The sequence below is a fragment of the Cavia porcellus genome, unplaced genomic scaffold (assembly GCF_034190915.1).
Source record: "Cavia porcellus strain 051 isolate PalLab524CR breed Dunkin Hartley unplaced genomic scaffold, mCavPor4.1 scaffold_19, whole genome shotgun sequence".
In the NCBI taxonomy this organism is placed as follows: domain Eukaryota; kingdom Metazoa; phylum Chordata; class Mammalia; order Rodentia; family Caviidae; genus Cavia; species Cavia porcellus.
In genome coordinates, this window is record NW_026947502.1 from 67,550,992 (window position 1) to 67,620,190 (window position 69,199).

The window sequence follows — 69,199 nt, forward strand, 5'->3', positions numbered from 1 at the left end:
AGTAAGGTTAGTGTTAGTGTTAGGGTTAGGGTTATGGTTAGGGTTAGACAGTGTTCGGGTTAGGGTTAGCGTTAGGATATGATTAGGGTTTAGCTTTAGGGGTTAGGGTTGGGGATAGGATTAGAGGGTTAGGGTTAAGCTTAGAATTTAGGCTTTGGGTTAGGGTTATGGTTAGGGTTTTGGTTCGGGTTAGGGTTAGGGTTAGAGGTTAGGCTTATGGTTAGGGTTAGGGTTACGTTTAGGGTTAGGGTTAGGCTTAGGGTTAGTGGTTAGGAGTTAGGGATAGGGTTAGGTTTAGAGTTAGGGTTAGGTTAGGGTTAGGGTTAGTGTTAGGCTTAGGGTTAGGATTAGGGTTTGGCATTAGTGTTAGTGTTAGGGTTAGTTTGAGGTTTAGGGTTAGGGTTAGGGTTAGGTTTAGGGTTAGGTTGAGGTTTAGAGTTAGGCTTAGGTTTCGGGGTTGAAGTTAGGTTTGTGTTAGGGTTAGTGTTAGGATTAGGGTTAGAGGTTAGTGTTAGTGTTAGGGTTAGGTTTAGTGTTAGGGTTAGGGTTAGGCTTGGGGATAGTGTTAGGCTTAGTGTTAGGGTTTAGGGTTACGATTAGGGTTAGGTTTAGGGTTAGGTTTATGTTTATGTTTAGGGTTAGGGTTAGAGTTAGGGATAGAATAAGGCTTAGGATTTGGGTTAGGGTTAGGATTAGGGTTACGATTAGGCTTAGGGATATTGTTAGGGTTAGAGTTAGTGTTAGGATTAGTTTTGGGTTAGGTTTAGGGTTAGGGTTAGGGTTAAGGTTACAATTAGGTTTGGGTTAGGGTTAACATTACAGTTAGGGTTAGGGTTAGGCTTAGGTTTAGGTTAGGGTTAGGGTTAAGGTTAGGTTTAGGGTTTGAGGTTAGTGTGAGAGTTAGAGTTAGGGTTAGGGTTATGGTTCTACATTAGGGTTAGGGTTGGTGTTAGGGTTAGGGTTAGAGTTAGGTTTAGGGTTAAAGTTAGGTTTAGGGTTAGAGGTTAGTGTGAGGGTTAGAGTTAGGGTTAGGGTTACGGTTCTACTTTAGAGTTAGGGTTGGTGTTAGGGTTAGGGTAAGGGTTAGGGTTAGGGTTATGGTTATAGGTTAGCGTTTGATTTAGGGTTAGAGTTAGGGTTAGGGTTAGGGTTTAGTGTTACGGTTAGGTTTAGTGTTATGGTTAATGTTAGGGTTAGAGTTAGGGTTTTGGGTTACAGTTCGGTTTAGGCTTAGGGTTAGGTTTAGGTTTATGGTTAGGTTTAGGGTTAGGGTTAGGGTTAGTTTTAGGTATAGGTTAAGGGTTAGGAATAGGGTTAGAGGATAGGCTTATGGTTAGCTTTAGGGTTAGGGTTAGGGTTAGGGTTAGGGTTAGCTTTAGGGTTACAATTCGATTCTAGGGTTAGGTTTAGCATTAGGATTAGGGTTAGGGTAGGGTTAGAGTTCTGGTTAGAGGTTAGCATTATATTTAGGGTTAAGATTAGGGTTAGGGTTACAGTTAGGGTTAGGGTTAGGCTTAGAGGTTAGAGTTACGGTTAGGGTTAGGGTTGAGGCTTAGGCTTAGTGTTAGGCTTAGAGTTAGAAGTTAGCTTTAGGGTTATGTCTAGGGTTAGGGTTAGGTTTATTGTTAGGGTTAGGTTTAGGCTTAGAGTTTAGTGTTAGTGTTAGGGTCAGTGTTAGTGTTAGGGTTATGGTTAGGGTTAGAGTTAGGTTTAGGTTTAGGGTTAGGGTTACGGCTAGGGTTAGTGTTAGGGTTAGGGTTAGTGGTTAGGTGTTAGGGATAGAGTTAGGGTTAGCTTAATGTTTAGGGTTAGGTTTAGGGTTAGGGTTAGTGTTAGGGTTAGGGTTATGTTGAGGTTTAGAGTTTGGATTAGGGTTAGGGTTAGAAGTTAGGTTTGTGTTAGGCTTAGTGTTAGGGTTAGGCTTAGAGGTTATGGTTAGGGTTAGGGTTATGGTTAGGGTTAGGTTTAGGGTTAGCTTTAGTGATAGTTGCAGGATTGGGTTTGGGATAGTGTAAGGGTTAGTGTTAGGGTTTAAGGTTATGGTTAGCATTAGGGTTAGGTTTATGTTTATGTTTAGGGTTAGCGTTATGGTTATGTTTAGGGTTAGGGTTGGGGTTAGGGCTATGGGCATGGTTTAGGTTTGTGGTTAGGGTTAGCGTTAGGGTTCTGTTTAGGTTTAGGGTTAGGGTTAGGTTTAGGGTTAGTGATAGGGTAAGTGTTAGGATTAAGGTTATAGGATAGGTTTAGGGTTAGGGTTAGGATTATTGTTAGGGTTAGTTAGGGTTCGAGTTTAGTGTTAGCGTTGGGGTTAGGGTTAGGGTTATGTTTACGGGTTAGTTGTTAGCCGTAGGCTTAGGGTTAGGCTTCGGGTTATGGTTAGGGTTACGGTTACGATTAGGTTATGGTTAGGATAAGGGTTAGTGTTAGGGTTAGTTAGGGTTAGGGTTAGGGTTAGGGTTAGGGTTAGGGTTGGGGATAGTGTTAGGGTTAGTGTTAGTGTTTAGGCTTATGGTAGGGTTAGGGTTACGTTTATGTTTGTGTTTAGGGTTAGTGTTAGGGTTAGGGTTAGGGATAGAGTAAGGCTTAGGATTAGGGATAGGGTTAGGGTTACGATTAGGTTTAGGGATATTGTTAGGGTTAGCGTTAGTGTTAGGGTTAGTTTTGGGTTAGGGTTTAGCGTTAGGGTTAGGGTTAAGGTTAGGGTTAGGGTTAGGGTTGGGGATAGTGTTAGGATTAGTGTTAGTGTTTAGGCTTATGGTAGGGTTAGGGTTACGTTTATGTTTATGTTTAGGTTTAGGGTTAGCGTTAGGGTTAGGGATAGAGTAAGGCTTAGGATTAGGGATAGGGTTAGGGTTACGATTAGGTTTAGGGATATTGTTAGGGTTAGCGTTAGTGTTAGGGTTAGTTTTGGGTTACGGTTTAGCGTTAGGGTTAGGGTTAAGGTTCCAAGTTAGGTTTGGCCTAGGGTTAGGGTTACGGTTAGGGTTAGGGTTAGCCTTATGTTTAGGTTTAGGGTTAGGGTTAGTGTTAGGATTAGTTTTTAGGGTTAGGGTTAGAGTTAGGTTTAGGTTTAGAAGTTAGATTGAGGGTTAGATTTAGTGTTATTGTTACGGTTCGACTAGGTTTAGGGTTGGCATTAGGGTTAGGGTTAGGTTTAGGTTTATGGTTAGGGTTTTGGTAAGAGGTTAGCGTTAATTTTAGGGTTACCGTTAGGGGTAGGTGTTGGGAGCCGCGTCTGTGATAGCTCGCCTTGCGTGGCGGACGTGCGGCCTGTGGTAAAGAGCAAAGCCTGAGGTAGATTACCCCTCCCATCGAATATGTTAGTTTCCTGCTTACCGCGTAAACAACCCGCTCAACAATATAGTCTGCCTGGCAACTGATGATGTTAGCCAATCAGCTTGCCTTGCTTACTTTAACATGATTGGACACTGTACCCGTATATATACCGGTGCCACCCCTGGGCGGAAGAAGAAGCCAGGTAGAAGCCCAGAAGTAAAAGCCCAAAAGGAGCCGCGGAGAGCGGACCGGTAGAGGCTTTGGGGCAGACTGAAGCACAAAAGGAGCCGCGGGGAGCGGACCAGAGGAGGCTTCAGCTGGGAGAACCCAGGGCAGGCTGTACGGAGAAGGAAAATAAAAAGAAAAGGTTGTCCACTACCAGACTTTGTCGTGTGTCCTTCCTGCCGGCCGGGAGCGGACATCGACATTTGGTGGCCCGTACGGGGACTGATCACCCCCGAGACGTGGAAGTGGACAACGCTCCAGTACAGAGCTGCGAGACAGGTGAGTTCGGGATAAGCCTGGGCTCTGGGTGGCGCGCACCTACAGGGCTTTTAGACTCCCCTCAGGCTCACGCCTAAGTGGCGGATTCCTTGGGCCTCACGCGGTGAGTAACATATTAAAAGATGGGAAACATGTTAGGTAGCAACACTAAGAGCGAGGGTGGTTGTGGAGAAAGCTCTCAAGAGCTTACAAAAGTACGCAGGGTATCTGAGCAGGCCCAGTCAGGGAGCTCCCGAGAGGGGTCCGTCAAGGGGAACAAGGATGCTAAGGAGGAGGACGGGGCTCTAGCCTCGGAGTCGTCTGACTCCGAGGACGAGGGAAAGTTGAATGGCAAGGAGGCCAAAGAGACCAGCTGTCAGGAGCCTAAATCGCTCAATAAGGAGTCGCAGGGTTCTTTTCCAGCGTTGCCCCGCGAATTGCGCTCTGCTCAACCTGGTCTACGGAGGAGTAGAGAGCTCCTGAGCGCTCCCCGGCACGAGAGGGAGGCGAAGCCTTCCGCCCCACCTTGGGGGCCGTTTCCGGAGGCGATTCCTCGCCACGAGGCGGCCGCCTGGGAGCTCTCTCCCCTTTTGCCAGAACAGGAAGTGATGCACGGGCCCCCATTTTCCGCCCAATCACGGCCGCTGTCTTATGCTCCGCCGCCGGCGGGTCGGTATTTTTACAGGCGGCTTTGGCAGGGGGGACGCTTGTCTCATGAGGTACATCCACCTGGGATAGATAGTGGCCCCTACGGGATATTTCCTGTACAAGTAGCTATGGGCCAGGGACGCAATGTATGGGAGCCTTTTGAGATAAAGCAGATTAGAGAACTTAAAAATGCAGTTACAACCTTTGGGCCGACTGCGCCTTACACCATTGCCATGCTGGAGAATCTGTCTTCTGGGCCCCTCACCCCCGCGGACTGGATTCAGCTGGCAAAGGCGTGTCTGCCCTCGGGCAGTTACCTGGATTGGCGAGCCTGGTACGCAGAGTTCTCTGCAGAGCAGGCTGAGAGAAACGCCAATCGGGGAAACCGGGGGTGGAACAAGGAAATGCTTATGGGAGAAGGTTGGCACGCTGATGATCAGACCCAGTTCCCCGGCGCTGTCTATGAACAAATCAATGCCATAGGGCTCCGCGCCTGGAAACAGGTAAGTGGTGCCGGAACAGCCTCCTTGTGTCTTTCAAAAATAATTCAGGGTACCACAGAGCCATTTGTTGACTTTGTGGCCCGAATGCAAGATGCTGCCGATAAGATATTTCCTGATCCGGGAGTGGCTCAACCGCTGGTAAGACAGCTGATTTTTGAGCAATGTACAAAGGAGTGCAAGGCAGCGATAGCTCCTCATAAGAACAAGGACCTCAACGCCTGGATTAGGATATGCAGAGAGATAGGGGGGCCGCTCTCCAACTCGGGAGTGGCTGCTCTCCTGGCCGCGGCTGTACAGCAGAGGGGACCTCGCGGGTTAGAAGGGGAATGTAAGGCTAAAGGGTGTTTTGCCTGCGGGGAGCCAGGACACATTAAACGTCATTGCCCAAACAATGCAGATGCTAGGCCTCGCCCTAGGAATGAAGAACCATATGTTTGTGGGCGATGCAAAAAGGGATCACACAAAGCTGAGGAGTGTAGGTCGGTCTTTGATGCTCAGGGCAACCGTATTTGTGGACAAGATGCTAGAGAGCCAAAAAACGGCCAGAGGGGGCCCCCTTCACAGGCGGGCCCCCGCCCCAGAGACAGGACAGCTCAGGGTGGCAGCCTTCAACAAGGGCCACCCCTGGGTCAGCAGGTGTGGACCTCAGTGTCGCCTCAGGACTTATATTAGTGCCTGATATGGGTGTTCAAGTGGTTGAAACCACCTTTAAGGGACCGTTACCCAAAAATTCCGTGGGTCTGGTGATCGGGAGATCCTCCACGGCCCTTCGGGGTCTCACAGTAGTCCCAGGGGTCATAGACTCAGACTACACAGGACATATTAAAATTATGGTTCAATCTCTTGTGGGTACTATGGTAATCAATAAAGGAGACAAGATAGCGCAGCTCTTGCTGCTCCCCAGTCTCCACAAGAGATTTCCCTCAAAGCAGAAAATTAGAGAAAGTCAAGGTTTCGGTTCCTCAGGGGAAGTCTTTGAGGGACTCCATATGACAGTTGGTAAAAGGCCCATGCTCTCACTTAAGGTCAATGGCAAGAATATAACAGGGCTCCTAGACACAGGAGCTGACCGTTCCATTATCTCCAGAAAGGATTGGCCTTCCAACTGGCACACCAACACTGCAGATAACACGCTGCAGGGCCTGGGGATGGTGTCAGCTCCTCAGGTTAGTGCTTCAACCCTGCTCTGGTGCGATGAGGAGGGTCATCAGGGCCATTTCCAACCGTTTGTGTTGCAGTTGCCAGTGTCTCTATGGGGAAGAGACATCCTCACTCAGATGGATGTCACGCTTACGTCAAACTGCTCCCCCCAGGCTAAGGATATACTCAGGAACCAGGGATATACCCCCGGCAAAGGCTTGGGCAATGCCCTGCAGGGTCGGACATCCCCAATACCAGTAGAAAACAAAAAAGGTAGGCAAGGATTGGGTTTTTCTTAAGGGCCGCTGAAGAAGCTCTCCTACCCACTTCGATCAAAATCACCTGGAAATCAAATGATCCGGTTTGGGTACCTCAGTGGCCCCTGCCTAAGGAGAAGCTATTAGCCTTGTCAGAAATAGTCAGTACACAACTTAGATTAGGACATATTAAGCCGTCAACCTCCCCATGGAACACCCCCATTTTTATAATTAAGAAAAAGTCTGGCAAGTGGAGGCTGCTCCATGATCTAAGGGCGGTCAACGCGCAGATGCAGCCCCTGGGGGCGGTCCAGAGGGGGCTGCCAGCTCTCTCAGCCATCCCTCAGTCCTGGCCAGTTTATGTTATAGACCTTAGAGACTGTTTCTTCTCAATTCCCCTGCACCCAGAGGACACTCATAGGTTCGCCTTTACTTTGCCCACCATTAACCAAGAAAGCCCTGATCTCAGATACGAGTGGGTAACGTTGCCCCAAGGTATGGCCAACAGTCCCACTATGTGTCAGATTTACCTTGATTCCCTACTGGCCCCCCTACGAAAATCCTTTCCCAAGATAAGATGTATGCATTACATGGACGACCTTTTGCTCAGCGGCAGGGACCCAGACATGCTAAATAATATGCTCAGCCAGTTGGTCGAGGCCCTGAGACAAGCTAATCTGCATGTTGCCCCCGACAAGATTCAGGGAGGAGAAATGGTGACCTACTTAGGCGCGAGAATCTCCCCTATGCTAGTCTCTCCGCAGAAGGTCACCATTAGGATGGATGGCGTTAGGACCCTAAATGATATGCAAAAGCTATTGGGAGACATTAATTGGATTAGGCCATATTTACATATACCAAATTCAGATCTCAAACCCCTGTTCGACCTTCTGAAGGGAGACCCAGATATAGCCTCCCACAGGAGGCTCACTCCTGAGGCAAGAGCTGCCTTACAGAGAGTGGAAAAAGCCTTGGGTGGGGCTACCTTACACAGAATTGAACCAGGGCGACCCTTTGATGTCTGTTTGCTACAGACTAGTCTACAGCCTACAGCGGTGATTTGGCAGAAAGGACCACTACTGTGGATACACCCTAAGGTCTCACCTGCAAAAGTCATAGAGCATTACCCGGAGGCAGTCACTTCATTGGCCCTTGAAGCGCATGATAGAGCTGTCCAACATTTTGGCTCAGGACCACAAGCCATCCGAGTACCCTATACCGCCAGCCAGATCAAGACCCTGGCTGCCTGCATAGATACCTGGGCCATTCTGAGATGTGTTTTCCATGGGGATATAAACAATCAATACCCTAAAGACCCTATCTTGTCATTTGTCACTCAGCACCCTATAATTTTTCCAAAGGTTACTGCCTCTGAGCCATTAGTCCCAGCAACTACAATATACACAGATGGCTCCAAGACGGGGATAGGCGCCTATGTGATCCTAGGCAAGCCCCCGGTTACCATACAATTTAAACCAGATCAGCCTCAGGTGGTAGAACTGCAGATCGTTAAAATGATTCTTGAACGGTTCTCAGAAGCCATTAACATTGTCTCCGATTCTAGGTATGTGGTCAATGCTATGCAAGTGCTTGAGACTGCCAGTTTAATTAGATCCACTTCCACAGTGGCTCTACTGTTCCTGTCTATCCAGACATTGCTTCAGAACAGACACCATAAGGTCTTCACCACCCACATAAGAACACATACATCCCTGCCGGGGCCCATGGCACAGGGGAATGCGGCTGCTGACACTGCCACTCGCCCGTTATGGATTTTTACCTTACTAACACCAATCGAGCGAGCCCGTGCCTTCCATGATAAATTTCATGTTAATGCCAGGACACTAGCAAACCATTTCCATGTTTCTAGAGCAGATGCACGAGATATCGTGCGACTATGTGACTCCTGTGCCACATACAAACCTGCCATACCGATGGGAGTAAACCCTCGAGGTTTGATCCCTGGTGATGTTTGGCAGATGGACATCACACATATACAGGAGTTTGGGACTCTTAAATATGTTCATGTTTCCACAGACACCTGTTCTCACGTCATATTCGCAACAGCAGAAACAGGTGAAAAAGTGTCTAATGTGATCAATCATTGCCTGACAGCTTGGGCCGCATGGGGCAAACCAAAAATATTAAAAACTGATAATGGACCAGCCTATATAGGCAAAGCCTTCAATGAGTTCTGCAAAATGATGGAGGTTCAATTAAAACATGGTATCCCATACAATCCCCAAGGTCAAGGAATCATTGAGAGGGCTCATAGAAGCCTCAAAGAAATTTTACAAAAACAAAAAGGGGAAGTAGGCCAAGGCCTGGCCCCAAAGGCACGATTATCCATGGCACTATTCACACACAATTTTTTAAATTTAAATAATGATAATCGCTCCCCAGCTGTGGAGCACTGCAACCCTTCCCCCAACCATAAAGGGTGGGTGAAGTGGAAAGATGTCCTGACAGGACAATGGATGGGCCCGGATCCAGTGGTCAGCTGGAACCGAGGCGCGGTTTGTGTTTTCCCACAGGAACCGGGACGAGAACCACTGTGGATACCGGAGAGACTGACACGGGCAACAAAGCCCTCGACTGAAGATCAGACCTGCCCTACTGGAGATCCATCACAGACCAACCAATAAGATGAATAGAAATAGCGGTAGCCTGAAATGGACAAGAAGATCCTCAGGCATATGCATGGCTTGCTCAATTGGCCCACGACCGAGTCTAGATATGGCGGGCATCCCTCATTCTCCTCCATAAGGTGACAATACACAGCAGGGTAGGTGAGTCAATGACGGGTAAGAGCGTGCCTCCCCAGCACGACTCGACCTAAGCCAGGCCCTACCCCATCCTGCACGTAAGCCGCTGGACTGTTAGATGCTGCCCAGGTCTAAATTTCTCTCCGAGGGGATTTCTTTACGGAGAGGAAATGAGTGCAAGCTTGTGTGCATCCAGGTTCCGTCCAGTTTGTGCCTGGCCCTAGAAAAAGGACGAGGGCCTCAGGGCCTTGGCAGACCATGGCATGGCCAACCAGGGTCTAAGCCAAGGACCTACGGTGGACCTACACATAGGGCATAAGCCTCTGCACCCAGTCCAGGAAGGGCTACGATGCGCACATTCATAAAAAATAAAATAGGGGGAGATGTTGGGAGCCGCGTCTGTGATAGCTCGCCTTGCGCGGCGGACGTGCGGCCTGTGGTAAAGAGCAAAGCCTGAGGTAGATTACCCCTCCCATCGAATATGTTAGTTTCCTGCTTACCGCGTAAACAACCCGCTCAACAATATAGTCTGCCTGGCAACTGATGATGTTAGCCAATCAGCTTGCCTTGCTTACTTTAACATGATTGGACACTGTACCCGTATATATACCGGTGCCACCCCTGGGCGGAAGAAGAAGCCAGGTAGAAGCCCAGAAGTAAAAGCCCAAAAGGAGCCGCGGAGAGCGGACCGGTAGAGGCTTTGGGGCAGACTGAAGCACAAAAGGAGCCGCGGGGAGCGGACCAGAGGAGGCTTCAGCTGGGAGAACCCAGGGCAGGCTGTACGGAGAAGGAAAATAAAAAGAAAAGGTTGTCCACTACCAGACTTTGTCGTGTGTCCTTCCTGCCGGCCGGGAGCGGACATCGACAGGTAGGTTTAGGGTTTACGGTTATGGTTATGTTTAGTGTTATGGTTAGTTTTAGGGTTAGCGTTAGGGTTTAGGGTTACAGTTAGGTTTAGGCTTAGGGTTAGGTTTAGGTTTATGGTTAGGTTTAGGGTTAGGTTAGGGTTAGGATTAGGTATAGGGTAAGGGTTAGGAATAGGGTTAGAGAATAGGGTAAGTGTTAGCGTTAGGTTTAGGTAAGCGTTAGGGTTAGGCTTAGGGTTAGGGTTAGGGTTAGAGGTGAAGTTTAGGGTTAGGTTAGGGTTAGGGTTAGTGTTAGGGTTAGGGTTAGAGGTTAGTGTTAGGGTTAGGGTTAGGGTTAGGGTTACAATTCGAGTCTAGAGTTAGGTTTAGCGTTAGGATTAGGGTTAGTGTAGGGTTAGGGTTAGGGTTACAATTCGAGTCTAGGGTTAGGTTTAGCGTTAGGATTAAGGTTAGGGTAGGGTTAGAGTTCTGGTTAGAGGTTAGCATTATATTTAGGGTTAAGATTAGGGTTAGGGTTACAGTTAGGGTTAGGGTTAGGCTTAGAGGTTAGAGTTATGGTTAGGGTTAGGGTTGAGGCTTAGGTTTAGAGTTAGGCTTAGAGTTAGAAGTTAGCTTTAGTGTTATGGTTAGGATTAGAGTTAGGTTGAGGTTTAGTTTTAGGGTTAGGGTTAGTGTTACAAGCTAGGTTTGTGTTAGCGTTAATGTTAGGTTTAAGTTTGTGTTAGTGTTATGGTTAGGGTTAATTTTAGTGTTAGGGTTAGGGTTAGGTTTACAGATTGATTTAGGGTTAGAGTTAGTTTTGTGTTAGGGTTAGGGTTAGGGATAGTGTTAGGGTTAGGGCTATGGTTTAGGTTTTCGGTTAGGGGTAACGTTAGGGTTCGGTTTAGGTTTAGGGTTAGGGTTAAGGTTAGGGTTACAGTTAGGGTTAGTGATAGGGTAAGTGTTAGGTTTAGGTTTAGAGGATAGGTTTAGGGTTAGGGTTACGGTTATTGTTAGGGTTAGGTTTAGGGTTAGAGTTTAGAGTTAGTGTTAGTGTTAGTGTTAGGGTTAGGGTTAGGGTTAGAGTTAGAGTTAGGGTTACGTTTAGGTTTAGGGTTAGGGTTAGGGTTATGGTTAGGGTTAGTGTTATGGTGAGGGTTAGGGTTACGTTTAGGGTTAGTGTTAGGGTTAGGGTTAGGGTTAGGTGTTAAGGATAGGGTTAGTGTTAACTTAAGGTTTAGGCTTAGGTTTAGGGTTAGGGTTAGTGTTAGGGTTAGGGTTATGTTGAGGTTTAGAGTTCGGGTTAGGGTTAGGGTTAGATTTAGGCTTGTATTTGGCTTAGTGTTAGGGTTAGAGTTAGAGGTTAGGGTTACAGTTAGTGTTAGCGTTATGGTTAGGGTTAGGTTTAGGGTTAGCTTTAGTGATAGTTGCAGGATTAGGGTTGGGGATAGTGTAAGGTTAGTGTTAGGGTTTAAGGTTACGGTTAGTGTTAGGGTTAGGATTATGTTTATGTTTAGGGTTAGGGTTAGGGTTAGCGTTAGGGTTTGGGTTAGGTTTAGGTATAGGATTCGGGTTAGGGAAATTGTTAGTGTTATGTGCAGGGTTTAGGTTTGTGGTTAGGGTTAGCGTTAGGGTTCGGTTTAGGTTTAGGGTTAGGGTTAGGTTTAGGTTTAGTGATCGGGTAAGGGTTAGGATTAGGTAGGGTAGGCTTCAGGTTACGGTTAGGGTTAGGGTTACGATTAGGTTAGGGTTACGGTAAGAATTAGGGTTAGTGTTAGTTTTAGGATTAGGGTTAGGGTTAGCATTAGGTTTAGGGTTAGGGTTAAAGTTAGGGTAAGGTTTAGGGTTAGGATTAGGGTTTGGCATTAGGGTTAGGGTTAGGGTTAGGTTTAGTATTAGGGTTAGGGTTAGGGTTAGGGTTAGAAGTTAGGTTTAGTGTTAGTGTTAGGGTTAGGCTTATGGTTAGGGTGAAGTTTAGAGGTTAGTGTTAGTGTTAATGTTATGGTAAGGGTTAGTCTTAGGTTTAGGGTTAGGTTAGGTTTAGGTTAAGTTTAGGGTTAGAGGTTAGTGGTAAGGTTAGTGTTAGTGTTAGGGTTAGGGTTATGGTTAGGGTTAGACAGTGTTCGGGTTAGGGTTAGCGTTAGGATATGATTAGGGTTTAGCTTTAGGGGTTAGGGTTGGGGATAGGATTAGAGGGTTAGGGTTAAGCTTAGAATTTAGGCTTTGGGTTAGGGTTATGGTTAGGGTTTTGGTTCGGGTTAGGGTTAGGGTTAGAGGTTAGGCTTATGGTTAGGGTTAGGGTTACGTTTAGGGTTAGGGTTAGGCTTAGGGTTAGTGGTTAGGAGTTAGGGATAGGGTTAGGTTTAGAGTTAGGGTTAGGTTAGGGTTAGGGTTAGTGTTAGGCTTAGGGTTAGGATTAGGGTTTGGCATTAGTGTTAGTGTTAGGGTTAGTTTGAGGTTTAGGGTTAGGGTTAGGGTTAGGTTTAGGGTTAGGTTGAGGTTTAGAGTTAGGCTTAGGTTTCGGGGTTGAAGTTAGGTTTGTGTTAGGGTTAGTGTTAGGATTAGGGTTAGAGGTTAGTGTTAGTGTTAGGGTTAGGTTTAGTGTTAGGGTTAGGGTTAGGCTTGGGGATAGTGTTAGGCTTAGTGTTAGGGTTTAGGGTTACGATTAGGGTTAGGTTTAGGGTTAGGTTTATGTTTATGTTTAGGGTTAGGGTTAGAGTTAGGGATAGAATAAGGCTTAGGATTTGGGTTAGGGTTAGGATTAGGGTTACGATTAGGCTTAGGGATATTGTTAGGGTTAGAGTTAGTGTTAGGATTAGTTTTGGGTTAGGTTTAGGGTTAGGGTTAGGGTTAGGGTTAAGGTTACAATTAGGTTTGGGTTAGGGTTAACATTACAGTTAGGGTTAGGGTTAGGCTTAGGTTTAGGTTAGGGTTAGGGTTAAGGTTAGGTTTAGGGTTTGAGGTTAGTGTGAGAGTTAGAGTTAGGGTTAGGGTTATGGTTCTACATTAGGGTTAGGGTTGGTGTTAGGGTTAGGGTTAGGGTTAGGTTTAGGGTTAAAGTTAGGTTTAGGGTTAGAGGTTAGTGTGAGGGTTAGAGTTAGGGTTAGGGTTACGGTTCTACTTTAGAGTTAGGGTTGGTGTTAGGGTTAGGGTAAGGGTTAGGGTTAGGGTTATGGTTATAGGTTAGGGTTTGATTTAGGGTTAGAGTTAGGGTTAGGGTTAGGGTTTAGTGTTACGGTTAGGTTTAGTGTTATGGTTAATGTTAGGGTTAGAGTTAGGGTTTTGGGTTACAGTTCGGTTTAGGCTTAGGGTTAGGTTTAGGTTTATGGTTAGGTTTAGGCTTAGTTTTAGGTATAGGTTAAGGGTTAGGAATAGGGTTAGAGGATAGGCTTATGGTTAGCTTTAGGGTTAGGGTTAGGGTTAGGGTTAGCTTTAGGGTTACAATTCGATTCTAGGGTTAGGTTTAGCATTAGGATTAGGGTTAGGGTAGGGTTAGAGTTCTGGTTAGAGTTTAGCATTATATTTAGGGTTAAGATTAGGGTTAGGGTTACAGTTAGGGTTAGGGTTAGGCTTAGAGGTTAGAGTTACGGTTAGGGTTAGGGTTGAGGCTTAGGCTTAGTGTTAGGCTTAGAGTTAGAAGTTAGCTTTAGGGTTATGTCTAGGGTTAGGGTTAGGTTTATTGTTAGGGTTAGGTTTAGGCTTAGAGTTTAGTGTTAGTGTTAGGGTCAGTGTTAGCGTTAGGGTCATGGTTAGGGTCAGAGTTAGGTTTAGGTTTAGGGTTAGGGTTACGGCTAGGGTTAGTGTTAGGGTTAGGGTTAGTGGTTAGGTGTTAGGGATAGAGTTAGGGTTAGCTTAATGTTTAGGGTTAGGTTTAGGGTTAGGGTTAGTGTTAGGGTTAGGGTTATGTTGAGGTTTAGAGTTTGGATTAGGGTTAGGGTTAGAAGTTAGGTTTGTGTTAGGCTTAGTGTTAGGGTTAGGCTTAGAGGTTATGGTTAGGTTTATGTTTATGGTTAGGGTTTTGGTAAGAGGTTAGCATTAATTTTAGGGTTACCGTTAGGGGTAGGTTTAGGGTTTACGGTTATGGTTATGTTTAGTGTTACGGTTATTTTTAGGGTTAGCGTTAGGGTTTAGGGTTACAGTTAGGTTTAGGCTTAGGGTGAGGTTTAGGTTTATGGTTAGGTTTAGGGTTAGGTTAGGGTTAGGATTAGGTATAGGGTAAGGGTTAGGAATAGGGTTAGAGAATAGGCTTAGGGTTAGCGTTAGGTTTAGGTAAGTGTTAGGGTTAGGCTTAGGGTTAGGGTTAGGGTTAGAGGTTAAGTTTAGGGTTAGGTTAGGGTTAGGGTTAGTGCTAGGGTTAGGGTTAGAGGTTAGTGTTAGGGTTAGGGTTAGGGTTAGGGTTTACAATTCGAGTCTAGAGTTAGGTTTAGCATTAGGATTAGGGTTAGTGTAGGGTTAGGGTTAGGGTTACAATTCGAGTCTAGGGTTAGGTTTAGCGTTAGGATTAAGGTTAGGGTAGGGTTAGAGTTCTGGTTAGAGGTTAGCATTATATTTAGGATTAAGATTAGGGTTAGGGTTACAGTTAGGGTTAGGGTTAGGCTTAGAGGTTAGAGTTACGGTTAGGGTTAGGGTTGAGGCTTAGGTAGTGTTAGGCTTAGAGTTAGAAGTTAGCTTTAGGGTTATGTCTAGGGTTAGGGTTAGATTGAGGTTTAGGGTTAGGGATAGGGTTAGTGTTAGAAGTTAGGTTTGTGTTAGGGTTAATGTTAGGGTTAGGTTTGTGTTAGTGTTATGGTTATGGTTAGGGTTAGGGTTAGTTTTAGTGTTAGGGTTAGGGTTAGGGTTAGGTTTATGGAAAGGGTTAGGGTTAGGGTTAGTGTTAGGGTTAGGCTTAGTTTTGTGTTAGGGTTGGGTTAGGGATAGTGTTAGGGTAGGGCTATGGCTTAGGTTTTCGGTTAGGGTAGCGTTAGGGTTCGGTTTAGGTTTAGGTTTAGGGTTAAGGTTAGGGTTACAGTTAGGGTTAGTAATAGGGTAAGTGTTAGGATTAGGTTTACAGGATAGGTTTAGGGTTAGTGTTACGGTTATTGTTAGGGTTAGGTTTAGGGTTAGAGTTTAGTGTTAGTGTTAGTTTTAGGGTTAGGGTTAGGGTTAGTGTTAGGGTTAGGTTTAGGTTTAGGTTTAGGGTTAGGGTTACGGTTAGGGTTAGTGTTATGGTTAGAGTTAGGATTAGGTTTAGGGTTAGGGTTAGGGTTAGGTTTAGGTTTAGGGTTGGGGTCAGGGATAGTATTAGGGTTATGGGCAGGGTTTAGGTTTGCGGTTAGTGTTGGCATTTGCGTTCGGTTTAGGTTTAGATTTAGTGTTAGGGTTAGTGGTTAGGGTTAGGGTTAGAGTTAGGTTTAGGTGTAGAGGTTAGGGTGAGGGTTAGAGTTAGGGTTAGGGTTACAGTTTGACTTTAGAGTTAGGGTTGACCTTAGGGTTAGGGTTAGGGTTAGGTTTATGGTTAGGGTTATGGTTAGAGGTTAGGTTTAGATTTAGGGTTAGAGTTAGTGTTAGGGTTAGGGTTTATGGTTATGGTTAGGTTTAGTGTTATGGTTAGTGTTAGGGTTAGGTTTAGAGTTTAGGGTTATGGTTAGATTTAGGCATAGGGTTAAGTTTAGGTTTATGGTTAGGTTTAGGTTTAGGATTAGGGTTAGGTTTAGGTATAGGGTAAGGGTTAGGAATAGGGTTAGAGGATAGGCTTAGGGTTAGCGTTAGGTTTAGGTAAGGGTTAGGGTTAGGCTTAAGATTAGGGTTAGGGTTAGGATTAGGGTTAGAGGTTAAGTTTAGGGTTAGTGTTAGGGTTAGGGTTAGGTTTAGGGTTACAATTCGAGTCTAGGGTTAGGTTTAGCGTTAGGAGTATGGTTACGGTAGGGTTAGGGTATTGGTTAGAGGTTAGGATTATATTTAGTGTTAGGGTTAGGGTTAGGGTTACGGTTAGGGTTAGGGTTAGGCTTAGAGGTTAGAGTTATGTTTAGGGTTAGGGTTGAGGCTTAGGTTTAGTGTTTGGCTTAGAGTTAGAAGTTAGCTTTAGGGTTATGGTTAGGATTAGGGTTAGGTTGAGGTTTAGTTTTAGGGATAGGGTTAGTGTTAAAAGTTAGGTTTGTGTCAGCGTTAATATTAGGTTTAATTTTGTGTTAGTGTTATGGTTAGGGTTAATTTTAGGGTTAGGGTTAGGGTTAGGTTTACAGATTGATTTAGGGTTAGAGTTAGTTTTGTGTTAGGGTTAGGGTTAGGGATAGTGTTAGGGTTAGGGCTATGGTTTAGGTTTTCGGTTAGGGGTAACGTTAGGGTTCGGTTTAGGTTTAGGGTTAGGGTTAAGGTTAGGGTTACAGTTAGGGTTAGTGATAGGGTAAGTGTTAGGATTAGGTTTAGAGGATAGGTTTAGGGTTAGGGTTATGGTTATTGTTAGGGTTAGGTTTAGGATTAGAGTTTAGAGTTAGTGTTAGTGTTAGGGTTAGGGTTAGATTTAGAGTTAGGGTTACGTTTAGGTTTAGGGTTAGGGTTAGGGCTATGGTTAGGGTTAGTCTTATGGTTAGGGTTAGGGTTACGTTTAGGGTTAGTGTTAGGGTTAGGGTTAGTGGTTAGGTGTTAGGGATAGGGTTAGGGTTAACTTAAGGTTTAGGCTTAGGTTTAGGGTTAGGGTTAGTGTTAGGGTTAGGGTTATGTTGAGGTTTAGAGTTCGGGTTAGGGTTAGGGTTAGAAGTTAGGCTTGTATTTGGCTTAGTGTTAGGGTTAGAGATAGAGTTTAGGGTTACAGTTAGGGTTAGGGTTATGGTTATGGTTAGGGTTAGGGTTAGGGTTAGGGTTAGGGTTAGGGATAGGGTTAGGGTTATGGTTATAGGTTAGCGTTTGATTTAGGGTTAGAGTTAGGGTTAGGGTTAGGGTTTAGTGTTACAGTTAGGTTTAGTGTTATGGTTAATGTTAGGGTTAGAGTTAGGGTTTTGGGTTACAGTTCGGTTTAGGCTTAGGGTTAGGTTTAGGTTTATGGTTAGGTTTAGGGTTAGGGTTAGGGTTAGTTTTAGGTATAGTTTAAGGGTTAGGAATAGGGTTAGAGGATAGGCTTATGGTTAGCTTTAGGGTTAGGGTTATGGTTAGGGTTAGCTTTACGGTTACAATTTGATTTTAGGGTTAGGTTTAGCATTAGGATTAGGGTTAGGGTAGGGTTAGAGTTCTGGTTAGAGGTTAGCATTATATTTAGGGTTAAGATTAGGGTTAGGGTTACAGTTAGGGTTAGGGTGAGGCTTAGAGGTTAGAGTTACAGTTAGGGTTAGGGTTGAGGCTTAGGCTTAGTGTTAGGCTTAGAGTTAGAAGTTAGCTTTAGGGTTATGTCTAGGGTTAGGGTTAGGTTTATTGTTAGGGTTAGGTTTAGGCTTAGAGTTTAGTGTTAGTTTTAGGGTCAGTGTTAGCGTTAGGGTCATGGTTAGGGTCAGAGTTAGGTTTAGGTTTAGGGTTAGGGTTACGGCTAGGGTTAGTGTTAGGGTTAGGGTTAGTGGTTAGGTGTTAGGGATAGAGTTAGGGTTAGCTTAATGTTTAGGGTTAGGTTTAGGGTTAGGGTTAGTGTTAGTGTTAGGGTTATGTTGAGGTTTAGAGTTTGGATTAGGGTTAGGGTTAGAAGTTAGGTTTGTGTTAGGCTTAGTGTTAGGGTTAGGCTTAGAGGTTATGGTTAGGGTTAGGGTTATGGTTAGGGTTAGGTTTAGGGTTAGCTTTAGTGATAGTTGCAGGATTGGGTTTGGGATAGTGTAAGGGTTAGTGTTAGGGTTTAAGGTTATGGTTAGCATTAGGGTTAGGTTTATGTTTATGTTTAGGGTTAGCATTATGGTTATGTTTAGGGTTAGGGTTGGGGTTAGGGCTATGGGCATGGTTTAGGTTTGTGGTTAGGGTTAGCGTTAGGGTTCTGTTTAGGTTTAGGGTTAGGGTTAGGTTTAGGGTTAGTGATAGGGTAAGTGTTAGGATTAGGGTTATAGGATAGGTTTAGGGTTAGGGTTAGGATTATTGTTAGGGTTAGTTAGGGTTCGAGTTTAGTGTTAGCGTTGGGGTTAGGTTTAGGGTTATGTTTACGGGTTAGTTGTTAGCCGTAGGCTTAGGGTTAGGCTTCGGGTTATGGTTAGGGTTACGGTTACGATTAGGTTATGGTTAGGATAAGGGTTAGTGTTAGGGTTAGTTAGGGTTAGGGTTAGGGTTAGGGTTAGGGTTAGGGTTAGGGTTGGGGATAGTGTTAGGGTTAGTGTTAGTGTTTAGGCTTATGGTAGGGTTAGGGTTACGTTTATGTTTATGTTTAGGGTTAGGGCTAGGGTTAGGGTTAGGGATAGAGTAAGGCTTAGGATTAGGGATAGGGTTAGGGTTACGATTAGGTTTAGGGATATTGTTAGGGTTAGCGTTAGTGTTAGGGTTAGTTTTGGGTTAGGGTTTAGCTTTAGGGTTAGGGTTAAGGTTCCAAGTTAGGTTTGGCCTAGGGTTAGGATTACGGTTAGGGTTAGGGTTAGGCTTATGTTTAGGTTTAGGGTTAGGGTTAGTGTTAGGGTTAGTTTTAGGGTTAGGATTAGAGTTAGGTTTAGGCTTAGAAGTTAGATTGAGGTTTAGATTTAGTGTTATTGTTATGGTTCGACTAGGTTTAGGGTTGGCATTAGGGTTAGGGTTAGGTTTAGGTTTATGGTTAGGGTTTTGGTAAGAGGTTAGCGTTAATTTTAGGGTTACCGTTCGGGGCAGGTTTAGGGTTTACGGTTATGGTTATGTTTAGTGTTACGGTTAGTTTTAGGGTTAGCGTTAGGGTTTAGGGTTACAGTTAGGTTTAGGCTTAGGGTTAGGTTTAGGTTTATGGTTAGGTTTAGAGTTAGGTTAGGGTTAGGATTAGGTATAGGGTAAGGGTTAGGAATAGGGTTAGAGAATAGGCTTAGGGTTAGCGTTAGGTTTAGGTAAGTGTTAGGGTTAGGCTTAGGGTTAGGGTTAGGGTTAGAGGTTAAGTTTAGGGTTAGGTTAGGGTTAGGGTTAGTGTTAGGGTTAGGGTTAGAGGTTAGTGTTAGTGTTAGGGTTAGGGTTAGGGTTACAATTTGAGTCTAGAGTTAGGTTTAGCGTTAGGATTAGGGTTAGTGTAGGGTTAGGGTTAGGGTTACAATTCGAGTCTAGGGTTAGGTTTAGCATTAGGATTAAGGTTAGGGTAGGGTTAGAGTTCTGGTTAGAGGTTAGCATGATATTTAGGGTTAAGATTAGGGTTAGGGTTACAGTTAGGGTTAGGGTTAGGCTTAGAGGTTAGAGTTATGGTTAGGGTTAAGGTTGAGGCTTAGGTTTAGAGTTAGGCTTAGAGTTAGAAGTTAGCTTTAGGGTTATGGCTAGGATTAGAGTTAGGTTGAGGTTTAGTTTTAGGGATAGGGTTAGTGTTCCAAGCTAGGTTTGTGTTAGCGTTAATGTTAGGTTTAAGTTTGTGTTAGTGTTATGGTTAGGGTTAATTTTAGTGTTAGGGTTAGGGTTAGGTTTACAGATTGATTTAGGGTTAGAGTTAGTTTTGTGTTAAGGTTATGGTTAGGGATAGTGTTAGGGTTAGGGCTATGGTTTAGGTTTTCGGTTAGGGGTAATTTTAGGGTTCGGTTTAGGTTTAGGGTTAGGGTTAAGGTTAGGGTTACAGTTAGGGTTAGTGATAGGGTAAGTGTTAGGTTTAGGTTTAGAGGATAGGTTTAGGGTTAGGGTTACGGTTATTGTTAGGGTTAGGTTTAGGGTTAGAATTTAGAGTTAGTGTTAGTGTTAGTGTTAGGGTTAGGGTTAGGGTTAGAGTTAGAGTTAGGGTTACGTTTAGGTTTAGGGTTATGGTTAGGGTTATGGTTAGGGTTAGTGTTATGGTTAGGGTTAGGGTTAAGTTTAGGGTTAGTGTTAGTGTTAGGGTTAGGGTTAGGTGTTAGGGATAGGGTTAGGGTTAACTTAAGGTTTAGGCTTAGGTTTAGGGTTAGGGTTAGTGTTAGGGTTAGGGTTATGTTGAGGTTTAGAGTTCGGGTTAGGGTTAGGGTTAGAAGTTAGGCTTGTATTTGGCTTAGTGTTAGGGTTAGAGTTAGAGTTTAGGGTTACAGTTAGGGTTAGGGTCATGGTTAGGGTTAGGTTTAGGGTTAGCTTTAGTGATAGTTGCAGGATTAGGGTTGGGGATAGTGTAAGGTTAGTGTTAGGGTTTAAGGTTACAGTTAGTGTTAGGGTTAGGATTATGTTTATGTTTAGGGTTAGGGTTAGGGTTAGCGTTAGGGTTTGGGTTAGGTTTAGGTATAGGATTCGGTTTAGGGAAATTGTTAGTGTTATGTGCAGGGTTTAGGTTTGTGGTTAGGGTTAGCGTTAGGGTTCGTTTTAGGTTTAGGGTTAGGGTTAGGTTTAGGTTTAGTGATCGGGTAAGGGTTAGGATTAGGTAGGGTAGGCTTCAGGTTACGGTTAGGGTTAGGGTTACGATTAGGTTAGGGTTACGGTAAGAATTAGGGTTAGTGTTAGTTTTAGGATTAGGGTTAGTGTTAGCATTAGGTTTAGGGTTAGGTTTAAAGTTAGGGTAAGGTTTAGGGTTAGGATTAGGGTTTGGCATTAGGGTTAGGGTTAGGGTTAGGTTTAGTATTAGGGTTACGGTTAGGGTTAGGGTTAGAAGTTAGGTTTAGTGTTAGTGTTAGGGTTAGGCTTATGGTTAGGGTTAAGTTTAGAGGTTAGTGTTAGTGTTAATGTTATGGTAAGGGTTAGTCTTAGGTTTAGGGTTAGGTTAGGTTTAGGTTAAGTTTAGGGTTAGAGGTTAGTGGTAAGGTTAGTGTTAGTGTTAGGGTTAGGGTTATGGTTAGGGTTAGACAGTGTTCGGGTTAGGGTTAGCGTTAGGATATGATTAGGGTTTAGCTTTAGGGGTTAGGCTTGGGGTTAGGGTTAGAGGGTTAGGGTTAAGGTTAGAATTTAGGCTTTGGGTTAGGGTTATGGTTAGGGTTTTGGTTCGGGTTAGGGATAGGGTTAGAGGTTAGGCTTATGGTTAGGGTTAGGGTTACATTTAGGGTTAGGGTTAGGCTTAGGGTTAGTGGTTAGGAGTTAGGGATAGGGTTAGGTTTAGAGTTAGGGTTAGGTTAGGGTTAGGGTTAGTGTTAGGCTTAGGGTTAGGATTAGGGTTTGGCATTAGTGTTAGTGTTAGGGTTAGTTTGAGGTTTAGGGTTAGGGTTAGGGTTAGGTTTAGGGTTAGGTTGAGGTTTAGAGTTAGGCTTAGGTTTCGGGGTTGAAGTTAGGTTTGTGTTAGGGTTAGTGTTAGGATTAGGGTTAGAGGTTAGTGTTAGTGTTAGGGTTAGGTTTAGTGTTAGGGTTAGGGTTAGGCTTGGGGATAGTGTTAGGCTTAGTGTTAGGGTTTAGGGTTACGATTAGGGTTAGGTTTAGGGTTAGGTTTATGTTTATGTTTAGGGTTAGGGTTAGAGTTAGGGATAGAATAAGGCTTAGGATTTGGGTTAGGGTTAGGATTAGGGTTACGATTAGGCTTAGGGATATTGTTAGGGTTAGAGTTAGTGTTAGGATTAGTTTTGGGTTAGGTTTAGGGTTAGGGTTAGGGTTAGGGTTAAGGTTACAATTAGGTTTGGGTTAGGGTTAACATTACAGTTAGGGTTAGGGTTAGGCTTAGGTTTAGGTTAGGGTTAGGGTTAAGGTTAGTGGTTAGGGTTAGGGTTAATGTTAGGTTTAGGGTTTGAGGTTAGTGTGAGAGTTAGAGTTAGGGTTAGGGTTACGGTTCTACATTAGGATTAGGGTTGGTGTTAGGGTTAGGGTTAGGGTTAGGTTTAGGGTTAAAGTTAGGTTTAGGGTTAGAGGTTAGTGTGAGGGTTAGAGTTAGGGTTAGGGTTACGGTTCTACTTTAGAGTTAGGGTTGGTGTTAGGGTTAGGGTAAGGGTTAGGGTTAGGGTTATGGTTATAGGTTAGCATTTGATTTAGGGTAAGAGTTAGGGTTAGGGTTAGGGTTTAGTGTTACGGTTAGGTTTAGTGTTATGGTTAATGTTAGGGTTAGAGTTAGGGTTTTGGGTTACAGTTCGGTTTAGGCTTAGGGTTAGGTTTAGGTTTATGGTTAGGTTTAGGGTTAGGGTTAGGGTTAGTTTTAGGTATAGGTTAAGGGTTAGGAATAGGGTTAGAGGATAGGCTTATGATTAGCTTTAGGGTTAGGGTTAGGGTTAGGGTTAGCTTTAGGGTTACAATTCGATTCTAGGGTTAGGTTTAGCATTAGGATTTGGGTTAGGGTAGGGTTAGAGTTCTGGTTAGAGGTTAGCATTATATTTAGGGTTAAGATTAGGGTTATGGTTACAGTTAGGGTTAGGGTTAGGCTTAGAGGTTAGAGTTACGGTTAGGGTTAGGGTTGAGGCTTAGGCTTAGTGTTAGGCTTAGAGTTAGAAGTTAGCTTTAAGGTTATGTCTAGGGTTAGGATTAGGTTTATTGTTAGGGTTAGGTTTAGGCTTAGAGTTTAGTGTTAGTGTTAGGGTCAGTGTTAGTGTTAGGGTTATGGTTAGTGTTAGAGTTAGGTTTAGGTTTAGGGTTAGGGTTACGGCTAGGGTTAGTGTTAGGGTTAGGGTTAGTGGTTAGGTGTTAGGGATAGAGTTAGGGTTAGCTTAATGTTTAGGGTTAGGTTTAGGGTTAGGGTTAGTGTTAGGGTTAGGGTTATGTTGAGGTTTAGAGTTTGGATTAGGGTTAGGGTTAGAAGTTAGGTTTGTGTTAGGCTTAGTGTTAGGGTTAGGCTTAGAGGTTATGGTTAGGGTTAGGGTTATGGTTAGGGTTAGGTTTAGGGTTAGCTTTAGTGATAGTTGCAGGATTGGGTTTGGGATAGTGTAAGGGTTAGTGTTAGGGTTTAAGGTTATGGTTAGCATTAGGGTTAGGTTTATGTTTATGTTTAGGGTTAGCGTTATGGTTATGTTTAGGGTTAGGGTTGGGTTTAGGGCTATGGGCATGGTTTAGGTTTGTGGTTAGGGTTAGCGTTAGGGTTCTGTTTAGGTTTAGGGTTAGGGTTAGGTTTAGGGTTAGTGATAGGGTAAGTGTTAGGATTAGGGTTATAGGATAGGTTTAGGGTTAGGGTTAGGATTATTGTTAGGGTTAGTTAGGGTTCGAGTTTAGTGTTAGCGTTGGGGTTAGGGTTAGGGTTATGTTTAGGGGTTAGTTGTTAGCCGTAGGCTTAGGGTTAGGCTTCGGGTTATGGTTAAGGTTACGGTTACGATTAGGTTATGGTTAGGATAAGGGTTAGTGTTAGGGTTAGTTAGGGTTAGGGTTAGGGTTAGGGTTAGGGTTAGGGTTAGGGTTGGGGATAGTGTTAGGGTTAGTGTTAGTGTTTAGGGTTATGGTAGGGTTAGGGTTACGTTTATGTTTACGTTTAGGGTTAGGGTTAGGGTTAGGGTTAGGGATAGAGTAAGGCTTAGGATTAGGGATAGGGTTAGCGTTACGATTAGGTTTAGGGATATTGTTAGGGTTAGTGTTAGTGTTAGGGTTAGTTTTGGGTTAGGGTTTAGCGTTAGGGTTAGGGTTAAGGTTCCAAGTTAGTTTTGGCCTAGGGTTAGGGTTACGGTTAGGGTTAGGGTTAGGCTTATGTTTAGGTTTAGGGTTAGGGTTAGTGTTAGGGTTAGTTTTTAGGGTTAGGGTTAGGGTTAGGGTTAGGGTTAGGGTTAGTGATAGGGTAAGTGTTAGGATTAGGTTTACAGGATAGGTTTAGGGTTAGTGTTACGGTTATTGTTAGGGTTAGGTTTAGGGTTAGAGTTTAGTGTTAGTGTTAGTTTTAGGGTTAGGGTTACGGTTAGGGTTAGGGTTAGGCTTATGTTTAGGTTTAGGGTTAGGGTTAGTGTTAGGGTTAGTTTTTAGGGTTAGGGTTAGAGTTAGGTTTAGGTTTTGAAGTTAGGGTGAGGGTTAGATATAGTGTTATTGTTACGGTTCTGACTAGGTTTAGGGTTGGCATTAGGGTTAGGGTTAGGTTTAGGTTTATGGTTAGGGTTTTGGTAAGAGGTTAGCATTAATTTTAGGGTTACCGTTAGGGGTAGGTTTAGGGTTTATGGTTATGGTTATGTTTAGTGTTACGGTTATTTTTAGGGTTAGCGTTAGGGTTTAGGGTTACAGTTAGGTTTAGGCTTAGGGTGAGGTTTAGGTTTATGGTTAGGTTTAGAGTTAGGTTAGGGTTAGGATTAGGTATAGGGTAAGGGTTAGGAATAGGGTTAGAGAATAGGCTTAGGGTTAGCGTTAGGTTTAGGTAAGTGTTAGGGTTAGGCTTAGGGTTAGGGTTAGGGTTAGAGGTTAAGTTTAGGTTTAGGTTAGGGTTAGGGTTAGTGCTAGGGTTAGGGTTAGAGGTTAGTGTTAGGGTTAGGGTTAGGGTTAGGGTTTACAATTCGAGTCTAGATTTAGGTTTAGCGTTAGGATTAGAGTTAGTGTAGTGTTAGGGTTAGGGTTACAATTCGAGTCTAGGGTTAGGTTTAGCGTTAGGATTAAAGTTAGGGTAGGGTTAGAGTTCTGGTTAGAGGTTAGCATTATATTTAGGATTAAGATTAGGGTTAGGGTTACAGTTAGGGTTAGGGTTAGGCTTAGAGGTTAGAGTTACGGTTAGGGTTAGGGTTGAGGCTTAGGTAGTGTTAGGCTTAGAGTTAGAAGTTAGCTTTAGGGTTATGTCTAGGGTTAGGGTTAGATTGAGGTTTAGGGTTAGGGATAGGGTTAGTGTTAGAAGTTAGGTTGTGTTAGGGTTAATGTTAGGGTTAGGTTTGTGTTAGTGTTATGGTTATGGTTAGGGTTAGGGTTAGTTTTAGTGTTAGGGTTAGGGTTAGGTTTAGGTTTATGGATAGGCTTAGGGTTAGGGTTAGGGTTAGGGTTAGGCTTAGTTTTGTGTTAGGGTTGGGTTAGGGATAGTGTTAGGGTAGGGCTATGGCTTAGGTTTTCGGTTAGGGCAGCGTTAGGGTTCGGTTTAGGTTTAGGTTTAGGGTTAAGGTTAGGGTTACAGTTAGGGTTAGTAATAGGGTAAGTGTTAGGATTAGGTTTACAGGATAGGTTTAGGGTTAGTGTTACGGTTATTGTTAGGGTTAGGTTTAGGGTTAGAGTTTAGTGTTAGTGTTAGTTTTAGGGTTAGGGTTAGGGTTAGAGTTAGGGTTAGGTTTAGGTTTAGGTTTAGGGTTAGGGTTACGGTTAGGGTTACTCTTATGGTTAGAGTTAGGATTAGGTTTAGGGTTATGGTTAGGTTTAGGTTTAGGTTTAGGGTTGGGGTCAGGGATAGTATTAGAGTTATGGGCAGGGTTTAGGTTTGCGGTTAGTGTTGGCATTTGCGTTCGGTTTAGGTTTAGATTTAGTGTTAGGGTTAGTGGTTAGGGTTAGGGTTAGAGTTAGGTTTAGGTTTAGAGGTTAGGGTGAGGGTTAGAGTTAGGGTTAGGGTTACAGTTTGACTTTAGAGTTAGGGTTGGCCTTAGGGTTAGGGTTAGGGTTAGGTTTATGGTTAGGGTTATGGTTAGAGGTTAGGTTTAGATTTAGGGTTAGAGTTAGTGTTAGGGTTAGGGTTTATGGTTATCGTTAGGTTTAGTGTTATGGTTAGTGTTAGGGTTAGGTTTAGAGTTTAGCGTTATGGTTAGATTTAGGCATAGGGTTAGGTTTAGGTTTATGGTTAGGTTTAGGTTTAGGATTAGGGTTAGGTTTAGGTATAGGGTAAGGGTTAGGAATAGGGTTAGAGGATAGGCTTAGGGTTAGTGTTAGGTTTAGGTAAGGGTTAGGGTTAGGCTTAAGATTAGGGTTAGGGTTAGGATTAGGGTTAGAGGTTAAGTTTAGGGTTAGTGTTAGGGTTAGGGTTAGGTTTAGGGTTACAATTCGAGTCTAGGGTTAGGTTTAGCGTTAGGAGTATGGTTACGGTAGGGTTAGGGTATTGGTTAGAGGTTAGGATTATATTTAGGGTTAGTGTTAGGGTTAGGGTTACGGTTAGGGTTAGGGTTAGGCTTAGAGGTTAGAGTTATGTTTAGGGTTAGGGTTGAGGCTTAGGTTTAGTGTTTGGCTTAGAGTTAGAAGTTAGCTTTAGGGTTATGGTTAGGATTAGGGTTAGGTTGAGGTTTAGTTTTAGGGATAGGGTTAGTGTTACAAGTTAGGTTTGTGTTAGCGTTAATGTTAGGTTTAAGTTTGTGTTAGTGTTATGGTTAGGGTTAATTTTAGGGTTAGGGTTAGGGTTAGGTTTACAGATTGATTTAAGGTTAGAGTTAGTTTTGTGTTAGGGTTAGGGTTAGGGATAGTGTTAGGGTTAGGGCTATGGTTTAGGTTTTCGGTTAGGGGTAACGTTAGGGTTCGGTTTAGGTTTAGGGTTAGGGTTAAGGTTAGGGTTACAGTTAGCGTTAGTGATAGGGTAAGTGTTAGGATTAGGTTTAGAGGATAGGTTTAGGGTTAGGGTTACGGTTATTGTTAGGGTTAGGTTTAGGGTTACAGTTTAGAGTTAGTGTTAGTGTTAGTGTTAGTGTTAGTGTTAGTGTTAGGGTTAGGGTTAGAGTTAGAGTTACGTTTAGGTTTAGGGTTAGGGTTAGGGTCATGGTTAGGGTTAGTGTTATGTTTAGGGTTAGGGTTACGTTTAGGGTTAGTGTTAGGGTTAGGGTTAGTGGTTAGGTGTTAGGGATAGGGTTAGTGTTAACTTAAGGTTTAGGCTTAGGTTTAGGGTTAGGGTTAGTGTTAGGGTTAGGGTATGTTGAGGTTTAGAGTTCGGGTTAAGGTTAGGGTTAGAAGTTAGGCTTGTATTTGGCTTAGTGTTAGGGTTAGAGTTAGAGGTTAGGATTACAGTTAGGGTTAGGGTTATGGTTAGGGTTAGGTTTAGGGTAAGCTTTAGTGATAGTTCCAGGATTAGGGTTGGGGATAGTGTAAGGATAGTGTTAGGGTTTAAGGTTACGGTTAGTGTTAGGGTTAGGATTATGTTTATGTTTAGGGTTAGGGTTAGGGTTAGCTTTAGGGCTTGGTTTACTTTTAGGTATAGGATTCGGGTTAGGGAAATTGTTAGTGTTATGTGCAGGGTTTAGGTTTGTGGTTAGGGTTAGCGTTAGGGTTCGGTTTAGGTTTAGGGTTAGGGTTAGGTTTAGGTTTAGTGATCGGGTAAGGGTTAGGATTAGGTAGGGTAGGCTTCAGGTTACGGTTAGGGTTAGGGTTACGATTAGGTTAGGGTTACGGTAAGAATTAGGGTTAGTGTTAGTTTTAGGATTAGGGTTAGGGTTCGCATTAGGTTTAGGGTTAGGTTTAAAGTTAGGGTAAGGTTAAGGGTTAGGATTAGGGTTTGGCATTAGGGTTAGGGTTAGGGTTAGGTTTAGTATTAGGGTTAGGGTTAGGGTTAGGGTTAGAAGTTAGGTTTAGTGTTAGTGTTAGGGTTAGGCTTATGGTTAGGGTTAAGTTTAGAGGTTAGTGTTAGTGTTAATGTTATGGTAAGGGTTAGTCTTAGGTTTAGGGTTAGGTTAGGTTTAGGTTAAGTTTAGGGTTAGAGGTTAGTGGTAAGGTTAGTGTTAGTGTTAGGGTTAGGGTTATGGTTAGGGTTAGACAGTGTTCGGGTTAGGGTTAGCATTAGGATATAATTAGGGTTTAGCTTTAGGGGTTAGGGTTAGGGTTAGGGTTAGAGGGTTAGTGTTAAGGTTAGAATTTAGGCTTTGGGTTAGGGTTATGGTTAGGGTTTTGGTTCTGGTTAGTGTTAGGGTTAGAGGTTAGGCTTATGGTTATGGTTAGGGTTACGTTTAGGGTTAGGGTTAGGCTTAGGGTTAGTGGTTAGGAGTTAGGGATAGGGTCAGGTTTAGAGTTAGGGTTAGGTTAGGGTTAGGGTTAGTGTTAGGCATAGGGTTAGGATTAGGGTTTGGCATTAGTGTTAGTGTTAGGTTTAGTTTGAGGTTTAGGGTTAGGGTTAGGGTTAGGTTTAGGGTTAGGTTGAGGTTTAGAGTTAGGCTTAGGTTTCGGGGTTGAAGTTAGGTTTGTGTTAGGGTTAGTGTTCGGATTAGGGTTAGAGGTTAGTGTTAGTGTTAGGGTTAGGTTTAGTGTTAGGGTTAGGGTTAAGCTTGGGGATAGTGTTAGGCTTAGTGTTAGGGTTTAGGGTTACGATTAGGGTTAGGTTTAGGGTTAGGTTTATGTTTATGTTTAGGGTTAGGATTAGAGTTAGGGATAGAATAAGGCTTAGGATTTGGGTTAGGGTTAGGATTAGGGTTACGATTAGGCTTAGGGATATTGTTAGGGTTAGAGTTAGTGTTAGGATTAGTTTTGGGTTAGGTTTAGGGTTAGGGTTAGGGTTAGGGTTAAGGTTACAATTAGGTTTGGGTTAGGGTTAACATTACAGTTAGGGTTAGGGTTAGGCTTAGGTTTAGGTTAGGGTTAGGGTTAAGGTTAGTGGTTAGGGTTAGGGTTAATGTTAGCTTTAGGGTTAGAGGTTAGTGTGAGGGTTAGAGTTAGGGTTAGGGTTACTGTTCTACATTAGGGTTAGGGTTGGTGTTAGGGTTAGGGTTAGGGTTAGGTTTAGGGTTAAAGTTAGGTTTAGGGTTAGAGGTTAGGGTGAGGGTTAGAGTTAGGGTTAGGGTTACGGTTCTACTTTAGAGTTAGGGTTGGTGTTAGGGTTAGGGTTAGGGTTAGGGTTAGTGTTATGGTTATAGGTTAGCGTTTGATTTAGGGTTAGAGTTAGGGTTAGGGTTAGGGTTTAGTGTTACGGTTAGGTTTAGTGTTATGGTTAATGTTAGGGTTAGAGTTAGGGTTTTGGGTTACAGTTCGGTTTAGGCTTAGGGTTATGTTTAGGTTTATGGTTAGGTTTAGGGTTAGGGTTAGGGTTAGTTTTAGGAATAGGTTAAGGGTTAGGAATAGGGTTAGAGGATAGGCTTATGGTTAGCTTTAGGGTTAGGGTTAGGGTTAGGGTTAGGGTTAGCTTTAGGGTTACAATTCTATTCTAGGGTTAGGTTTAGCATTAGGATTAGGGTTAGGGTAGGGTTAGAGTTCTGGTTAGAGGTTAGCATTATATTTAGGGTTAAGATTAGGGTTAGGGTTACAGTTAGGGTTAGGGTTAGGCTTAGAGGTTAGAGTTACGGTTAGGGTTAGGGTTGAGGCTTAGTCTTAGTGTTAGGCTTAGAGTTAGAAGTTAGCTTTAGGGTTATGTCTACGTTAGGGTTAGGTTTATTGTTAGGGTTAGGTTTAGGCTTAGAGTTTAGTGTTAGTGTTAGGGTCAGTGTTAGTGTTAGGGTTATGGTTAGGGTTAGAGTTAGGTTTAGGTTTAGGGTTAGGGTTACGGCTAGGGTTAGTGTTAGGGTTAGGGTTAGTGGTTAGGTGTTAGGGATAGAGTTAGGGTTAGCTTAATGTTTAGGGTTAGGTTTAGGGTTAGGGTTAGTGTTAGGGTTAGGGTTATGTTGAGGTTTAGAGTTTGGATTAGGTTTAGGGTTAGAAGTTAGGTTTGTGTTAGGCTTAGTGTTAGGGTTAGGCTTAGAGGTTATGGTTAGGGTTAGGGTTATGGTTAGGGTTAGGTTTAGGGTTAGCTTTAGTGATAGTTGCAGGATTGGGTTTGGGATAGTGTAAGGGTTAGTGTTAGGGTTTAAGGTTATGGTTAGCATTAGGGTTAGGTTTATGTTTATGTTTAGGGTTAGCGTTATGGTTATGTTTAGGGTTAGGGTTGGGTTTAGGGCTATGGGCATGGTTTAGGTTTGTGGTTAGGGTTAGCGTTAGGGTTCTGTTTAGGTTTAGGGTTAGGGTTAGGTTTAGGGTTAGTGATAGGGTAAGTGTTAGGATTAGGGTTATAGGATAGGTTTAGGGTTAGGGTTAGGATTATTGTTAGGGTTAGTTAGGGTTCGAGTTTAGTGTTAGCGTTGGGGTTAGGGTTAGGGTTATGTTTAGGGGTTAGTTGTTAGCCATAGGCTTAGGGTTAGGCTTCGGGTTATGGTTAGGGTTACGGTTACGATTAGGTTATGGTTAGGATAAGGGTTAGTGTTAGGGTTAGTTAGGGTTAGGTTTAGGGTTAGGGTTAGGGTTAGGGTTAGGGTTAGGGTTGGGGATAGTGTTAGGGTTAGTGTTTTTTTTTTTTTTCTCATTCTAGAATTTTTTTTTCTTTTTTTTTTTAATTTTATTTAAGGAGAAAAGAAAAAAAAAGCAGGGAAAGGGTACAAGTTATACAGATTTACAGAAAAAGAAATGAACAGTAGGCAATCACTAGTTAATGGATTACATATTGTCATCTTAGAAATAATTGTTCAAGTCACAAAATTAAAGCTTGTAAAGTGGACATTCCATCAATGATACTGCAAACAGTTCTGTTCATTGATCCAATAAAACTCTGTGATATCATTTTCTATCTTATACACTTAAATATACATGCAGTTATATAGTTTGGAGCACTTTCTTTTCCTCTCTTTTGTACCATGACTATTACACATTTTGGGTTTCATTGCTCCCACTGTTCTTATTACTTTTTTGGAAGAGAGTAAAACCAAATGTGACATAACAGAACAGAATTGGTCAAGTCAAAAGGGTGGACATAATAGATAATGTAAAATCATAATACAAGGTGATCAACAATGGTTACTATAATGCCTCCCGCTATCTCTAATAGAATTGCCTATATCGTTAGTTATAATACAATTGAACAAAACAGTAAAGAATAAAACCGACAAAACCAAAACATTGGAGACATTGTAGGTCTTCAAAAGTAGATAAAAGTCAACAAGAATGGGCGTCATAATGAATCTCATTATCTTCACAGCTGATGCCTAAACTTTCGAACCTGATACTATCCAGCAAAACAGAATAGGGGAACATCAGTTTAAAACCAGATGGTGAGAGTAATACAGGGCTTTAAATCAAGGTAATGAAAAGTCAAAGTGGGTTACTATAATATATCCTGCTATTTTTTTCCTTTAATTAAAAGGATAAAGATAAAAAAGTAAATAATGGAGTGGAGATTGAGATAAAAGAGGGCATAACAACGAAACAGTGCAGATCAAAACATAACCATTTAAGCAGAATAGTGTTTCACCATCAGATAATCCTAACCTAAAAGTAGTTACCATATTTTCTCTTTCTTTGAAATCCTTGAGTACAACTTCATATACTGTAGCATTAAGTATATCAAAACAATGTAAAACCATTCAAGAGAATGACAGCATTACAGAGTATTTAGAATCGACTAACAGAAAATGAATAATGGTTTCTGTATAATCTCCTTGTCTTTACAAGGTTTTTGCTCATACTATCGTACATAATAAAATCCAGTAAGATACAACCTATTTAGACCATTAGAGACAGAAGGACAAAAGCTAGATGAGACTTCAAAACAAGATGATACTAAATCAGTATTACCTATTAAGATGTCATTTTCTCCAAAATAGCTGTTCCTATCATCCAATCTTCTCTGCCTCATTTCTGTTGAGCTCTTTTTCTGTCAGTAGCTGTCAGTTTGTCTTCTTCATTTTGTTCTCTGCTCCATTCGTTGTGGCCTCTCTGCCATTATTTCTGGATTCTTTGTATTTTTCTTTTTTTAGAATATCCTGCAATACTCTCTGTAGAGTTGAATTGGTGGTTGCAAATTCCCCCAGTTCCTCTTTATCCTGGAAGCACCTTGTTTTTCCATCAATTTCCAGGGACAGTTGTGCAGGATATCTCAATCTTGGCTGGAGATTATTATCTTTCAAAGCTTGAATTATTTCCCCCCACGCTCTTCGTGATTTGATGGTTTGTGCCGAGAAATCTGCTGTAATTCTGATGGGTGTTCCCTTGTAAGTGGTCTGTTTCTTGTCTCTTACAGCTTTTAATATTCTGTTCTTGTATTGAATTTCTGGAATTTTTATTATTATATGCCTGGGTGTTGCTCTGTTTGGGTTGTAGGTAGCTGGGGTCCTGTGTGCCTCATACATCTGAGTATCTTTACCTTTTGCTAAATTAGGAAAGTTCTCCTGGATTATTTCTGTGAGTAGCTTTTGTAGTTCACTCGTTTGTGTCCCTACTTCTTCTTTTATGTTCTTAATCCTTAAGTTATGGATCCTCTTATCATCTTCTTGTCTTTGTATTATTGCTGTTTGTTTTTTTGTTATTTTTAAGAAGTTTTTCATTTCATTCTCCCATATTACAAGTCTGCCCTCCAGTTCAGATAGTCTGTCCTTAGTTTCTTTCAAGCTGTTATGCCAGTCTTCTATAGACTTCTTAGTATCTTGGTAGTCCCTTTGAACCTGTTTCACGTATTCTATGCTTTCTCTGTTTTCTCCATCAAACAATTCTCCCCTTTTTTTCTGTTCTTCCATTCCACCGCCTGTTTTTTCTTGGGTGGTACTTAGCATTTCTCTAACTATTCTGCATACTTCTAGCTTCAGGTCATTGATAACTTCATTCCTGAATTGGTCTATGAGGCTCTCTATATGGTGCCTTATGTATATTGGTGCGGTGTCTGCTATTGCCTGTTTCTCAGAATTGGGGGCCGAGGAGCCTTTCTTGTTGCTGCCTCTTCCCATGCTGCCTCTTCTTCTCTGTTCCTTATATATGCAAGCTTATATAAGAGGCCCAGCTTCTCTCCCAGTCAGCCACAGCCTGATCGAATTACGCCTGTTAGGTGTTCCCGCTCACCGCTGCGCACCAGGGAGTTACGGACCAGGCAGCCTACGCGTCTCCCCTCCCGGCCACCGTCAGGTTCTGGGATCTGGGTTGGGACAGTCTACCAGGTCCGCTGGCAGCGTCACGCAGGCCAGGCACTTTTCCCCAATCCCGCCCGAGAGGGGGATGTGTGGCTGGAGTCGCCACCGCGCCCCGCTCCCGCAGGACTGCTCGGACCCAGAAAGTCCTCCGCTGGAGTCAAACTGTGGTAGAGTGTCAGCTTCTCTCACTCACCTCACCACAAGTCAGTGCACGCCTCCCTGCCGTTCGCAGATTTCTGTTCTCAGAGCTTCTGCGCGTCTCTCTCCTTGCCGAGCCACTGTAGAGGCAGCCAGCCGCCGTGCGGCGGGAAACCCAAATCGCGGCTTACAATGGCGCGGGGTCCAGCCTCCACACCGAGGCTTTTCTGTTCCTGTTTTAGCACCAGGAATGCATTCCAAGTTGGTTTCTCTCAGCCCAGTTCGTTCCTGAGTCAGCGGAGCATATCTCCACCTGCTTATGTCTCCTTAGTCCGCACCATTCCTGGCTTCTGAGCCGAGTCTTTCAGAGAGCCTCCGGTAGTTGCTGTTATCTGTCCGCCATGTTTTCCCGGAAACGTTAGGGTTAGTGTTAGTGTTTAGGGTTATGGTAGGGTTAGGGTTACGTTTATGTTTATGTTTAGGGTTAGGGTTAGGGTTAGGGTTAGGGATAGAGTAAGGCTTAGGATTAGGGATAGGGTTAGGGTTACGATTAGGTTTAGGGATATTGTTAGGGTTAGCGTTAGTGTTAGGGTTAGTTTTGGGTTATGGTTTAGCGTTAGGGTTAGGGTTAAGGTTCCAAGTTAGGTTTGGCCTAGGGTTAGGGTTACGGTTAGGGTTAGGGTTAGGCATATGTTACGTTTAGGGTTAGGGTTAGTGTTAGGGTTAGTTTTTAGGGTTAGGGTTAGAGTTAGGTTTAGGCTTAGAAGTTAGGGTGAGGGTCAGATTTAGTGTTATTGTTACGGTTCGACTAGGTTTAGGGTTGGCATTAGGGTTATTGTTAGGTTTAGGTTTATGGTTAGGGTTTTGGTAAGAGGTTAGCGTTAATTTTAGGGTTACCGTTAGGGGTAGGTTTAGGGTTTACGGTTATGGTTATGTTTAGTGTTACGGTTAGTTTTAGGGTTAGCGTTAGGGTTTAGGGTTACAGTTAGGTTTAGGCTTAGGGTTAGGTTTAGGTTTATGGTTAGGTTTAGGGTTAGGTTAGGGTAAGGATTAGGTATAGGGTAAGGGTTAGGAATAGGGTTAGAGAATAGGCTTAGGGTTAGCGTTAGGTTTAGGTAAGTGTTAGGGTTAGGCTTAGGGTTAGGGTTAGGGTTAGAGGTTAAGTTTAGGGTTAGGTTAGGGTTAGGGTTAGTGCTAGGGTTACGGTTAGAGGTTAGTGTTAGTGTTAGGGTTAGGGTTAGGGTTACAATTCGAGTCTAGAGTTAGGTTTAGCGTTAGGATTAGGGTTAGTGTAGGGTTAGGGTTAGGGTTACAATTCGAGTCTAGGGTTAGGTTTAGCGTTAGGATTAAGGTTAGGGTAGGGTTAGAGTTCTGGTTAGAGGTTAGCATTATATTTAGGATTAAGATTAGGGTTAGGGTTACAGTTAGGGTTAGGGTTAGGCTTAGAGGTTAGAGTTACGGTTAAGGTTAGGGTTGAGGCTTAGGTTTAGTGTTAGGCTTAGAGTTAGAAGTTAGCTTTAGGGTTATGTCTAGGGTTAGGGTAAGATTGAGGTTTAGGGTTAGGGATAGGGTTAGTGTTAGAAGTTAGGTTTGTGTTAGGGTTAATGTTAGGGTTAGGTTTGTGTTAGTGCTATGGTTATGGTTAGGGTTAGGGTTAGTTTTAGTGTTAGGGTTAGGGTTAGGGTTAGGTTTATGGATAGGGTTAGGGTTAGGGTTAGGCTTAGTTTTGTGTTAGGGTTGGGTTAGGGATAGTGTTAGGGTTAGGGCTATGGCTTAGGTTTTCGGTTAGGGTAGCGTTAGGGTTCCGTTTAGGTTTAGGTTAGGGTTAATGTTAGGGTTACAGTTAGGGTTATTGATAGGGTAAGTGTTAGGATTAGGTTTAGAGGATAGGTTTAGGGTTAGGGTTAGGGTTAGGGTTATTGTTAGGGTTAGGTTTAGGGTTAGAGTTTAGTGTTAGTGTTAGTGTTAGTTTTAGGGTTAGGGTTAGGGTTAGAGTTAGGGTTAGGTTTAGGTTTAGGGTTAGGGTTAGGGTTACGGTTAGTGTTAGTGTTATGGTTAGAGTTAGGATTAGGTTTAGGGTTAGGGTTAGGGTTAGGTTTAGGTTTAGGTTTGGGGTTAGGGATAGTATTAGGGTTATGGGCAGGGTTTAGGTTTGCGGTTAGTGTTGGCATTTGCGTTCGGTTTAGGTTTAGAGTTAGTGTTAGGGTTAGTGGTTAGGGTTAGGGTTAGAGTTAGGTTTAGGTTTAGAGGTTAGGGTGAGGGTTAGAGTTGGGGTTAGAGTTACAGTTTGACTTTAGAGTTAGGGTTGGCCTTAGGGTTAGGGTTAGGGTTAGGTTTATGGTTAGGGTTATGGTTAGAGGTTAGGTTTAGCTTTAGGGTTAGAGTTAGTGTTAGGGTTAGGGTTTATGGTTATGGTTAGGTTTAGTGTTACGGTTAGTGTTAGGGTTAGGTTTAGAGTTTAGGGTTATGGTTAGATTTAGGCATAGGGTTAGGTTTAGGTTTATGGTTAGGTTTAGGTTTAGGGTTAGGGTTAGGTTTAGGTATAGGGTAAGGGTTAGGAATAGGGTTAGAGGATAGGCTTAGGGTTAGCGTTAGGTTTAGGTAAGGGTTAGGGTTAGGCTTAAGATTAGGGTTAGGGTTAGGATTAGGGTTAGAGGTTAAGTTTAGGGTTAGTGTTAGGGTTAGGGTTAGGTTTAGGGTTACAATTCGAGTCTAGGCTTAGGTTTAGCGTTAGGAGTATGGTTACGGTAGGGTTAGGGTATTGGTTAGAGGTTAGGATTATATTTAGGGTTAGTGTTAGGGTTAGGGTTACGGTTAGGGTTAGGGTTAGGCTTAGAGGTTAGAGTTATGTTTAGTGTTAGGGTTGAGGCTTAGGTTTAGTGTTTGGCTTAGAGTTAGAAGTTAGATTTAGGGTTATGGTTAGGATTAGGGTTAGGTTGAGGTTTAGTTTTAGGGATAGGGTTAGTGTTACAAGTTAGGTTTGTGTTAGCGTTAATGTTAGGTTTAAGTTTGTGTTAGTGTTATGGTTAGGGTTAATTTTAGGGTTAGGGTTAGGGTTAGGTTTACAGATTGATTTAAGGTTAGAGTTAGTTTTGTGTTAGGGTTAGGGTTAGGGATAGTGTTAGGGTTAGGGCTATGGTTTAGGTTTTCGGTTAGGGGTAACGTTAGGGTTCGGTTTAGGTTTAGGGTTAGGGTTAAGGTTAGGGTTACAGTTAGCGTTAGTGATAGGGTAAGTGTTAGGATTAGGTTTAGAGGATAGGTTTAGGGTTAGGGTTACGGTTATTGTTAGGGTTAGGTTTAGGGTTAGAGTTTAGAGTTAGTGTTAGTGTTAGTGTTAGTGTTAGGGTTAGGGTTAGGGTTAGAGTTAGAGTTAGGGTTACTTTTAGGTTTAGGGTTAGGGTTAGGGTTATGGTTAGGGTTAGTCTTATGGTTAGGGTTAGGGTTACATTTAGGGTTAGTGTTAGGGTTAGGGTTAGTGGTTAGGTGTTAGGGATAGGGTTAGGGTTAACTTAAGGTTTAGGCTTAGGTTTAGGGTTAGGGTTAGTTTTAGGGTTAGGGTTATGTTGATGTTTCGAGTTCGGGTTAGGGTTATGATTAGAAGTTAGGCTTGTATTTGGCTTAGTGTTAGGGTTAGAGTTAGAGGTTAGGGTTACAGTTAGGGTTAGGGTTATGGTTAGGGTTACGTTTAGGGTTAGCTTTAGTGATAGTTGCAGGATTAGGGTTGGGGATAGTGTAAGGTTAGTGTTAGGGTTTAAGGTTACGGTTAGTGTTAGGGTTAGGATTATGTTTATATTTAGGGTTAGGGTTAGGGTTAGCGTTAGGATTTGGGTTAGGTTTAGGTATAGGATTCGGGTTAGGGAAATTGTTAGTGTTATGTGCAGGGTTTAGGTTTGTGGTTAGGGTTAGCGTTAGGGTTCGGTTTAGGTTTAGGGTTAGGGTTAGGTTTAGGTTTAGTGATCGGGTAAGGGTTAGGATTAGGTAGGGTAGGCTTCAGGTTACGGTTAGGGTTAGGGTTACGATTAGGTTAGGGTTACGGTAAGAATTAGGGTTAGTGTTAGTTTTAGGATTAGGGTTAGGGTTAGCATTAGGTTTAGGGTTAGGGTTAAAGTTAGGGTAAGGTTTAGGGTTAGGATTAGGGTTTGGCATTAGGGTTAGGGTTAGGGTTAGGTTTAGTATTAGGGTTAGGGTTAGGGTTAGGGTTAGAAGTTAGGTTTAGTGTTAGTGTTAGGGTTAGGCTTATGGTTAGGGTTAAGTTTAGAGGTTAGTGTTAGTGTTAATGTTATGGTAAGGGTTAGTCTTAGGTTTAGGGTTAGGTTAGGTTTAGGTTAAGTTTAGGGTTAGAGGTTAGTGGTAAGGTTAGTGTTAGTGTTAGGGTTAGGGTTATGGTTAGGGTTAGACAGTGTTCGGGTTAGGGTTAGCGTTAGGATATGATTAGGGTTTAGCTTTAGGGGTTAGGGTTGTGGATAGGGTTAGAGGGTTAGGGTTAAGCTTAGAATTTAGGCTTTGGGTTAGGGTTATGGTTAGGGTTTTGGTTCGGGTTAGGGTTAGGGTTAGAGGTTAGGCTTATGGTTAGGGTTAGGGTTACGTTTAGGGTTAGGGTTAGGCTTAGGGTTAGTGGTTAGGAATTAGGGATAGGGTTAGGTTTAGAGTTAGGGTTAGGTTAGTGTTAGGGTTAGTGTTAGGCTTAGAGTTAGGATTAGGGTTTGGCATTAGTGTTAGTGTTAGGGTTAGTTTGAGGTTTAGGGTTAGGGTTAGGGTTAGGTTTAGGGTTAGGTTGAGGTTTAGAGTTAGGCTTAGGTTTCGGGGTTGAAGTTAGGTTTGTTTTAGGGTTAGTGTTAGGATTAGGGTTAGAGGTTAGTGTTAGTGTTAGGGTTAGGGTTAGGCTTGGGGATAGTGTTAGGCTTAGTGTTAGGGTTTACGGTTACGATTAGAGTTAGGTTTAGGGTTAGGTTTATGTTTATGTTTAGGGTTAGGGTTAGAGTTAAGGATAGAATAAGGCTTAGGATTTGGGTTAGGGTTGGGTTTAGGGTTACGATTAGGCTTAGGGATATTGTTAGGGTTAGAGTTAGTGTTAGGATTAGTTTTGGGTTAGGTTTAGGGTTAGGGTTAGGGTTAGGGTTAAGGTTACAATTAGGTTTGGGTTAGGGTTAACATTACAGTTAGGGTTAGGGTTAGGCTTAGGTTTAGGTTAGGGTTAAGGTTAAGGTTAGTGGTTAGGTTTAGGGTTAATGTTAGGTTTAGGGTTAGAGGTTAGTGTGAGAGTTAGAGTTAGGGTTAGGGTTACGGTTCTACATTAGGGTTAGGGTTGGTGTTAGGGTTAGGGTTAGGGTTAGGTTTAGGGTTAAAGTTAGGTTTAGGGTTAGAGGTTAGGGTGAGAGTTAGAGTTAGGGTTAGGGTTACGGTTCTACTTTAGAGTTAGGGTTGGTGTTAGGGTTAGGGTTAGGGTTAGGGTTAGGGTTAGGGTTAGGGTTATGGTTATAGGTTAGCGTTTGATTTAGGGTTAGAGTTAGGGTTAGGGTTAGGTTTTAGTGTTACGGTTAGGTTTAGTGTTATGGTTAATGTTAGGGTTAGAGTTAGGGTTTTGGGTTACAGTTCGGTTTAGCCTTGGGTTAGGTTTAGGTTTATGGTTAGGTTTAGGGTTAGGGTTAGGGTTAGTTTTAGGTATAGGTTAAGGGTTAGGAACAGGGTTAGAAGATAGGCTTATGGTTAGCTATAGGGTTAGGGTTAGGGCTAGCTTTAGGGTTACAATTCGATTCTAGGGTTAGGTTTAGCATTAGGATTAGGGTTAGGGTATGGTTAGAGTTCTGGTTAGAGGTTAGCATTATATTTAGGGTTAAGATTAGGGTTATGGTTACAGTTAGGGTTAGGGTTAGGCTTAGAGGTTAGAGTTACGGTTAGGGTTAGGGTTGAGGCTTAGGCTTAGTGTTAGGCTTAGAGTTAGAAGTTAGCTTTAGGGTTATGTCTTCGTTAGGGTTAGGTTTATTGTTAGGCTTAGGTTTAGGCTTAGAGTTTAGTGTTAGTGTTAGGGTCAGTGTTAGTGTTAGGGTTATGGTTAGGGTTAGAGTTAGGTTTAGGTTTAGGGTTAGGGTTACGGCTAGGGTTAGTGTTAGGGTTAGGGTTAGTGGTTAGGTGTTAGGGATATAGTTAGGGTTAGCTTAATGTTTAGTGTTAGGTTTAGGGTTAGGGTTAGTGTTAGGGTTAGGGTTTTGTTGAGGTTTAGAGTTTGGATTAGGGTTAGGGTTAGAAGTTAGGTTTGTGTTAGGCTTAGTGTTAGGGTTAGGCTTAGAGGTTATGGTTAGGGTTAGGGTTTTGGTTAGGGTTAGGTTTAGGGTTAGTTTTAGTGATAGTTGCAGGATTGGGTTTGGGATAGTGTAAGGGTTAGTGTTAGGGTTTAAGGTTATGATTAGCATTAGGGTTAGGTTTATGTTTATGTTTAGGGTTAGCGTTATGGTTATGTTTAGGGTTAGGGTTGGTGTTAGGGCTATGGGCATGGTTTAGGTTTGTGGTTAGGGTTAGCGTTAGGGTTCTGTTTAGGTTTAGGGTGAGGGTTAGGTTTAGGGTTAGTGATAGGGTAAGTGTTAGGATTAGGGTTATAGGATAGGTTTAGGGTTAGGGTTAGGATTATTGTTAGGGTTAGTTAGGGTTCGAGTTTAGTGTTAGCGTTGGGGTTAGGGTTAGGGTTATGTTTAGGGGTTAGTTGTTAGCCATAGGCTTAGGGTTAGGCTTCGGGTTATGGTTAGGGTTACGGTTACGATTAGGTTATGGTTAGGATAAGGGTTAGTGTTAGGGTTAGTTAGGGTTAGGGTTAGGGTTAGTATTAGGGTTAGGGTTAGGGTTGGGGTAGTGTTAGGGTTAGTGTTAGTGTTTAGGGTTATGGTAGGGTTAGGGTTTCGTTTATGTTTATGTTTAGGGTTAGGGTTAGGTTTATGGTTAGGGATAGAGTAAGGCCTAGGATTAGGGATAGGGTTAGGGTTACGATTAGGTTTAGGGATATTTTTAGGGTTAGCGTTAGTGTTAGGGTTAGTTTTGGGTTAGGGTTTAGCATTAGGGTTAGGGTTAAGGTTCCAAGTTAGGTTTGGGCTAGGGTTAGGGTTACGGTTAGGGTTAGGGTTAGGCTTATGTTTAGGTTTAGGGTTAGGGTTAGTGTTAGGGTTAGTTTTTAGGGTTAGGGTTAGAGTTAGGTTTAGGTTTAGAAGTTAAGGTGAGGGTTAGATTTAGTGTTATTGTTACGGTTCGACTAGGTTTAGGGTTGGCATTAGGGTTATTGTTAGGTTTAGGTTTATGGTTAGGGTTTTGGTAAGAGGTTAGCGTTAATTTTAGGGTTACCGTTAGGGGTAGGTTTAGGGTTTACGGTTATGGTTATGTTTAGTGTTACGGTTAGTTTTAGGGTTAGCGTTAGGGTTTAGGGTTACAGTTAGGTTTAGGCTTAGGGTTAGGTTTAGGTTTATGGTTAGGTTTAGGGTTAGGTTAGGGTTAGGATTAGGTATAGGGTAAGGGTTAGGAATAGGGTTAGAGAATAGGCTTAGGGTTAGCGTTAGGTTTAGGTAAGTGTTAGGGTTAGTCTTAGGGTTAGGGTTAGGGTTAGAGGTTAAGTTTAGGGTTAGGTTAGGGTTAGGGTTAGTGCTAGGGTTAGGGTTATAGGTTAGTGTTAGGGTTAGGGTTAGGGTTAGGGTTACAATTCGAGTCTAGAGTTAGGTTTAGCGTTAGGATTAGGGTTAGTGTAGGGTTAGGGTTAGGGTTACAATTCTAGTCTAGGGTTAGGTTTAGCGTTAGGATTAATGTTATGGTAGGGTTAGAGTTCTGGTTAGAGGTTAGCATTATATTTAGGGTTAAGATTAGGGTTAGGGTTACAGTTAGGGTTAGGGTTAGGCTTAGAGGTTAGAGTTACGGTTAGGGTTAGGGTTGAGGCTTAGGTTTAGTGTTAGGCTTAGAGTTAGAAGTTAGCTTTAGGGTTATGTCTAGGGTTAGGGTTAGATTGAGGTTTAGGGTTAGGGATAGGGTTAGTGTTAGAAGTTAGGTTTGTGTTAGGGTTAATGTTAGGGTTAGGTTTGTGTTAGTGTTATGGTTATGGTTATGGTTAGGGTTAGTTTTAGTGTTAGGGTTAGGGTTAGGGTTAGGTTTATAGATAGGGTTAGGGTTAGGGTTAGGGTTAGGGTTAGGCCTAGTTTTGTGTTAAGGTTGGGTTAGGGATAGTGTTAGGGTTAGGGCTATGGCTTAGGTTTTCGGTTAGGGTATTGTTAGGGTTCGGTTTAGGTTTAGGTTTAGGGTTAAGGTTAGGGTTACTGTTAGGGTTATTGATAGGGTAAGTGTTAGTATTAGGTTTAGAGGATAGGTTTAGGGTTAGGGTTACGGTTATTGTTAGGGTTAGGTTTAGGGTTAGAGTTTAGTGTTAGTGTTAGTGTTAGTTTTAGGGTTAGGGTTAGGGTTAGAGTTAGGGTTAGGTTTAGGTTTAGGGTTAGGGTTAGGGTTACGGTTAGGGTTAGTGTTATGGTTAGAGTTAGGATTAGGTTTAGGGTTAGGGTTAGGGTTAGGTTTAGGTTTAGGGTTGGGGTTAGGGATAGTAATAGGGTTATGGGCAGGGTTTAGGTTTGCGGTTAGGGTTGGCATTTGCGTTCGGTGTAGGTTTAGAGTTAGTGTTAGGGTTAGTGGTTAGGGTTAGGGTTAGAGTTAGGTTTAGGTTTAGAGGTTAGGGTGAGGGTTAGAGTTAGGGTTAGGGATACTGTTTGACTTTAGAGTTAGGGTTGGCCTTAGGGTTAGGGTTATGGTTAGGTTTATGGTTAGGTTTATGGTTAGAGGTTAGGTTTAGATTTAGGGTTAGAGTTAGTGTTAGGGTTAGGGTTTATGGTTATGGTTAGGTTTAGTGTTACGGTTAGTGTTAGGGTTAGGTTTAGAGTTTAGGGTTAAGGTTAGATTTAGGCATAGGGTTAGGTTTAGGTTTATGGTTAGGTTTAGGTTTAGGGTTAGGGTTAGGTTTAGGTATAGGGTAAGGGTTAGGAATAGGGTTAGAGGATAGGCTTAGGGTTAGCGTTAGGATTAGGTAAGGGTTAGGGTTAGGCTTAAGAGTAGGGTTAGGGTTAGGATTAGGGTTAGAGGTTAAGTTTAGGGTTAGTGTTAGGGTTAGGGTTAGGTTTAGGGTTACAATTCGAGTCTAGGGTTAGGTTTAGCGTTAGGAGTATGGTTACGGTAGGGTTAGGGTATTGGTTAGAGGTTAGGATTATATTTAGGGTTAGTGTTAGGGTTAGGGTTACGGTTAGGGTTAGGGTTAGGCTTAGAGGTTAGAGTTATGTTTAGGGTTAGGGTTGAGGCTTAGGTTTAGTGTTTGGCTTAGAGTTAGAAGTTAGCTTTAGGGTTATGGTTAGGATTAGGGTTAGGTTGAGGTTTAGTTTTAGGGATAGGGTTAGTGTTACAAGTTAGGTTTGTGTTAGCGTTAATGTTAGGTTTAAGTTTGTGTTAGTGTTATGGTTAGGGTTAATTTTAGGGTTAGGGTTAGGGTTAGGTTTACAGATTGATTTAAGGTTAGAGTTAGTTTTGTGTTAGGGTTAGGGTTAGGGATAGTGTTAGGGTTAGGGCTATGGTTTAGGTTTTCGGTTAGGGGTAACGTTAGGGTTCGGTTTAGGTTTAGGGTTAGGGTTAAGGTTAGGGTTACAGTTAGCGTTAGTGATAGGGTAAGTGTTAGGATTAGGTTTAGAGGATAGGTTTAGGGTTAGGGTTACGGTTATTGTTAGGGTTAGGTTTAGGGTTACAGTTTAGAGTTAGTGTTAGTGTTAGTGTTAGTGTTAGTGTTAGTGTTAGGGTTAGGGTTAGAGTTAGAGTTACGTTTAGGTTTAGGGTTAGGGTTAGGGTTATGGTTAGGGTTAGTGTTATGTTTAGGGTTAGGGTTACGTTTAGGGTTAGTGTTAGGGTTAGGGTTAGTGGTTAGGTGTTAGGGATAGGGTTAGTGTTAACTTAAGGTTTAGGCTTAGGTTTAGGGTTAGGGTTAGTGTTAGGGTTAGGGTATGTTGAGGTTTAGAGTTCGGGTTAGGGTTAGGGTTAGAAGTTAGGCTTGTATTTGGCTTAGTGTTAGGGTTAGAGTTAGAGGTTAGGATTACAGTTAGGGTTAGGGTTATGGTTAGGGTTAGGTTTAGGGTAAGCTTTAGTGATAGTTCCAGGATTAGGGTTGGGGATAGTGTAAGGATAGTGTTAGGGTTTAAGGTTACGGTTAGTGTTAGGGTTAGGATTATGTTTATGTTTAGGGTTAGGGTTAGGGTTAGCTTTAGGGCTTGGTTTACTTTTAGGTATAGGATTCGGGTTAGGGAAATTGTTAGTGTTATGTGCAGGGTTTAGGTTTGTGGTTAGGGTTAGCGTTAGGGTTCGGTTTAGGTTTAGGGTTAGGGTTAGGTTTAGGTTTAGTGATCGGGTAAGGGTTAGGATTAGGTAGGGTAGGCTTCAGGTTACGGTTAGGGTTAGGGTTACGATTAGGTTAGGGTTACAGTAAGAATTAGGGTTAGTGTTAGTTTTAGGATTAGGGTTAGTGTTCGCATTAGGTTTAGGGTTAGGTTTAAAGTTAGGGTAAGGTTAAGGGTTAGGATTAGGGTTTGGCATTAGGGTTAGGGTTAGGGTTAGGTTTAGTATTAGGGTTAGGGTTAGGGTTAGGGTTAGAAGTTAGGTTTAGTGTTAGTGTTAGGGTTAGGCTTATGGTTAGGGTGAAGTTTAGAGGTTAGTGTTAGTGTTAATGTTATGGTAAGGGTTAGTCTTAGGTTTAGGGTTAGGTTAGGTTTAGGTTAAGTTTAGGGTTAGAGGTTAGTGGTAAGGTTAGTGTTAGTGTTAGGGTTAGGGTTATGGTTAGGGTTAGACAGTGTTCGGGTTAGGGTTAGCATTAGGATATAATTAGGGTTTAGCTTTAGGGGTTAGGGTTAGGGTTAGGGTTAGAGGGTTAGGGTTAAGGTTAGAATTTAGGCTTTGGGTTAGGGTTATGGTTAGGGTTTTGGTTCGGGTTAGTGTTAGGGTTAGAGGTTAGGCTTATGGTTATGGTTAGGGTTACGTTTAGGGTTAGGGTTAGGCTTAGGGTTAGTGGTTAGGAGTTAGGGATAGGGTCAGGTTTAGAGTTAGGGTTAGGTTAGGGTTAGGGTTAGTGTTAGGCATAGGGTTAGGATTAGGGTTTGGCATTAGTGTTAGTGTTAGGTTTAGTTTGAGGTTTAGGGTTAGGGTTAGGGTTAGGTTTAGGGTTAGGTTGAGGTTTAGAGTTAGGCTTAGGTTTCGGGGTTGAAGTTAGGTTTGTGTTAGGGTTAGTGTTAGGATTAGGGTTAGAGGTTAGTGTTAGTGTTAGGGTTAGGTTTAGTGTTAGGGTTAGGGTTAAGCTTGGGGATAGTGTTAGGCTTAGTGTTAGGGTTTAGGGTTACGATTAGGGTTAGGTTTAGGGTTAGGTTTATGTTTATGTTTAGGGTTAGGATTAGAGTTAGGGATAGAATAAGGCTTAGGATTTGGGTTAGGGTTAGGATTAGGGTTACGATTAGGCTTAGGGATATTGTTAGGGTTAGAGTTAGTGTTAGGATTAGTTTTGGGTTAGGTTTAGGGTTAGGGTTAGGGTTAGGGTTAAGGTTACAATTAGGTTTGGGTTAGGGTTAACATTACAGTTAGGGTTAGGGTTAGGCTTAGGTTTAGGTTAGGGTTAAGGTTAAGGTTAGTGGTTAGGTTTAGGGTTAATGTTAGGTTTAGGGTTAGAGGTTAGTGTGAGAGTTAGTGTTAGGGTTAGGGTTACGGTTCTACATTAGGAATAGGGTTGGTGTTAGGGTTAGGGTTAGGGTTAGGTTTAGGGTTAAAGTTAGGTTTAGGGTTAGAGTTTAGGGTGAGGGTTAGAGTTAGGGTTAGGGTTACGGTTCTACTTTAGAGTTAGGGTTGGTGTTAGCGTTCGGGTTTGGGTTAGGGTTAGGGTTATGGTTATAAGTTAGCGTTTGATTTAGGGTTAGAGTTAGGGTTAGGGTTAGGGTTTAGTGTTACGGTTAGGTTTAGTGTTATGGTTAATGTTAGGGTTAGAGTTAGGGTTTTGGGTTACAGTTCGGTTTAGGCTTAGGTTTAGGTTTAGGTTTATGGTTAGGTTTATGGTTAGGTTTAGGGTTAGTTTTAGGTATAGGTTGAGGATTAGGAATAGGGTTAGAGGATAGGTTTATGGTTAGCTTTAGGGTTAGGGTTAGGGTTAGGGTTAGGGTTAGGGTTAGGGTTAGGGTTAGCTTTAGGGTTACAGTTCGATTCCAGGGTTAGGTTTAGCATTAGGATTAGGGTTAGGGTAGGTTAGAGTTCTGGTTTGAGGTTAGCATTATATTTAGGGTTAAGATTAGGGTTAGGGTTACAGTTAGGGTTAGGGTTAGGGTTAGGGTTAGGGTTAGGCTTTGAGGTTAGAGTTACGGTTAGGGTTAGGGTTGAGGCTTAGGCTTAGTGTTAGGCTTAGAGTTAGAAGTTAGCTTTAGGGTTATGTCTAGGGTTAGGGTTAGGTTTATTGTTAGGGTTAGGTTTAGGCTTAGAGTTTAGTGTTAGTGTTAGGGTCAGTGTTAGTGTTAGGGTTATGGTTAGTGTTAGAGTTAGGTTTAGGTTTAGGGTTAGGGTTACGGCTAGGGTTAGTGTTAGGGTTAGGGTTAGTGGTTAGGTGTTAGGGATAGAGTTAGGGTTAGCTTAATGTTTAGGGTTAGGTTTAGGGTTAGGGTTAGTGTTAGGGTTAGGGTTATGTTGAGGTTTAGAGTTTGGATTAGGGTTAGGGTTAGAAGTTAGGTTTGTGTTAGGCTTAGTGTTAGGGTTAGGCTTAGAGGTTATGGTTAGGTTTTGGGTTATGGTTAGGGTTAGGTTTAGGGTTAGTTTTAGTGATAGTTGCAGGATTGGGTTTGGGATAGTGTAAGGGTTAGTGTTAGGGTTTAAGATTATGGTTAGCATTTGGGTTAGGTTTATGTTTATGTTTAGGGTTAGCGTTATGCTTATGTTTAGGGTTAGGGTTGGGGTTAGGGCTATGGGCATGGTTTAGTTTTGTGGTTAGGGTTAGCGTTAGGGTTCTGTTTAGGTTTAGGGTTAGGGTTAGGTTTAGGGTTAGTGATAGGGTAAGTGTTAGGATTAGGGTTATAGGATAGGTTTAGGGTTAGGGTTAGGATTATTGTTAGGGTTAGTTAGGGTTCGAGTTTAGTGTTAGCGTTGGGGTTAGGGTTAGGGTTAGGGTTATGTTTAGGGGTTAGTTGTTAGCCATAGGCTTAGGGTTAGGCTTCGGGTTATGGTTAGGGTTACGGTTACGATTAGGTTATGGTTAGGATAAGGGTTAGTGTTAGGGTTAGTTAGGGTTAGGGTTAGGCTTAGGGTTAGGGTTAGGGTTAGGGTTAGGGTTAGGGATAGTGTTAGGGTTAGTGTTAGTGTTTAGGTTTATGGTAGGGTTAGGGTTACGTTTATGTTTATGTTTAGGGTTAGGGTTTGGTTTATGGTTAGGGATAGAGTAAGGCCTAGGATTAGGGATAGGGTTAGGGTTACGATTAGGTTTAGGGATATTGTTAGGGTTAGCGTTAGTGTTAGGGTTAGTTTTGGGTTAGGGTTTAGCGTTAGGGTTAGGGTTAAGGTTCCAAGTTAGGTTTGGCCTAGGGTTAGGGTTACGGTTAGCGTTAGGGTTAGGCTTATGTTTAGGTTTAGGGTTAGGGTTAGTGTTAGGGTTAGTTTTTAGGGTTAGGGTTAGAGTTAGGTTTAGGTTTAGAAGTTAGGGTGAGGGTTAGATTTAGTGTTATTGTTACGGTTCGACTAGGTTTAGGGTTGGCATTAGGGTTATTGTTAGGTTTAGGTTTATGGTTAGGGTTTTGGTAAGAGGTTAGCATTAATTTTAGGGTTACCGTTAGGGGTAGGTTTTGGGTTTACGGTTATGGCTATGTTTAGTGTTACGGTTAGTTTTAGGGTTAGCGTTAGGGTTTAGGGTTACAGTTAGGTTTAGGCTTAGGGTTAGGTTTAGGTTTATGGTTAGGTTTAGGGTTAGGTTAGGGTTAGGATTAGGTATAGGGTAAGGGTTAGGAATAGGGTTAGAGAATAGGGTTAGGGTTAGCGTTAGGTTTAGGTAAGTGTTAGGGTTAGGCTTAGGGTTAGGGTTAGGGTTAGAGGTTAAGTTTAGGGTTAGGTTAGGGTTAGGGTTAGTGCTAGGGTTAGGGTTAGAGGTTAGTGTTAGTGTTAGTGTTAGGGTTAGGGTTACAATTCGAGTCTAGGGTTAGGTTTAGCGTTAGGATTAATGTTAGGGTAGGGTTAGAGTTCTAGTTATAGGTTAGCATTATATTTAGGATTAATATTAGGGTTAGGGTTACAGTTAGGGTTAGGGTTAGGCTTAGAGGTTAGAGTTACGGTTAGGGTTAGGGTTGAGGCTTAGGTTTAGTGTTAGGCTTAGAGTTAGAAGTTAGCTTTAGGGTTATGTCTAGGGTTAGGGTTAGATTGAGGTTTAGGGTTAGGGATAGGGTTAGTGTTAGAAGTTAGGTTTGTGTTAGGGTTAATGTTAGGGTTAGGTTTGTGTTAGTGTTATGGTTATGGTTAGGGTTAGGGTTAGTTTTAGTGTTAGGGTTAGGGTTAGGGTTAGGTTTATGGATAGGGTTAGGGTTAGGGTTAGGGTTAGGCTTAGTTTTGTGTTAGGGTTGGGTTAGGGGTAGTGTTAGGGTTAGGGCTATGGCTTAGGTTTTCGGTTAGGGTAGTGTTAGGGTTCGGTTTAGGTTTAGGGTTAGGGTTAATGTTAGGGTTACAGTTAGGGTTATTGATAGGGTAAGTGTTAGGATTAGGTTTAGAGGATAGGTTTAGGGTTAGGGTTATGGTTATTGTTAGGGTTAGGTTTAGGTTTAGAGTTTAGTGTTAGTGTTAGTGTTAGTTTTAGGGTTAGGGTTAGGGTTACGGTTAGGGTTAGGTTTAGGTTTAGGGTTAGGGTTAGGGTTACGGTTAGGGTTAGTGTTATGGTTAGAGTTAGGATTAGGTTTAGGGTTAGGGTTAGGGTTAGGTTTAGGTTTAGGGTTGGGGTTAAGTATAGTATTAGGGTTATGGGCAGGGTTGAGGTTTGCGGTTAGTGTTGGCATTTGCGTTCGGTGTAGGTTTAGAGTTAGTGTTAGGGTTAGTGGTTAGGGTTAGGGTTAGAGTTAGGTTTAGGTTTAGAGGTTAGGGTGAGGGTTAGAGTTAGGGTTAGGGATACTGTTTGACTTTAGAGTTAGGGTTGGCCTTAGTGTTAGGGTTAGGGTTAGGTTTATGGTTAGGGTTATGGTTAGAGGTTAGGTTTAGATTTAGGGTTAGAGTTAGTGTTAGGGTTAGGGTTTATGGTTATGGTTAGGTTTAGTGTTACGGTTAGTGTTAGGGTTAGGTTTAGAGTTTAGGGTTATGGTTAGATTTAGGCATAGGGTTAGGCTTAGGTTCATGGTTAGGTTTAGGTTTAGGGTTAGGGTTAGGTTTAGGTATAGGGTAAGGGTTAGGAATAGGGTTAGAGGATAGGCTTAGGGTTAGCGTTAGGTTTAGGTAAGGGTTAGGGTTAGGCTTAAGAGTAGGGTTAGGGTTAGGATTAGGGTTAGAGGTTAAGTTTAGGGTTAGTGTTAGGGTTAGGGTTAGGTTTAGGGTTACAATTCGAGTCTAGGGTTAGGTTTAGCGTTAGGAGTATGGTTACGGTAGGGTTAGGGTATTGGTTAGAGGTTAGGATTATATTTAGGGTTAGGGTTAGGGTTAGGGTTACGGTTAGGGTTAGGGTTAGGCTTAGAGGTTAGAGTTATGTTTAGTGTTAGGGTTGAGGCTTAGGTTTAGTGTTTGGCTTAGAGTTAGAAGTTAGATTTAGGATTATGGTTAGGATTAGGGTTAGGTTGAGGTTTAGTTTTAGGGATAGGGCTAGTGTTACAAGTTAGGTTTGTGTGAGCGTTAATGTTAGGTTTAATTTTGTGTTAGTGTTATGGTTAGGGTTAATTTTAGGGTTAGGGTTAGGGTTAGGTATACAGATTGATTTAGGGTTAGAGTTAGTTTTGTGTTAGGGTTAGGGTTAGGGATAGTGTTAGGGTTAGGGCTATGGTTTAGGTTTTCGGTTAGGGGTAACGTTAGGGTTCGGTTTAGGTTTAGGGTTAGGGTTAAGGTTAGGGTTACAGTTAGGGTTAGTGATAGGGTAAGTGTTAGGTTTAGGTTTAGAGGATAGGTTTAGGGTTAGGGTTGCGGTTATTGTTAGGGTTAGGTTTAGGGTTAGAGTTTAGTGTTAGTGTTAGTGTTAGTGTTAGGGTTAGGGTTAGGGATAGAGTTAGAGTTAGGGTTACGTTTAGGTTTAGGGTTAGGGTTAGGGTTATGGTTAGTGTTAGTGTTATGCTTAGGGTTAGGGTTACGTTTAGGGTTAGTGTTAGCGTTAGGGTTAGGGTTACAATTCGAGTCTAGGGTTAGGTTTAGCGTTAGGATTAAGGTTAGGGTAGGGTTAGAGTTCTGGTTAGAGGTTAGGATTATATTTAGGGTTAAGATTAGGGTTAGGGTTACAGTTAGGGTTAGGGTTAGGCTTAGAGGTTAGAGTTATGGTTAGGGTTAGGGTTGAGGCTTAGGTTTAGAGTTAGGCTTAGAGTTAGAAGTTAGCTTTAGGGTTATGGTTAGGATTAGAGTTAGGTTGAGGTTTAGTTTTAGGGATAGGGTTAGTGTTACAAGTTAGGTTTGTGTTAGCGTTAATGTTAGGTTTAAGTTTGTGTTAGTGTTATGGTTAGGGTTAATTTTAGTGTTAGGGTTAGGGTTAGGTTTACAGATTGATTTAGGGTTAGAGTTAGTTTTGTGTTAGGGTTAGGGTTAGGGATAGTGTTAGGGTTAGGGCTATGGTTTAGGTTTTCGGTTAGGGGTAACGTTAGGGTTCGGTTTAGGTTTAGGGTTAGGGTTAAGGTTAGGGTTACAGTTAGGGTTAGTGATAGGGTAAGTGTTAGGTTTAGGTTTAGAGGATAGGTTTAGGGTTAGGGTTACGGTTATTGTTAGGGTTAGGTTTAGGTTTAGAGTTTAGAGTTAGTGTTAGTGTTAGTGTTAGGGTTAGGGTTAGGGTTAGAGTTAGAGTTAGGGTTACGTTTAGGTTTAGGGTTAGGGTTAGGGTTATGGTTAGGGTTAGTGTTATGGTGAGGGTTAGGGTTACGTTTAGGGTTAGTGTTAGGGTTAGGGTTAGGTGTTAAGGATAGGGTTAGTGTTAACTTAAGGTTTAGGCTTAGGTTTAGGGTTAGGGTTAGTGTTAGGGTTAGGGTTATGTTGAGGTTTAGAGTTCGGGTTAGGGTTAGGGTTAGAAGTTAGGCTTGTATTTGGCTTAGTGTTAGGGTTAGAGTTAGAGGTTAGGGTTACAGTTAGTGTTAGGGTTATGGTTAGGTTTAGGTTTAGGGTTAACTTTAGTGATAGTTGCAGGATTAGGGTTGGGGATAGTGTAAGGTTAGTGTTAGGGTTTAAGGTTACGGTTAGTGTTAGGGTTAGGATTATGTTTATGTTTAGGGTTAGGGTTAGGGTTAGCGTTAGGGTTTGGGTTAGGTTTAGGTATAGGATTCGGGTTAGGGAAATTGTTAGTGTTATGTGCAGGGTTTAGGTTTGTGGTTAGGGTTAGCGTTAGGGTTCGGTTTAGGTTTAGGGTTAGGGTTAGGTTTAGGTTTAGTGATCGGGTAAGGGTTAGGATTAGGTAGGGTAGGCTTCAGGTTACGGTTAGGGTTAGGGTTACGATTAGGTTAGGGTTACGGTAAGAATTAGGGTTAGTGTTAGTTTTAGGATTAGGGTTAGGGTTAGCATTAGGTTTAGGGTTAGGGTTAAAGTTAGGGTAAGGTTTAGGGTTAGGATTAGGGTTTGGCATTAGGGTTAGGGTTAGGGTTAGGTTTAGTATTAGGGTTAGGGTTAGGGTTAGGGTTAGAAGTTAGGTTTAGTGTTAGTGTTAGGGTTAGGCTTATGGTTAGGGTGAAGTTTAGAGGTTAGTGTTAGTGTTAATGTTATGGTAAGGGTTAGTCTTAGGTTTAGGGTTAGGTTAGGTTTAGGTTAAGTTTAGGGTTAGAGGTTAGTGGTAAGGTTAGTGTTAGTGTTAGGGTTAGGGTTATGGTTAGGGTTAGACAGTGTTCGGGTTAGGGTTAGCGTTAGGATATGATTAGGGTTTATCTTTAGGGGTTAGGGTTGGGGATAGGATTAGAGGGTTAGGGTTAAGCTTAGAATTTAGGCTTTGGGTTAGGGTTATGGTTAGGGTTTTGGTTCGGGTTAGGGTTAGGGTTAGAGGTTAGGCTTATGGTTAGGGTTAGGGTTACGTTTAGGGTTAGGGTTAGGCTTAGGGTTAGTGGTTAGGAGTTAGGGATAGGGTTAGGTTTAGAGTTAGGGTTAGGTTAGGGTTAGGGTTAGTGTTAGGCTTAGGGTTAGGATTAGGGTTTGGCATTAGTGTTAGTGTTAGGGTTAGTTTGAGGTTTAGGGTTAGGGTTAGGGTTAGGTTTAGGGTTAGGTTGAGGTTTAGAGTTAGGCTTAGGTTTCGGGGTTGAAGTTAGGTTTGTGTTAGGGTTAGTGTTAGGATTAGGGTTAGAGGTTAGTGTTAGTGTTAGGGTTAGGTTTAGTGTTAGGGTTAGGGTTAGGCTTGGGGATAGTGTTAGGCTTAGTGTTAGGGTTTAGGGTTACGATTAGGGTTAGGTTTAGGGTTAGGTTTATGTTTATGTTTAGGGTTAGGGTTAGAGTTAGGGATAGAATAAGGCTTAGGATTTGGGTTAGGGTTAGGATTAGGGTTACGATTAGGCTTAGGGATATTGTTAGGGTTAGAGTTAGTGTTAGGATTAGTTTTGGGTTAGGTTTAGGGTTAGGGTTAGGGTTAGGGTTAAGGTTACAATTAGGTTTGGGTTAGGGTTAACATTACAGTTAGGGTTAGGGTTAGGCTTAGGTTTAGGTTAGGGTTAAGGTTAAGGTTAGTGGTTAGGGTTAGGGTTAATGTTAGGTTTAGGGTTAGAGGTTAGTGTGAGAGTTAGTGTTAGGGTTAGGGTTACGGTTCTACATTAGGGTTAGGGTTGGTGTTAGGGTTAGGGTTAGGGTTAGGTTTAAGGTTAAAGTTAGGTTTAGTGTTAGAGGTTAGGGTGAGGGTTAGAGTTAGGGTTAGGGTTACGGTTCTACTTTAGAGTTAGGGTTGGTGTTAGCGTTAGGGTTAGGGTTAGGGTTAGGGTTATGGTTATAGGTTAGCGTTTGATTTAGGGTTAGAGTTAGGATTAGGGTTAGGGTTTAGTGTTATGGTTAGGTTTAGTGTTATGGTTAATGTTAGGGTTAGAGTTAGGGTTTTGTGTTACAGTTCGGTTTAGGCTTAGGTTTAGGTTTAGGTTTATGGTTAGGTTTAGGGTTAGGTTTAGGGTTAGTTGTAGGTATAGGTTAAGGATTAGGAATAGGGTTAGAGGATAGGCTTATGGTTAGCTTTAGGGTTAGGGTTAGGGTTAGGGTTAGGGTTAGCGTTATGTTGAGGTTTAGAGTTTGGATTAGGGTTAGGGTTAGAAGTTAGGTTTGTGTTAGGCTTAGTGTTAGGGTTAGGCTTAGAGGTTATGGTTAGGGTTAGGGTTAGGTTTAGGGTTAGCTTTAGTGATAGTTGCAGGATTGGGTTTGGGATAGTGTAAGGGTTAGTGTTAGGGTTTAAGGTTATGGTTAGCATTAGGGTTAGGTTTATGTTTATATTTAGGGTTAGCGTTATGGTTATATTTAGGGTTAGGGTTGGGGTTAGGGCTATGGGCATGGTTTAGGTTTGTGGTTAGTGTTAGCCTTAGGGTTCTGTTTAGGTTTAGGGTTAGGGTTAGGTTTAGGGTTAGTGATAGGGTAAGTGTTAGTATTAGGGTTATAGGATAGGTTTAGGGTTAGGGTTAGGAATATTGTTAGGGTTAGTTAAGGTTCGAGTTTAGTGCTAGCGTTGTGGTTAGGGTTAGGGTTATGTTTAGGGGTTAGTTGTTAGCCATAGGCTTAGGGTTAGGCTTCGGGTTATGGTTAGGGTTACGGTTACGATTAGGTTATGGTTAGGATAAGGGTTAGTGTTAGGGTTAGTTTTAGGATTAAGTTTAGCATTAGGTTTAGTGTTAGATTAGGGTTAGGGTTAGGCTTACGTTTAGGGTTATAGTTATGGTTAGGGTTAGGGTTAGTGGTTAGGTGTTACGGATAGTGTTAGTGTTAGCTTAAGGTTTAGGCTTAGGTTTAGTGTTAGTGTTACGTTGAGTTTTAGAGTTAGGGTTAGAGTTAGGGTTAGAAGTTGGTTTGTGTTAGGCTTAGTGTTAGGTTTAGGGTTAGAATTTAGGGTTACGCTTAGGGTTATGGTTAGGGTTAGGTTTAGGGTTAGGTTACGGGTTAGTTGTAGGATTAGGGTTGGGGATAGTGTTAGGGTTAACATTAGGGTTTAATGTTAAGGTTAGTTTTAGGGTGAGGGTTATGTTTATGTTTAACATTAGGTTTATGGTTACGGTTTAGGCTTAGGGTTAGTGATAGAGTAAGGCTTAGATTAGTTTAGATGATAGGTTTAGGGTTGGCTTTGGTTATTGTTAGGGTTAGGTTTAGGCTTTGAGCTTAGTGTTAGCATTAGGGTTAGGTTATTGTTAGTGTTAGGGTTAGGGTTAGGTTTAGAGTTAGGGTTAGGGTTAGGTTTAGGGTTAGGGTTAGTTTTAGAGTTAGGGTTATGGTTATGGTTAGGATTAGGTTTAGGGTTACGTTTAGGGTTAGGGTTAGTGTTAGGGTTAGGTGTAGAGTAAGGCTTAGGATTAGGGTTAGCATTAGTGTTAGTGTTACGATTAGGTTTAGGGATATTGTTAGGGCTAGAGTTAGTGTTAGGGTTAGTTTTGGGTTAGGGTGTACTGTTAGGGTTAGCATTAGGGTTAGGGTTATGCTTAGGGTTAGGGTTAGGCTTAGGTTTAGGTTTAGGGTTAGGGTTGGTGTTAAGGTTAGCAGTTAGGGTTAAGGTTAGTGTTAGCGTTAGTGTTAAGGTTAGGGTTAAAGGTTATGGTTAGTGTTAGAGTTAGGGTTACGGTAAGAGGTTAGGGTGAGGGTTAGAGTTAGGGGTAGGGTTACGTTTCGACTTTAAGATTAGGGTTGGTGTTAGGGTTAGTGTTAGTGTTAGGTTTAGGGTTAGGTTATGGTTAGAAGTTAGTGTTAGATTTAGTTTTAGAGTTAGCGTTTAGGGTTGGGGTTAGGTTTAGTGTTATGGTTAGTGTTAGGGTTTAGGGTTACGGTTAGGTTTAGGCTCAGGGTTAGGTTTACATTTAGGGTTAGGGTTAGGTTGAGGTATAGTGTAAGGGTTAGGAAGAGGGTTAGAAAATAGGCTTAGGATTAGCGTTACAGTTAGGTAAGGGTTAGGGTTAGGTTCAAGGTTAAGTTTAGGGTTAGGTTAGTGTTAGGGTTAGTGTTAGGAATAGGGTTAGAGGTTAGTGTTAGGGTTAGGTTTAGGGTTAAGTTTAGGTTTACAATTCGAGTCTAGGGTAAGGATTTTTTGTTTTGTTTTGTTTTGTTTTTTTAAATTTTATTTAGGAGGAAAAAGGGAAAAACACAAAACAAAACAAAGCGGTGTAAGGGTACACGTAATACAGAACTATAAAAAAAAACCATAACAGTAAGAAATCACCTGTTAATTGATTACATATTATCGTCTTGGAAATAGTTGCTCAAATCACAGTATCAAAGAATACAAAGTGGACATTCAAACAGAGAAACTGCAAACAGCTGTGTTCAATGATCCAAAAACATTAATATAGTCAGCTATTTAACACCCCTAAACACACTTGCTGTTATATCCGTTAGAGCTCTTTTTTTCCCCCTCTCTTTTTTACAACAAAATTTACACATTTTGGATTTTATTACTCCTTAGTTCTTATTATTTTTTGGGGGGGAGAGAATAAAGTCAAATATGGCAAAACAAAGCTGTCAGTCAAAACCAAGGATAGACATAGCACATGATGTAGAACAGAGTACAAGGTTATCAACAATGGTTATTAACGTTGTCTCTTGTTTCCTTAAAAATAATTGTCTATCTCATTAGATATTATAAAGTTGGACAAAACAGTAGAGAACAAGACCAATAAAACTTAGGCATTGTAAACATTACAGGACTTCCAAAGGAGACAATAGTCAAACCAGAATGGGGATCTTAGTGAATCTTATTGCCTTCAAAGTAGTTGCCTATTACCTCAAACTTGATACTATCATACAGAATGGAACAGAGTCTAAGAAGTCAAAACAAGATTGTGGGAGTATTACAGGACTTCAAAAACAAGTTAATAGGAAATCAAAAAGAGTTACTATTATATACCCTAATTTTTAAAAATTTTCCCCTTAATTAAAACAAACATAAGAAATAACTAAATATTTTTTTGAAGAATAAGGGAGAGATTGAGATAAAATAGGACATAACAATATAACAATAGATGTCAAAGCATGACTGTTTCAGCAACCTAGTGCTTCACCACCAAATAACCCAACTTAATAGTAGTTACCATAGTGTCTGTCTTTTTCCTTGAAATATTTAGATAAAACTTCATATACTATAGCTTCAAATATTTCCATATCAAGAAGCCTAGAATAAGAGTCTAGGGTAAGGTTTAGTGATAGGATTAGCGTTAGGGTAGGGTTAGGGTTTTAATTAGAGATTAGCATTATATTTAGGGTTAGGAATAGGGTTAGGGTTATGGTTAGGGTTAGGGTTAGGCTTTGAAGTTAGAGTTATGGTTAGGGTTAGGGTTGATGCTTAGGTTTAGTGTTAGCCTTAGGGTTAGAAGTTAGCTTTAGGGTTGTGGTTAGGGTGAGGGTTATGTTGAAGTTTATGGTTAAGGATAGGGTTAGTGTTAGAAGTTAGGTTTGTGTTAGGGTTAATTTTAGGGTTAGGTTTGTGTTTGGCTTATGGTTATGGTTAGGGTTAGGGTTAGTTTTATGGTTAGGGTTAAGGTCAGGGTTATGGATAGGGATAGGGATAGGGTTAGGGATAGTGTTAGATTTAGGGCTATGGTTTAGGTTTTTGGTTAGGGGTAGCATTAGGGGTTGGTTTCGGTTTGGGGTTAGGGCTAAAGTTAGGGTTACGGTTAGGGTTAGTGATAGGGAAAGTGTTAGGATTAGGTTTAGAGTATAGGTTTTAGGTTAGGATTAGGGTTATTATTAGGGTGATTGTTAGGGTTAGGGTTAGGTTTAGAGTTTAGTGATAGTGTTAGGGTTAGTGTTAGTGTTGGGAGTGAGAGAAACATCATGGGGTGGTGTGAATTGGGAGTGTCTGAGTAAGGATAGGCAGAGAGTGGCAATGTAGGATGGAGAAAAGCACCACGGGGTGGTGAGCATCAGGAGGTCCTGAAACAAGCAGTGGCAATGTAAGTTAGGTTTCTGAAAAACATCACCTGGTGGTGCACATTGGGATGGTCTCTAACAGGCCATTCACATGTAGAAAAGAGGAAAACATCATGGGGTGGTGTGAATCTGGAGGGTCTGAATCAGGATAGGCAGTGAGGGGCAATGTAGGATGGAGAAAAGCACCACGGGGTTGTGAGCATGGGGAGGTCCCGAAACATGCAGTGGCAATGTAGGTTAGGTTTCTGAAAAACATCACGGAGTGGTGCGCATTGGGAGGGATTCTAACAGGCCATTCACATGTAGGAGTGAGAGAAACATCACGGGGTGGTATGATTCGGGAGGGTCTGAATTAGTATAGTCAGTGAGGGGCAATGTAGGATGGAGAAAAGCACCACGGGGTTGTGAGCATGGGGAGGTCCCGAAACATGCAGTGGCAATGTAGGATAGGTTTCTGAAAAACATCACAGGGTAGTGCGCATTGGGAGTGTCTCTAACAGGCCATTCACATGTACCAGTGAGCAAAATATCATGGGGTGGTGTGAATCGCTAGGTTCTGAGTTAGGATAGGCAGTGAGTGGCAATGTAGGATGGAGAAAAGCACCACGGGGTGGTGAGCATGGGGAGAACCCGAAACCTGCAGTGGCAATGTAGGATAGGTTTCTGAAAAACATCACGGGCTGATGCACATTGGAGGGTCTCTAACAGGCCTTTCACATGTAGTAGTGAGAGAAACATCATGGGGTGGTGTGATTTGGGAGCATCTGAAAAACAATAGGCAATGAGTGGCAATGTAGGATGGAAACAATCACCATGGTGTGTTGAGAATGGGGAGGTCCCGAAACATGCAGTCGCAATGTAGGATAGATTTCTGTAAAACTTCACGGGGTGGTGTGCATTGGGAGAGTCTCTAACAGGCCACTCACATGTAGGAGTGAGAGAAACCGCTTGGCGTGGTGTCAATTGGGAGGGTCTGAATTAGGATAGGCAGGGAGTGGCAATGCAGGTTGGTGAAAAGCACCACGGGGTGGTGAGCATGGGGAGGTCCCAAAACATGAGAGTGGCAATGTAGGAGAGGTTTCCGGAAAACATCACGGAGTGGTGGGCATTCGAAGGGATTCTAACAGGCCATTCACATGTAGGAGTGAGAGAAACATCACGGGGTGGTGTGAATAAGGAAGGTCTGAATCAGGATAGGCAGTTAGTGGCAATGGAGGATGGAGAAAAGCAACACGGGATGGTGACCATCAGGAGGTCAAGAAACATGCAGTGGCAATGTAGGCTAGGTTGCTGAAAAACATCATGGGGTGGTGCGCATTGCGATGGTCTCTAACAGGCCATTCACATATAGGAGAGAGAAAAACCTCACGGGTGGTGTGAATTGGGAGGGACTGAATTAGGATAAGCAGTGAGTGGCCATGTAGGGTGGAGAAAAGCACCACGGGGTGGTGAGAATGGGGAGGTCGTGAAACATGCAGTGGCAATGTAGGATAGGTTTCAGAAAAACATCACAGGGTGGTGCACATTGAGAGAGACTGTAACAGGCCATTCACATGTAGGAGTGAGAGAAACATAAAGGGGTGGTGTGATTCGGGACAGTCTGAATTAGGATAGGCAGTGAGTATCAATATAGGATGGAGAAATGAACCACGGGGTGGTGAGCATGAGGAGGACCCGAAACATGCAGTGGCAATGTAGGATAGGTTTCAGAAAAACATCACGGGGTGTTGTACATTGGGAGAGACTCTAACAGGACGTTAACATGTAGGAGTGAGAGAAACATAAAGCGGTGGTGTGAATCAGGAGGGTCTGAATTAGAATAGGCAGATGAATGGAAATGTAGGATGGAGAAAAGCACCACGAGGTGGTGAGCATGGGGAGGACGTGAAACATGCAGTGGCAATGTAGGATAGGTTTCTGAAAAACATCACGGGCTGATGCACATTGGAGGGTCTCTAACAGGCCTTTCACATGTAGTAGTGAGAGAAACATCACGGGGTGGTGTGATTCGGGAGCATCTGAAAAACAATAGGCAATGAGTAGCAATGTAGGATGGAAACAAGCACCATGGTGTATTGAGAATGGGGAGGTCACGAAACATGCAGTCGGAATGTAGGATAGGTTTCCGAAAAACATCACGGGGTGGTGCACATTGGGAGAGTCTCTAACAGGCCATTCACATGTAGGAGTGAGAGAAACCTCTTGGCATGGTGTCAATTAGGAGGGTCTGAATTAGGATAGGCAAGGAGTGGCAATGAAGGGTGGAGAAAAGCACCACGGGGTGGTGAGCATGGGGAGGTCGCGAAACATGCAGTGGCAATGTAGGATAGGTTTCTGAAAAACATCACGGGTGGTGCACATTGAGACTGTAACAGGCCATTCACATGTAGGAGTGAGAGAAACATATAGGGGTGGTGTGATTCGGGACAGTCTCATTTAGGATAGGCAGTGAGTATCAATATAGGATGGAGAAATGCACCACGGGGTGGTGAGCATGGGGAGGACCCGAAACATGCAGTGGGAATGTAGGATAGGTTTCAGAAAAACATCACGGGGTGGTGCACATTGGGAGAGGCTCTAACAGGCCATTAACATGTAGGAGTGAGAGAAACATAAAGGGGTGGTGTGAATCGGGTGGCTCTGAATAAGGATAGGATGTGAGGGGCAATGTAGGATGGAGAAAAGCACCACGGGGTGGTCAGCATGGGGAGGTCCCGAAACATGCAGTGGCAATGTAGGATAGGTTTCTGAAAAACATCACGGGGTGGTGCGCATTGGGAGGGTATCTAACAGGCCATTCACATGTAGGAGTGAGAGAAACATCTTGGGGTGGTGTGATTTGGGAGGGTCTGAATTGGTATAGGCAGTGAGGGGAAATGTAGGATTGAGAAAAGCACCACGGGGTGTTGAGCATGGGGAGGACGCGAAACATGCAGTGGAAATGTAGAATAGGTTTCTGAAAATCATCATGGGGTGGTGCACATTGGGAGGGTCTCTAACAGGCCATTCACATGTAGAAGTGACAGAAACATCACGGGTGGTGTGAATCAGGAGGGTATGAATTAGGATAGGCAGATGTATGGAAATGTAGGATGGAGAAAAGCACCACGAGGTGGTGAGCATGGGGAGGACATGAAACATGCAGTGGCAATGTAGGATAGATTTCTGAAAAACATCATGGGGTGGTGCACATTGGGAAAGACTCTAACAGGCCATTAACATGTAGGAGTGAGAGAAACCTCTTGGCATGGTGTCAATTGGGAGTGTCTGAATTAGGATAGGCAGGGAGTGGCAATGTAGGATGGAGAAAACATCACAGGGTGGTGAGAAAGGGGAGGTCCCAAAACATGCACTGGCAATGTAGGATAGGTTTCTGAAAAACATCACGTGGTGGTTCGCAATGGGAGGCTCTCTAGCAGGCCATTCACAGGTAGAAGTTAAGGAAACATCATGGGGTGGTGAGAACCGGACAGTCTGAATTAGGATAGGGAGAGAGTGGCAATGTAGGATGCATAAAAGCACCACGGGGTTGTGAGAATCGGGAGTTCCCTAAACAGGCAGTGGCAAGGTAGGACAGTTTCTGAAAAACATCACGGGGTGGTGGGCAAAGTGAGGCTCTGTAGCAGGCCATTCACATGTAGGAGTGAGAGAAACATCACGGGGTGGGGTGAATTGGGAGGGTTTGATTTAAGATAGGCAGTGAGTGGCAATGTAGGATGGAGAAAAGCACCATGGGGGGGGTGACCATAGTAGGTTCCGAAACATGCAGTGGCAACGTAGGCCAGGTTGCTGAAAAACATCATGGAGTGATGCGCATGGCGATGGTCTTTAACAGGCCATTCACATGTAGGAGAGAGAAAAGCTTCATGGGGTGGTGTGAATAGGGAGGGACTGAATTAGGATAGGTAGTGAGTGGCAATGTAGCGTGGAGAAAAGCACCACGGGGTGGTGAGCATGGGGAGATCGCGAAACATGCAGTGGGATTGTAGGATAGGTTTCTGAAAAACATCATGGGGTGGTGCACATTGGGAGAGACTCTAACAGGTCATTCACATGTAGGAGTGAGAGAAACATCACGGGGTGGTGTGAATAGGACGGTCGGATTTAGGATAGGCACTGAGTGGCAATATAGATGGAGAAATGCACAATGGGGTGGTGAGCATGGGGAGGACTCGAAACACGCAGTGGGAATGTAGGATAGGTTTCTGAAAAACATCACGGGGTGGTCCGCATTGGGAGGGTCTCTAACAGGTCATTCACATGTAGGAGTGAGAGAAACTTCATGGGGTGTGTGAATTGGGAGGGTCTGAATTAGAATCGGCAGTGAGTGGCAATGTAGGATGGAGAAAAGCACCACGTGGTGGTGGGCAAGGGGAGGTTCCGAAACATGCAGTGGCCATGTAGGAAAGGTTTCTGAAAAACATGACGGGGTGGTGGGCATTGGGAGGGTCTCTAACAGGCCATTCACATGTAGGAGTGAGAGTAACATGATGGGCTGGTGTGAATCGGGAGGCTCTGAATTAGGATCGGCAGTGAGTGGCACTGTAAGATGGAGAAAACCACCACCGGGTGGTGAGCACGGGGAGGTCCCGAAACATGCAGTGGCAACGTAGGACAGGTTTCAGAAAATCATCACTGGGTGGTGGCATTGGGAGGGACTCCACCAGGCCATTGACATGTAGGAATGGGAGAAACACCACGGGGTGGTTTGAATAGGTAGGGTCTGAATTAGGATAGGCAGGGAGTGGCAATGTAGGATGGAGAAAAGCACTGTGGGGAGGTGAGCATGGGGAGGACCCGAAACATGCAGTGGCAATGCAGGATAGGTTTCTGAAAAACATCACCGGGAACTGCGCATTGGGAGGGTCTCTAACAGGCCATTTACATGTAGGGGTGAGAGAAACCTCACAGTGTGGTTTGGATCGGGAGGGTCTGAATAAAATAGGCAGTGAGAGGCAATGTAGGATGGAGAAAAGCACCACGTGGTTGTGAACCTTGGGAGGTAGTGAAACATGCAGTGGCAATGCAGCATAAGATTGTGAAAAACATCACGGTGGTTCGCATTGGGAGAGTCTGCAACAGGCCATTCATTTGGAGGAGTGAGAGAAACATCACAGGGTGGTGTGAATTGGGAGGGTCTGAATTAGGATAGGCAGTGAGTGGCAATGTATGATGGAGAAAAGCACCACGGGGTGGTGAGCATGGGGAAGTGCAGAATGATTCAGGGGCAATGTAGTAAAAGTTTATGAAAAACCTCACGGAGTGGTGTACATTGGAAGGGTAGCTAACAGGCCATTCACACGTAGGAGTGAGAAAAACATTACGGGGTGGTGTGAATAGAAGGGTCTGAATTAGGATAGGCAGTGAGTGGCAATGTAGGATGGAGAAAAGCACCCTGGCGTGGCTAGAATGGGGAGGTCCCGAAACATGCAGTTGCAATGTAGGATAGGTTTCTGAAAAACATCACGGGGTGGTGCGCATTGGGAGGGTCTCTAACAGGCCATTGACAAGTAGCAGTGAGAGAAACATCACGGGGTGGTGTAATTCCGGAGGGTCTGAATTAGGATAGGCAGTGAGTGACAATGTCGGATGGAGAAAAGCAACAGGGGGTGGAGAGCATGGGGAGGTCCCGAAACCTGCAGTGGCAATACATTATAGGTTTCAGAAAAACATCACGGGGCAGTGCACATTTGGAGGGACTCTACCAGGCCAATCACATGTAGGAGTGAGAGTAACATCACGGGGTGGTGTGAATTGGGAGGGTCTGAAGTAGGATAGGTAGTGAGTGGCAATGTAGGATGGAGAAAAGCACCGTGGGGTGGTGAGCAAGGGGTGTCCCAAAACATGCAATGGAAATGTAGGATAGGTTTCTGAAAAACATCACGGGATGGTGCGCATTGGGAGGGTCTCTAACAGGTGATTCATATGAAGGAGGGAGGGAAATATCATGGGGTTGTGTGAATCGGGAGGATCTGAATTAGTTTGGGCAGTGAGCGGCAATGTAGGATGGTGAAAATCACCACGGGGTTGTGAGCATGGAGAGGTGCCGAAACATGTAGTGGCAATGTAGGATAGGTTTCTGAAAAACATCACGGGGTGGTGTGCATTGGGAGGGTCTCTAACAGGACATTCACATGTTGGAGTGAGAGAAACATCATGGGGTGGTGTTAATCGGGAGTGTCTGAATTACGATAGGCAGTGAGTGCCAATGTAGGATGGAGAAAAGCACTACGAGGTGGTAAGCATGGGGAGGTCCTGAAAGATTCAGGGGCAATGAAGGATAGTTTTCTGGAAAAAATCACGGGGCTGTGCACATTGGTGGGTCTCTAACATGACATTCACATATAGGAGTGAGAGAAACATCATGGGGTGGTGTGAATCGGGAGGGTCTGAATTAGGATAGGCAGTGAGTGGCAATGTAGGATGGATAAAATCAACATGGTGTGGTGAGCATGGGGAGATCCCGAAACATGTAGTGGCAATGTCGGATAGGTTTCTGCAAAACATCATGGGGTGGTGTACATTGGGAGGGTGTCTAACAGGACATTTACATGTAGGAGTGAGAGAAACATCATGGATTGGTGTGAATTGTGAGTGTCTGAATTAGGATAGGTAGGGAGTGGCAATGTAGGATGGCGAAAAGCATCACGGTGTGGTGAGCAAGGGGAGGTCCCAAACCATGTACTGGCAATGTAGGATAGGTTTCTGAAAAACATCACGGGGTAGGGTGCGCAATGGGAGGCTCTCTAGCAGGCCATTCACAGGTAGGAGTTAAGGAAACATCATGGGGTGGTGTGAATCGGGACGGTCTGAATTAGGATAGGGAGAAAGTGGCAATGTAGGATGGATAAAAGCACCACGCGGTGGTGAGAATCGGGAGGTCCCTAAACAGGCAGTGGTAGGATAGTTTCTGAAAAACATCACGGGGTATTGTGCAAAGGGAGGCTCTCTAGCAGGCCATTAACATGTAGGAGTGAGAGAAAAGTCAAGAGGTGGTGTGAATTGGGAGGGTCTGAATTAGGATAGGGAGTGAGTGGCAATGTAGGATGGAGAAAAGCACCACGGGGTGATGAACATTCGGAGGTATGTAAACATGCAGTGGCAATGTAGAATAGGGTTGTGAAAAACATCATGGGTTGGTGCGCATTGGCAGGGTCTTTAACAGGCCATTGACATGTAGGAGAGAGAGAAACATCAAGGGGTAGTGTGAATCGGGAGGGTCTGAATTAGGATAGGCAGTGAGTGGCAATGTAGGTTGGAGAAAAGCACCACGGTGTGGTCAGCATGGGGAGGTCCCGAAACATGCAGTGGCAATGTAGGATAGGTTTCTGAAAAACATCACAGGGTGGTGCGCATTGGGAGGGTATCTAACAGGCCATTCACGTGTAGGAGTGAGAGAAACATCTTGGGGTGGTGTGATTTGGGAGGGTCTGAATTGGTATAGGCAGTGAGGGGAAATGTAGGATTGAGAAAAGCACCACGGGGTGTTGAGCATGGGGAGATCCTGAAACATGCAGTGGAAATGTAGGATAGGTTTCTGAAAAACATCATGGGGTGGTGCACATTGGGATGGTCTCTAACAGGCCATTCACATGTAGGAGTGAGAGAAACCACTTGGCGTGGTGTCAATTGGGAGGGTCTGAATTAGGATAGACAGGGAGTGGCAATGCAGGTTGGTGAAAAGCACCACGGGGTGGTGAGCATGGTGAGGTCCTGAAACATGAGAGTGGCAATGTAGGATAGGTTTCTGGAAAACATCATGGTTTTGTGCGCTTTGGCAGGGTCTCTAACAGGCCATTCACATGTAGGAGTGAGAGAAACATCACGGGGTGGTGTGAATCGGGAGGGTCTGAATTAGGATAGGCAGTTAGTGGCAATGGAGGATGGAGAAAAGCACCACGGAATGGTGACCATCAGGAGGTCAAGAAACATGCAGTGGCAATGTAGGCTAGGTTGCTGAAAAACATCATGGTGTGGTGCGCATTGCGATGGTTTCTAACAGGCCATCCACATATAGGAGAGAGAAAAACTTCACGGGTGGTGTGAATTGGGAGGGACTGAATTAGGATACGCAGTGAGTGGCATTGTAGGGTGGAGAAAAGCCTCACGGGGTGGTGAGCATGGGGAGGTCGTGAAACATGCAGTGGCAATGTAGGATACGTTTCTGAAAAACATCACGGGGTGGTGCACATTGGGAGAGACACTAACAGGCCATTAACATGTAGGAGTGAGAGAAAAAAAAAGGGGTGGTGTGAATCGGGTGGCTCTGAATAAGGATAGGATGTGAGGGGCAATGTAGGATGGAGAAAAGCAACACAGGGTGGTCAGCATGGGGAGGTCCCGAAACAGGCAGTGGCAATGTAGGATAGGTTTCTGAAAAACATCACGGGGTGGTGTGCATTGGGAGGGTATCTAACAGGCCATTCACATGTAGGAGTGAGAGAAACATCTTGGGGTGGTGTGATTTGGGAGGGTCTGAATTGGTATAGGCAGTGAGGGGAAATGTAGGATTGAGAAAAGAACCACGGGGTGTTGAGCATGGGGAGATCCTGAAACATGCAGTGGAAATGTAGGATAGGTTTCTGAAAATCATCATGGGGTGGTGCACATTGGGAGGGTCTCTAACAGGCCATTTACATGTAGGAGTGAGAGAAACATCACGGGGTGGTGTGAATTGGGAGGGTCTGAATTAGGATAGGTAGTGAGTGGCTCTGTAGGATGGAGAAAAGCACCGTGGGGTGGTGAGCAAGGGGGTGTCCCAAAACATGCAATGGAAATGTAGGATAGGTTTCTGAAAAACATCACGGGGTGGTGCGCATTGGGAGGGTCTCTAACAGGCCATTCATATGAAGGAGGGAGGGAAATATCACGGGGTTGTCTGAATCGGGAGGATCTGAATTAGGTTGGGCAGTGAGCGGCAATGTAGGATGGTGAAAAGCACCACGGGGTGGTGAGCATGGAGAGGTCCCGAAACATGTAGTGGCAATGTAGGATAGGTTTCTGAAAAACATCACAGGGTGGTGCGCATTGGGAGGGTCTCTAACCGCCCATTCACATGTAGGAGTGAGAGAAACCACTGGGAGTGGTGTCAATTGGGAGAGTCTGAATGAGGATAGACAGGGACTGGCAATGGAGGTTGGTGAAAAGCACCACGGCGTGGGGAGCATGGGGAGGTTCTGAAATATGCAGTGGCAATGTAGGATAGGTTTATGAAAATCATCATGAGGTGGTGTGCATTGGGGGTGTCTCTTACATGCCATTAACATGTAGGAGTGAGAGAAACATCACGGAGTAGTGAGAATCGGTAAGGTCTGACTTAGAATAGGCAGTGAGTGGCAATGTAGGATGGAGAAAAGCACCAAAGGGTGGTGAGCATGGGGAGGTCAGGAAACATGCAGTGGTAATGTAGGATAGGTTTCTGACAAACATCTCAGGGTGGTTCGCATTGGGAAGGTCACTAACATGCCATTCACATGTAGGACTGAGAGAAACATGAGGGGGTGGTGTGAATCAGGAGTGTTTAAGTTAGGATAGGCTGTGAGTGGCAATGTAGGATGGCGAAAAGCACCACCCAGTAGTGAGAATGGCATGGTCCCGAAATATGCAGTGGCAATGTAGCATAGGTTTCGGAAAAGCATCACACGGTGCTGCGCATTGCGAAGGCCTCTAACAGGCCATTCACATGTAGGTGTGAGAGAAACATCACGGGGTGATGTGAATCGGGAGTGTCTGAATTAGGTTAGGCAGTGAGTGGCACTGTAGGAAGGAGAAAACCAACATGGGGTGGTGAGCATGGGGAGGACCCGATACATGCAGTGGCAAGGTATGATAAATTTCTGAAAAACATGACGGGGTGGTGTGCATTGGGAGGGTCCATAACAGGCCATTCACATGTAGGAGTGAGAGAAACATCATGAGGTGGGGTGAATCGGGAGGGTCTGAATTAGGATATCCAGTCAGTGGCAATGTAGGATGGGGAAAAGCACCACGAGGTGGTGAGCACGGGAAGGTCCCGAAACATGCAGTGGCAATGTTGGATAGGTTTCTGAAAATCATCACGGGGTGGAGCGCATTCAGTGGGTCTCTAACAGGCCATTCACATGTAGAACTGAGAGAAACATCATGGCCTTGTGTGAATCAGGAGGGCCTAAATTAGGATAGGCAATGTGTGGCAACGTAGGTCCAAGAAAAGTACCACGGAGTGGTGAGCATGGGGAGGTCCCAAAACATGGAGTGGCAATGTAGGATAGGTTTCTGAAAAACATGACGGGGTGGTGCGCATTGGGAGGGTCTCTAACAGGCCATTCATATGTAGGAGTGAGAGAAACATCACGGGGTGTTGTGAATCCGGAAGGTCTGAATTAGGATAGGCAGTGAGTGACAATGTAGGATGGAGAAAACCACCACGGGGTGGTGAGCATGGGGAGTTCCCGAAACATGCAGTGGCAATGTAGGATAGGTTTCTGGAAAACAAGGGGTGCTGCACATTGCGAGGGTCTCCAACAGGCCATTCGCGTGTAGGAGAGAGAGAAACATGATGGGGTGGTGTGAATCGGGAGGGTCTGAATTAGAATAGGCAGTGAGTGACAATCTAGGATGGAGAAAAGCACCACGGTGTGGTGAGTATCGGGAGGTCCCCAAACAAGCAGTGGCAATGTAGGATAGGTTTCTGAAAAACATCACGGGGTAGTGCGCATTGGGAGGGTCTCTAACTGGCCATTCATATGTAGGAGTGAGAGAAACATCACGGGGTGTTGTGCATCCGGAAGGTATGAATTAGGATAGGCAGTGAGTGGCAATGTAGGATGGAGAAAAGCACGATGGGGTGGGGGAGAAATGCATGGTCCAGAAACATGCAGTGGCAATGTAGGATAGGTTTCAGGAAAACATCACGGGGTAGTGTGCATTGCGAGGGTCTCTAACATTCCATTCATATGTAGGAGTGAGAGAAACATCTTAGGGTTGTGTGAATAGGGAGGGTCTGAATTAGGATAGGCAGTGAGTGGCAATGTAGAATGGAGAAAAGCACCACGGGGTGGTTAGCATGGGGAGGCCTGGAAACATGCAGTGGCAATGAACGATAGGTTTCTGAAAAACATAACAGGGTGGTGCGCATTGGGAGGGTCTCTAACAGACCATTCACATGTAGGAGTGAGAGAAATATCAAGCGGTGGTGTGAATCACGAGGGTCCAAATTAGGATTGGCAGTGAGTGGCAATGAAAGTTGGCGAAAAGCACCACGCGGTGGTGAGAATGACATGGTCCCGAAACATGCAGTGGCAATGTAGGATAGGTTTCTGAAAAACATCACACGGTGGTGCGCATTGGGAGGGTCTCTAACGGGCCATTCACATGTAGGTGTGAGAGAAACATCACGGGGTGGTGTGAATCGGGAGGGTCTGAATTAGGATAGACAGTGAGTGGCACTGTAGGAAGGAGAAAAGCAGGAAGGGGTGGTGAGCATGGGGAGGTCCCGAAACATGCAGTGGCAATGTATGATAGGTTTCTGAATACCATGATGGGGTGGTGTGCATTGGGAGTGTCAATAACAGGCCATTCACATGTAGGAGTGAAATAAACATTATGAGGTGGTGTGAATCAGGAGGGTCTGAATTAGTATAGGCAGTGAGTGGCACTGTAGGATGGAGAAAAGCACCACGGTGTGGTGAGCAAGGGAGGTCCCGAAACACGCGGTGGCAATGTTTGACAGTTTTCTGAAAAACATGACGTTGTGGTGCGCATTGGGAGGGTCAATAACAGGCCATGGACATGGAGGAGTCAGAGAAACATCAAGGGTTGGTGTGGATCGGGAGGGTCTGAATTAGGATAGGCAGTGAGTCACAAGGTAGGATGGAGAAAAGCACCACGGAGTGGTGGGCATGTAGAGGTCCCGAAACATGCAGTGGCAATGTAGGATAGGTTTCTGAAAAACATCACAGGGTGGTGTGCATTGGGTGGGTCACTAACAGGGCATTCACATGTACGAGTGAGAAACATCACGGGGTGGTGTGAATCAGGAGGTTCCAAATTAGGATAGGCAGTGAGTGGCAATGTAGAATGGAGAGAAGCACCACGGGGTGCTGAGCATGGGGAGGTCCGGAAACATGCAGTGGCAATGTAGGATAGGTTTCTGAAATACATCACAGGGTTGTGTGCATTGCCAGGGTTTCTAACAGGCCACTCACATGTAGGAAAGAGAGAAACATCACGGGGTGGTGTGAATTGGGAGTGTCTGAATTAGGATCGGCAGTGAGTGGCAATGTAATTTGGAGAAAAGCACCACGGGATGGTGAGCATGGGGAGGTACCGAAACATGCAGTGGCAATGTAGGATAGGTTCCTGAAAAACATCACGGAGTGGTGCGCATTGGGAGGGTTGCTAACAGGCCATTCACATGGAGCAGTGAGAGAAAAATCATGGGGTTGTGTGAATCGGGAGGGTCTGAATTAGGATAGGCAGTGAGTGGCAACATAGGTCGGAGAAAAGCACCACGGAGTAGTGAGCATGGGGAGGTCCTGAAACATACAGTGGCAATGTAGGATAGGTTTCTGAAAAACATCACAAGGTGGTGCACATTGGGAGGGTCTCTAACAGGCCATTGACATGTAGGAGTCAGAGAAACATCACGGGGTGGTGTGGATCGGGAGGGTCTGAATTAGGATAGGCAGTGAGTGGCAATGTAGAATGGAGAAATGCACAACGGGCTGGTGAGAATGGCATGGTCCCGAAATATGCAGTGGCAATGTAGGATAGGTTTCTGAAATATATCACGGGGTGGTTCGCATTGGGAGGGTCTCTCATAGGCCATTCGCATGTAGGAGTGAGAGAGAAACATCATGGGATGGTGTGAAATGGGAGGGTTTTTATTAGGATAGGCAGTGAGTGGCAATGTAGGATGAAGAAAAGCACCATGGAGTGAAGAGCATGGGGAGGTCTGGAAACATGCAGTGGCAATGGAGGATAGGTTTCTGAAGAACATCACGGGTGGGTGCGCATTGGGAAGGTCGCTAACAGGCCATTCACATGTCGAAATGAGAGAAACATCACGGGGTTGTGTGAATCGGGAGGGTCTGAATTCGGATAGGCAGTGAGTGGCCATGTAGAATGGAGAAAAGCACCACGGGATGGTGAGTATGGGGAGGCCTGGCAACATGCAGTTGCAATGTAGGATAGGTTTCTGAAAAACATCACGAGGTGGTGCTCATTGCGTGGGTCTCTAACAGGCCATTCACATGTAGGAGTGAGAGAAACATCACGGGGTGGTGTGAATCACGAGGGTCTAAATTAGGAAAGGCAATGAGTGGCAATGTAGGAAGGCAAAAAGCA